At 35.9% G+C, this 60821-nt stretch overlaps 7 protein-coding genes, 1 long non-coding RNA gene and 2 pseudogenes across 13 annotated transcripts in view; 8 read left to right on the top strand and 2 right to left on the bottom strand.

Annotated features, from left to right (window-relative positions):
* Positions 1-829: 829 nt before the first annotated feature.
* On the top strand, positions 830-3012 carry LOC113739451 (mitochondrial pyruvate carrier 1-like). Of its 4 annotated transcripts, XM_027266668.2 has the most exons (6): positions 875-983; positions 1150-1188; positions 1511-1625; positions 1725-1779; positions 1873-2008; positions 2735-3012. In XM_027266668.2, exons 3-6 carry the CDS (start codon positions 1533-1535, stop codon positions 2775-2777), a joined length of 327 nt encoding a protein of 108 aa, XP_027122469.1. In that variant the 5' UTR covers positions 875-983; positions 1150-1188; positions 1511-1532; the 3' UTR covers positions 2778-3012. The 4 variants fall into 4 exon arrangements, with proteins under 4 accessions (XP_027122467.1, XP_027122471.1, XP_027122469.1 ...); XM_027266666.2 differs by lacking the exon at positions 1150-1188 and having other exon boundaries at positions 830-983; XM_027266670.2 differs by lacking the exon at positions 1150-1188 and having other exon boundaries at positions 855-983; positions 1413-1625.
* Positions 3013-6524: 3512 nt separating this feature from the next.
* LOC140004308 (4-coumarate--CoA ligase-like 9) lies at positions 6525-7686 on the top strand (annotated as a pseudogene).
* Positions 7687-9450: 1764 nt separating this feature from the next.
* Positions 9451-13174, top strand: LOC113738900 (uncharacterized). Its single transcript, XR_011812979.1, has 5 exons — positions 9451-9842; positions 12075-12204; positions 12315-12515; positions 12623-12728; positions 12951-13174. It is a non-coding gene; the product is annotated as an uncharacterized lncRNA (long non-coding RNA).
* A 3035-nt stretch (positions 13175-16209) lies between these two features.
* LOC113739808 (4-coumarate--CoA ligase-like 9) lies at positions 16210-22488 on the top strand. The gene is made up of 6 exons (XM_027267148.2): positions 16210-17421; positions 19594-19783; positions 20730-20875; positions 20982-21049; positions 21703-21805; positions 22158-22488. The coding sequence occupies exons 1-6, from the start codon at positions 16357-16359 to the stop codon at positions 22281-22283; spliced, it is 1698 nt and encodes a 565-aa protein (XP_027122949.1). The 5' UTR covers positions 16210-16356; the 3' UTR covers positions 22284-22488.
* Positions 22489-25353: 2865 nt separating this feature from the next.
* Positions 25354-30000, top strand: LOC113739456 (protein ROOT INITIATION DEFECTIVE 3-like). The gene is made up of 8 exons (XM_027266674.2): positions 25354-25650; positions 25798-25911; positions 26184-26317; positions 27382-27526; positions 27831-28033; positions 28122-28243; positions 29045-29271; positions 29589-30000. The coding sequence occupies exons 1-8, from the start codon at positions 25387-25389 to the stop codon at positions 29769-29771; spliced, it is 1392 nt and encodes a 463-aa protein (XP_027122475.2). The 5' UTR covers positions 25354-25386; the 3' UTR covers positions 29772-30000.
* Positions 30001-35562: 5562 nt separating this feature from the next.
* On the top strand, positions 35563-41166 carry LOC113739807 (protein NUCLEAR FUSION DEFECTIVE 4). 3 transcript variants are annotated; one of them, XM_027267145.2, is made up of 4 exons: positions 35979-36114; positions 38521-38582; positions 39216-40147; positions 40231-41166. In XM_027267145.2, the coding sequence occupies exons 2-4, from the start codon at positions 38523-38525 to the stop codon at positions 40709-40711; spliced, it is 1473 nt and encodes a 490-aa protein (XP_027122946.1). In that variant the 5' UTR covers positions 35979-36114; positions 38521-38522; the 3' UTR covers positions 40712-41166. The 3 variants fall into 3 exon arrangements, with proteins under 3 accessions (XP_027122945.1, XP_027122946.1, XP_027122948.1); XM_027267147.2 differs by lacking the exon at positions 35979-36114 and adding an exon at positions 37513-37589; XM_027267144.2 differs by lacking the exon at positions 38521-38582 and having other exon boundaries at positions 35563-36114.
* A 2677-nt stretch (positions 41167-43843) lies between these two features.
* Positions 43844-46973, top strand: LOC113738899 (uncharacterized). The gene is made up of 2 exons (XM_027266168.2): positions 43844-46553; positions 46642-46973. Exon 1 carries the CDS (start codon positions 43918-43920, stop codon positions 46516-46518), a length of 2601 nt encoding a protein of 866 aa, XP_027121969.1. The 5' UTR covers positions 43844-43917; the 3' UTR covers positions 46519-46553; positions 46642-46973.
* Positions 46974-50505: 3532 nt separating this feature from the next.
* LOC113738816 (uncharacterized) lies at positions 50506-51590 on the bottom strand. Its single transcript, XM_027266083.2, has one exon. It carries the CDS (start codon positions 51366-51368, stop codon positions 50853-50855), a length of 516 nt encoding a protein of 171 aa, XP_027121884.1. The 5' UTR covers positions 51369-51590; the 3' UTR covers positions 50506-50852.
* Positions 51591-57598: 6008 nt separating this feature from the next.
* Positions 57599-60821, top strand: part of LOC113739924 (gamma carbonic anhydrase-like 2, mitochondrial) — a 4079-nt gene continuing 856 nt past the window's right edge. Inside the window, exon 1 of the mRNA XM_027267342.2 lies at positions 57599-58047. Coding sequence (XP_027123143.1) covers positions 57645-58047 — 403 coding nt within the window. The 5' untranslated portion in view covers positions 57599-57644. The remainder of the gene's footprint in view (positions 58048-60821) is intronic.
* The window catches only part of LOC113738898 (11-beta-hydroxysteroid dehydrogenase A-like), a 3823-nt pseudogene continuing 3510 nt past the window's right edge, over positions 60509-60821 (bottom strand).

Below are 60821 nucleotides of genomic sequence, written 5' to 3'. Positions count from 1 at the left end.
GTGTGTCTTATTCTATCAGTTAAGGCGTTGAGGGTTTCGTGGCTGCTGCAATTTGAGGCCTCCAAGGCATAGACTCTTTAAAAGGTTAATTCCACTTTACACCCTTTAATTATGTCTAAATTTTCACTTTAGTCTTTAAATTTAAAAGGGGACACTTTAGTTTCTAAATTATAAAATTTGTCTCATTCGAGTAATTTCATCAAGGAAGTGAGACAGATTTTATGTCCAAGTAGGTATATTTTAGGGACTAAATTGGGATAAATTCTATACTTTAGGGACTAAAATAGACAGATTCTATATTTTTGAAACTTAAGTATAATAAATTTTATAATTTAGAAATTAAGGTGTTTCATTTTAAAATTTAAGATTCGAAACGAGGACTCGGGTATTGTTAAAGGGTGCAAAGTGAAATTAATCCCCTCTCTCAATGACCACGTTCTAATTAGGACAGCTTATATTAATATAATGTTGCCTTGAATTGATTAAATACGTCAAAAGATAGATCTATAAACTTTTCGACATGGATATGCGTGAATGACTTGACAATCTTAGTAGGACAATATTGTAGTCCACATCACATCACCGCCAACTGTTCCTAATAATTTTGTGTATTTTACACACCACATAATTTTATTTGCACATAATGCTAATTTTTTTTTCAAAATATATAATTTTATTTACACAATGCGTAATTTTATTTGCACAATATGTGATTTTAGAACAATTTTTGTAAGTCCTACGTACATTATTAAAAATGAGATATAAGAAATAATTTAGATCGTATAATTTTTTTGAACCAAATGAGCGGTCCATCTGATGACCGCTCTGCTACCCCGTTATCCACGTCGGATGGTCTCATCTGACCGAAACCCCCAATAACTCCACTATACTTGGAACAAAAATGAGTCCACCTTCCCCCCAGTCCCTGCATTTTTCACTTCTTGCATAGTCTTCTTTTGAACATCCCTCTGCAAACTTTAAAGGTATGCTCAGTTCTAGACCTTCCATTTCATTTTCCTTTTCTTTTTTCCAACTCAGTTGATTTGATGCATATCAAGTCTTATGCAGCCTTTTTTTTGGAATCTACTCTTGATTTCATTGCTTATGTCTTGCTTTATCCATGACTAATTTTTGCAATTGGATATTTAGGTGTATTTATGTATATCATCTGCTTCGGGATATTATCAGGTGTTTTAAGTCTTCAACTTTAAAAAATCTCGGATCATTATCATGTTGTGGCTTACTACTTGATCCAACATCAGTATCCACCTAAGCAGAGGAATAAACTGAACCAGTTATCCTACTAAATTTCCAATTTCAGCAGTTATGTTCTTCAATCATGCATGCCTTCCTAAAAATATTACTAGTATGTTTCCTAGGATTACAATCTTCCTCTTCCTTACTTATTTCAGCTGATATTTTCTTCTGTGGTGGTAATTGACTAAGTTTTGCCATGTCAATTTGGCTTCAAATGTCTGGCGTCGTTATATCTTGCAACAATTAATTGCAGCGGATTTCTGGACAAAGTGAATATGGCATCATTTCGAGCATTCTTGAACAGCCCTGTTGGCCCCAAGACGACACACTTCTGGGGTCCTGTAAGCAACTGGGGATTCATTCTTGCAGTATGCTTCTCTCCTGTGAAATATCATATCCAAATGCACAATTCCTTAAGTTTATGGTAGTCAAATATGCATTTAGCCTGAGCCTAATGGTTTTGACAGGGATTAGCTGACACGCAGAAACCCCCAGAATTGATATCTGGCCAAATGACAGGAGGTTTTTCTAGATATATATATATATATTTCTAATCAAAGGGAAGACTTTCTGGAGTTGGGCTCTGATATCTTTATGCATTTCATCATTCTGCAGTGCTGTGCGTATATTCGGCATTGTTTATGAGGTTTGCTTGGGTGATACGGCCACGGAACCATTTTCTTATGGTGACTCATGCCTCGAATGAATGTGTGCAACTATATCAGCTATCCCGTTGGGCAAAGGGCCAGTGGTACGTGAGTATGTATTTGAGGGTTTAATTTTTTCTAATAACAAAAAGAAAGGCTTAAATCAGTTGATGACGATCTTTGTGTCTTTAATCAGCATTATTTCCTTGGGGTTTTTTTCTTCCTGGTACCATCAGCTTCTTTTTTAGCATAGTCTGTCCAACTGCCACAATTCTGTCTGTCCTTTTGTCTGAAGTAGCATTTTGTTGTTAAAAAGCATCACTAACAGGAAGTAAAAATGATGCCTGCTACCAAATGCTTCAATGGTTTTGTGTTTCCAAATCATTTCTAGAAATCCAATTACATTTTATATTTTTACCTTAAAAGAGGAAGCTTGAGAAGTTTGCTCAAGCTTTGATTAGATTGTGACAACATTCATGATGGCTTCACCTTCACTTCCACAGTGCACACTTCACTGTGGCGTCTGTCTAGCCAAAATAGTTGCACGATGTGGGGCAAATAAGGGAGTGGAAGAAAATAATTAGCACAAAAATGGAAAAAGGAACTGTAAATGTTTGAGAAAAACCAGTTCTCTCCCTGCTTGAGTTGCTGAGAGGAATTTCAAAATTCTTCAGATTGATACCTGTTACTGCATCTTTCCAGTTTTTGGCTTATTTCTAGAGCAGTAAATAACCAACTGGAGGCATCCATCGTTTATATCTACTGTACTCTGATATTCGTTAAGACAGGAAATTGCTTATTTGTATCTTTGCGTCTGGTTCTTTTTGTAGGTACTTACAGCAGAAAGAAGACAAGCCTACAACATCTCAGTGATCTGGATCTACGTTTTATGTCTATATGCATATGTAGCATTCGAGGCGATCCTCATTCTTGCAACTGTTTAAACCATTTGTAGACAATAAAATGCACAGAACAGAAGCAACATTCTTTATCTTATATGTACTGATGTATCCATATGACTGTATAACCATTTCTATATTTATCTTATAGAAATGATGAAGAAGCTAGCAAAATACAAGTTCAAACTCGTAAACCTTTTGGTTGCCAACATATGCAATTTCACTTCAACTAAAAATTTGTTTAAGATTTCCCTTTTGTTTTTTTTTTCCGGCAGAGGAGAGGTGAGACTTAAGAAGCGGAGATGGAGAGGAGGCAGCGGGGTTTGTTTTACGTAACTCCTTGAAGCTTTATACACTATTTTGCTTTTCTTAAAGAAGGCATGGAGCAATGGTCTTTCTTTCTTTTGTTTGTTTGACAGAAATACCAAAGGAATTTTATTGATCAACATAATGAATCTGCATCAAGAGCAGAGATGATAAAATCAGGAACCTCTCCAGACACAAGTATCTAATATAGAACAAGCATTTCTTGCTAACAACTGAGCTGCTACATTAATCCTTCTTGCTAAAGGGCTTTCCAATCAGAAACAAGCTTGCTTGGAAAATTTGATCCAACTGTCATATTGTATGTTGCTCATACCTCTTTTCTCTCCGCCAAAATCCCTCTCTACTCTTCCCCATCAGCCAATTTCCCTGCGGGAGACACCTTCAATTCGCTTTTTAGTTTTGTCTTGAGGCTGTGCTCGGTTTATAGAGATTACAGGAATTGTTGTGACTATAGAATCGTACCATTTCAAATGGTTTTCGGAACCATGAGTGACCAGAAACCACGACAAACAAAACAACATAATACAGCGGACACATCCGCGTAATGATCCGGCATAATTCTGCAATATTTGATATGCAAATTTATATAAAACATTACACCAACATATCGCATATCCTATCCTAACAATATAAATGTTTGAGTGGGTGTTATGAACAGTGAATTCTGGTCCCTCATTGGCACCTTCGCTGCGTGGGTTTTCCGTGTTAATGACCCTAGTTCCTGAATTTTCTCTTGACATTTCCAGTGGTGCGGTTCAGTTGTCTCTACGCGGTAATACGCTTGTGCGTGGCTTCTCAATCAATTTTGCCTCTTCATGACCACCAAGAACATCCGTATAAAAAGAATAATCGTTGCATCACATCGGAATGCAAGAATTAGTGTGTTTTGCACATTTTATATCCAAGTAGTACTATTTTGTGCAGAATTAGAGTTTGTTTTTGACTGCTTGGTTCAGTTGCATGAAATTGCTTTTGTGTTCCTGCTACTTTTTGCATTAATATGGATAGTATAGTGGCTACTGGCTGCTAATTAGAAACTGTCATGGATGGTAACCTCTATGACGAATTTCACCGAACCGTTGAAGCTCTTGCAGAAGAAAGAGTTCGCCAAGTTAACCGTGTCCTCAATATTCCATCTCTGGTAAATGTAACTGAAGTATAATACAAGTGTAGTTTTAACCACTTACCATTACCATTGCTTCCTGTCTTCTTCCTTCAACTAAGCACTGATGCTCTAATCAAATCTTAATATTCAGTCCTCCTACTTACTTATATATTAGACATCTCCAAATCCAATATAATTAATTGATAGGCAAAGCCTTTTTGGATTCAAGCAACAGTTAAGATGGCGCCAATTCTACATTCTCATGTGTCCAGGACAAAATTGCAAAAAACCAACTGGAGCGCTTGCAAATTTCCAGTTTACTTGCCATCACTGCAATCCATGGTTCAAAGTCACGGTCGCGGCCCGACCGTTTCATATTTGTCTCGACATATCGGTCGCGGTCTCAGCGAAATACAAATTTTTAAAATATTTAATATTCTAAAAATTGTAAAAAAAAAATATGATAAACAAAAATAATTTTAAGAATAGCAAAAATAATAAAAATTCCAGTTGACTCGAAATGGCTCGAGACAATTCGACCGTTTCTATCCGTTTCGGAGACGTCTCGACCGAGTTCTCAGCGATTCATTATCTCGAAGTCTATCTCATCCCGGTATGGTTCATTCTTCTACCTATTCATTGCTTATGTCTTCAACGTTTTCATCGGCTAATTATTCTCTTGCTCAAATTGATTGTCTTGTCCTGATGGTTATCTTGTGCTTTTTATGGAAGGCAAAGAATCTCAAAGTTCATTTCGAGGATTATTCATTTTCTGTTGTAGAAAATACAGGTTAACATTAAGGTTCATTTTTTATCCATAATCCCACTAATTCAGATTCAACAGTGAAACTGCAGGTTAAGGTTCCTCATTAATATTTCTGATGCCACTGGCATGGCATGTTCACAGCAATAATTGAACATCAACATGCTTATCAGATAATTACAGATTGGCACAGATGATAGACTACTGATGGCACAAAAGGAAATATTGTCACAGTCGAAAACTATTCTCAATGAATTTTATAACTTCCAATTATTCTTGATGAAATAAAATCTACTACAGAATGAACAACCAGATCTACCTAATGCCAACGAAAGACTTGCAAAAGAGATCGATGTACTGCCTTCAAGTGAGGAAATTTACTCAATCCTCCTCTAGGAAACAATAATATAATGACACAATACACCATAACAGCATGCCTACCAACTAAAGCTGCACTACTACTGCTTCCAGAAAATCAACATGAAGCATCACCATCTTAGGCTCCATTACTCCAACAACAACTGAGTCCAAAAATTGAAAAAGAATCAGTTGCCTGGTTGACACTATAGCCTGACCACCTCTTTGAGCCCCTTCTACTTCCTTCTCACCTGAAGGCACTCCCGCAACAACCGCAGAAACCATTGAGCCACCAACATCGACAGGAAGCCACCTGCAAGCAACAACACCCCAGCCAAATGAGCAAAGGTAGAGTAAATCAACTTTCAACCGTGATGATCGCGCTTTAGGGATACCATCTTTTGCCTAGACAATGTTATAGCATCGACTTCTTGATACTTTTGCCAATGTTAAAGCCTAATCTCCATGCACTCTGTGTCTAGTAGCTGGAACAATTCTTTGGTCGAGGCTAACTAGCTCTTGCTGGCTTTTGATGGCCTGCGGACAAACTTCATAAGGCCTTTTGTAAATGTACCTTATCTATGAATCTGAATACATGAAACTAGTACAAATCCCTGCAAACTTCAATTACTAAGATACATTTTTCACCAAATCCCTGCAAAACTCAATCGAATAAAAAATTTTTGGGTACCCTCGCATGATGCCCAAATCAACTACTACAAACAAAAATCACATCTTTAACAAATAAAAAAAAATATAGAATTCCCATACAACAAGATAATGTAATTATATAACTAAACATGTGACTAGTGCAATAATCTTACACAATTATACCTCCACGAATCGTACCTGCCTGATTCCACGGCGCAGCAGCCATGTTAACAGCCCTCTTTAACCAGCTATCAACTCAAACATTTGATATCCTAAAAAGAAGTCCACCAGCCATGTTAAGGTTCTCAAACCAGCTATCAACTAAGTATTTAATATCCAAAAAAAGTCCTCTCTTGTTATGGAGTATTATCTTTGGGTAATTATATCCCGGCGGCTTATTGATTAGTATTACTTAAATACAAGTCAACTTTAATGATATTGGCTTCCCTTTCGAATCCTACAACAACTGCGATGGAGGAAATAAGAGACACAATAAGAACAACTCAGCTTTTCCTCCCACCAGCTAAAACTTAAAACACATACTAAACTAAATACACGTACGTTAATGGCGAAAGCACCAAAAATAGACCCCAGAAATGGGTTTTGCTCAGAGACGAAAATCTTCCACAGCCTTAGACCACCAGTTCCATTACCACCACCTTCTGAGCCAATCTCCATTACTGACCACACTCGCTCCCTCCTCCATGCTTCCACCACTCCCACCACCCCGTTCCTCATTGACTCCGCCACCGACCACCGAATCTCTTACGCGGACTTCCTCAACCAAGTTCAGTCCCTCTCCTTGTCCCTCCAGTCCCATTTCCCTTCCCTCTCCCAAAACGGCGTTGCCTTCATTTTCTGCCCTCCATCCCTCCATGTCCCAGTTCTCTACTTCTCCCTCCTCTCCCTCGGCATTATCGTCTCCCCTGCCAACCCTCTCTCCTCCACCTCCGAGTTGACCCACATGCTCCAACTCACTAAACCCAGCATTGTATTCACCACTTCCTCCCTCTGTCACAAGTTCCCGGAAACTTTAAAATCTATCAATAGTGTCTTTGTAGACCAGCCGCAATTTCAATCCATGCTCTCGGACACCACCACTGGCAGTGGAGTGGTGGGTAAGCATGCCGGCCGTGTCATCAGCCAAAATGACACGGCCGTTATACTTTACTCGTCCGGTACAACTGGACGAGTCAAAGGGGTGGAGTTATCCCACCGTTGCTTAATAGCCACGTTAGCTGGTTTTTAGTTTTTACTATAACAGATACGAAAGCGGTAAAGATAATGCTGAAGATCTTCCTCGTCAGGTGATTCTGTTTTTCTCGCCGATGTTTCACGTTTACGGGTTTTTTGGGCCAATAAAGGCTGCGGCGTTGGGTGAGACAGCGATTTGGTTGAGGGGGTTTGATTTTGAAAAGATGCTTGAGGCGGTGGAAAAGTGTAAGGTGACATACATGCCCGTGGCGCCGCCGCTAGTGGTGATGTTGCTTAAGTCGGATTTGGTGAGTAAGTATGATCTTAGCTCCCTGCGCCAACTTTTATGCGGTGGTGCGCCGCTGGGAAAGGAGGTCTCTGAGCAGTTCACGTCCCGCTTCCCCCACGGGGAGCTTGTTGAGGCACGTATCTCTCTGTCCATTTTTTTTTTCCGATGCATTTTGGGTTGAATCTTTTTGCTGTCCCATGGTCGACGATTGCTACGGGTTAGGAATTGGTATGCTTTGCAGTTCGCATCAGGGGCCTCTCTAATTCATTCAGTCTAATTCGGTTAATTTTTATAACTTTTGGCATAAATTCCTACAATTTTAGTATAATAGTGAATTAATTATATAAATTCACAAAATTTATGTTTGTATCCAAATTATATAAATTTATACCAAATGTTGTAAAAATTACATAACTGGATGGAATTGGATAAAATTTTAATTGAAGATGTCCGGATTTGTTTTATTTAAAATGCTTTATAACTGAGGTATTTTTTTCAAAGAATTTATATCATTTTTCCTTGTCAACTAATAGTACAATAATTTTTTTTTTTTACTTCCATTGTATTGAGTTTCTCCCTATTTTAGGTTCATTGTCATCTTTTTTAAAAAAATTAATTTTTATAACCATAAGTGATTAAGTGTAACTATAAGGAATCAAAACACTAATCAAAAGAAATCGAAACTTAAACTAGGACTGCAGAATCCAGAACAATAATCATAACTGTTTTTACAAGAGTCCGTTTCGATTCTACCTTTTAAAGGAATTGGCGATTTTTGAATTAGTTTTAAAAATGTTGCCGCCCCTAAGTGGGAGCTCGAGCTAATCAAAACCAAAATACCACATCCTTGTGCTATAAATTTGTACCAATAATGGATATGCATTATCATTAAGGGTGGTAACGGGAGTGAGTGTCTGCAGGGGTAGAAATGGAGTAGGATGGGGCGGCAGTAGAGGTGGAGGTGCGGGGAGAAAATTTCCCCCGTCTTAAAACAGGGAGGGGTGCGGGGCAATTTACATCCGCCTAATCCTCTGCCCGTCCTCCGCATACAAAAAAATTATATATATATAATAATTTAGTTATAATCCAATTCTTTATATTTAATAATATAATTATATACCTCTAATGACTAATAAGTAATAATGTATTATTTAATAAGGTAACTAAACTAATAGTACTATATTATCTATTCAGACTAAACGTAAACTAATAAGGTTTCCGTCTTGACAGTTTGTTAATTTTATTTAGGTTCCATTTGATAAAATTGAATCTGAATTCTGAAGTCTGAATTCTGGAATCTGAATATTGAAACAATTAATTTGCTGAATTTTAAGTATTGAAAAGAAATATATGAATGTATGAATTTTAATACTAAACCTATTTATACTATTTGATAAACATTTATAACTGAATGCTTAATAAGTTAAGTTTGACAATTTTGCCCTTATATCTTTTCATCTAAAAAAGAAATAGAACCTATGATTTAATTAGCTAAAAATGTTAGGTATGAAAATGATAATTTTTATTTTTAAATCAAATTAATATAAAAAATGAAATATATTATATGAGAAGTATGGAGAAGATGTGAAAGTCATTCAAAAGGGAGGAAAAAGAAGTAGAAAATCATTAGATAGAGAATATTAGGTTGTTTAATTAGATAAAAATTTTGAACATAATTAACAAATAAGGATAGATAAGGTAGTTGAGGTAATTCTATTGATTCTTATCAGAATTAAGCATTCAATTAGAATTCTTGTACTGAAAAAAATACATACAAGTTCAGCACTACTTAACAAGTTTAGCAAATGGATTTTCATTTATCAAACACTCAAAACATCTAAATGTCTGAAAAAGTTCAGATTCAACACTTTTTTATGTTATCAAACAAACCCTTAGTGTTGTTTACAATTGTATTTCTGTAAGTGAACATACAATTGTGATTTGATGCTATTACATTTTAGTCAGATGTTTTAATGTCATTTTCATGATATTGACAAGTTGCTAATTTTCTTTAATTATTAGTATTTGTAACTTATTGAATGATCTAAGATTTAATACTTGAGTATGTGTTTATTGAATATTTAAAAATAGAATCAATGATAAAATTATCTTGTATATGAGCAGATTGTTAAATATGATAAGTTTATTTCATTTCTCATGGAGGAGACTGTAGGAGAAACGGGACAGGGACGGGATAGGAAACTGGAAGGCGAGAGAGGGAGTTATTTGACAATGTGGCGAAGGGCAAGGCGAGGGATACTTCTCCAGCTCCAACCCTGTCCCATTGCCACCTTTAACTATCATTCATGACCATTTGTACTCGAGGCTGAGGGAGATGGGTAACGCGCAACGGGTTAGTTAGTATTTGCTAATAAGGACAAATTTCTGCTTGATTATTTGGTCGGCCATGTTTTGTTTTGGATTTTCTTTTTCAAGTAACAAATCAGAACTTAGCAGTTCCAAATGATGTAATGTAATAAGATGTAGTTCTAGTTCCAAGTCAAGGTTTTTTTGCACCTGCAAATAACAGAAAAAAGGTAGTAACACAATTAGTAAATAGTGTCGACCTTTTTCTCAACAACATGCTCTTGCAATCATACTTATGAAGTAAATACAAACGTGAGATGTGCACTCGGTAATCATAATCAACCACTAATCAAAAACATAAAAGGAAGTGTTTGTTTGTATTTTGGATTGATTAGGAATCGAAATCAGAACGATAAACCCCTCTAGAGGTAATGGATTTTGGTCGTTTGCACTTGTGTGTTTGCTTTTGCACCGGAATAGGTTTCCTCAACCATTGAGTTAATCATTTTGAAACTCAAAGACATAAGTGGAGAATGATATGAAACAAATGTTGGAAAAATTGGGTAATTTTTCACTCAAAAAATATAAATAGTGATTAAACCGATTCAATAATTTTCACAAAAGATAGTCGAAACAATCTTCTTAGATAGAATTACCATTCCAAATAAATTCCCAAGAAAGGCTGGAGGGGTCACAAATGGTTCCACTTAAAATTCAGTCTCCTAGACAGAATTTACGTGCACAGTATATTATCACAACTAGACCCGCGTATATATAAATAATACGTACACACGATTAGAATTATGTCAAGTGGAGATTTGTTGAATTTCAATAAATGTTGGCAGCCTTAATTCTTGAATTTGGAAGCCAACATTGTTGACTTCTCTTTAACACAATTCTAATCCCACATTGGTGGGATTATTGGTAGAAGCTTGGCTTGAGAGCTATAAGTAGCTCTCAAGTCCTCCCAATTGAAATGTACCAAAAACATGAACAAAAAAATTACCCAAAAAGGATTTTGTAATTCTTTTGTAAATCTTTCTTCTCCTAAATTATAAAAGCAGGCTGCTTGAGTGATGCTCGGAGAGTAGGCAAAATTAGCCGAACTCCGTTACCAATTTTCGGGTGCGTTCTTTTCTTATCTCTTTTTATTTATTCCGCATTTGTTTAGTAGTTTCTTTTCTATTGTAGTATAGTATTCAATATATATTTGTCGGGTATATTTATAGTGTTTTATACGGTTCATTTGGGTGTATTTTTTTTATTCGTGTGTACATATTATTTATGTACACGCGGGTCTAGTTGTGATAATACACCATACACGTAAATTCTGTCTAGGAAACTAGGTTTTAAGTGGGACTGCTTGTAACTCCTCCAATCTTTCCTGAGAATTTACTTGGAATGGTAATTCTGTCTAAGGAGATTGTTTCAACGATCTTTCCTGGAAATTATTGAATCGGTTTAATCACTAGTTGTATTTTTTGGCTGAGAAATTACCCGATTTCCCTAACAAGTGGTATCAGAGCCGAAGGTTCGTTCTTTGTTTTGTTTGTAATTTTTATATTGAATACCTTGCTAGAGAAATCGGGTAATTTTTCATTCAAAAAATATAACTAATGATTAAACCGATTCAGTAATTTTCAGAAAAGATCGTTAAAACCCAGTTTCCTAGACAGAATTTACGTGTACGGTGTAATATCACAACTAGACCCGTGTATACATAAATAATACGTACACACGAATAAAAAAATATACCCAAATGAACCGTATAAAACACTACAAATATACCCGATAAATATATATTGAATACTATACTACAATAGAAAAGAAACTACTAAACAAATGCGGAATAAATAAAAAGAGATAAGGAAAGAACGCACCCGAAAATTGATAACGGAGTTCGGCTAATTTTGCCTACTTTCCGAGCACCACTCAAGCAATCTGTTTTTATAATTTAGAAGAAAGATTTACAAAAGAATTACAAAATCCTTTTTGGGTAATTCTTTTGTTCGTGTTTTTGGCACATTTCAATTGGGAGAACTTGAGAGTTATTTATAGCTCTCAAGCCAAGCTTCTACCAATAATCCCACCGATGTGGGATTAGAATTGTGCCAAAGAGAAGTCAATAATGTCGGCTTCCAAATTCAAGAATTGAGATTGCCAACATTTGTTGAAATCCAACAGCATTTTCATCAAGAATTAGAACATGTTAAATGTTAACCTTAGCATTGTCTTGCAGCTTTGATTGTGAAATGGAGAATAATGAGGTTATTTGCAGTTCATGTTGGAGATGATAAAGCGACTGCTGAAACCTTGGATTCAGAGGGCCGGCAGTTTATTTTGACTCTGATGGTTTCCTCTACATTGTTGACAGGCTAAAGGAACTCATCAAATATAAAGCATATCAGGTGCACAACACACTCCTCAATTCAGTTCTTCCCTGTGAAACATTTCTACTTGCAGGTGCCATTCACAGCTCCAATATCTTTTCACTAACCGAAGAACATTTGAAATGCAGGTTCCACCTGCTGAGTTGGAACATCTGCTTCAATCCATTCCTGAGGTAGCTGATGCAGCAGTGATCCCGTGCGTATCTCCATCGAAGAACTTGCATTTTCCAGCCTTTATGTTAACAAGATGTCTGCCATTTATTTCATTTATGAGATGGTCTAATCGCAGGGAATCATATGTCATTATGAATCTATGATTAATTTAGCAAGTAAGAAACTCATATGATCACTAACATCTTTCAGCTTAAGTTTGAATTGGACCACTGGTGTAGTATATCAACTCCTAATTCTGACTCCTTGTATCATCTCACTGCAGATATCCTGATGAAGAAGCAGGCCAGATTCCCATGGCCTACATTGTTGTTAGGAAACCTGGATCACATATTACCGAGAATCAAATTGTGGATTATGTTGCACAACAGGTACTTTTTTGTCCGAAAAATCGACGCAATTTGTTAACTCAATAACAAACGCTTAGATTATCCTGATGCCTACCATTAGAGGATTGAGTACTAATTCTAAAAGAAGATTGCTGCTGCTTCCACATATTGATAGTTACAGCTGCACAAATTGGCGATCCTTCTCTCCTCTAAATGCTAGCTAACTTGTTCTTTGTTATTGGGTCATTCTTCTCTTGTCGAAAGGTTGCACCATACAAGAAGACAAGACGCCTTGCATTTATCAGCTCAATTCCAAAGCCTCCAGCAGGAAAGATCTTGAGGAGGGAATTAATAAATCTTGCTACTTCTGCTGCTTCAGCTAAATTATGGATATAGTCTTTTTTTCAACCCGACCAAAACAATATCCAAGAATATACTAACTCGTTATTTTTCTTTTTCTTTTTTTTACCATAAAAAAATAGAGAGAATTTCCCTTGATGGTCATTTGTGATAGCTACATGTTTCTAAACTCAGGCCAATTGGTCAACTTGTCGTTCCGTACACGGTCCGTTTGACTAGTCTGCCTCAATCGGGTGAATGAAATTCCTCCTGCCACCACCACGTTGGCCGCCGCCGCCGCCCCCACTAGTCCATTCCTCACTGCCACCGGCCACCGGCTACCGGCTACAGTATAGAACCCAAAATTTTTTGAGTATTCTAATATCAACTCGCACGTAATCATGAATTGAAAGAAAACCATAATCGTTCACACCAAAAACACGTTTAAAAACGAATACTAAAGTAGTAATTTGACTGATATCTCAAGTAATTAAGCAGCTCTGGACTAGAAAGCTCTATGGATTCTCTCACAAAACAGCTCTGGACTATATGATTAATTTGTTTATTGTTTACAAGACTCACAGTTCAGTTAACAAAAATAAATAAATAAATAAATAAATTTCACTTACATTAAGAAATTATGTAATACTTGCTACAAAAAACACTCGAATTGTTGAAAATAATCTCACTATATTGTATCCCTTTAGACTTTTCTCAATCATTTGCTGCTAGACGATTTTCAGCCATCTTAATAATAAAATTTCTTTTTTAATTACAAAAAAAAAAGAAGCAAAAGAAAAAGAACTATGCACCATCAAGGCTTGCTTTACTTTTCAAACAATGGCTCCTCTAAACCAATGAATTTATTTTGAAAAAAAGTGAATCCTAATACTAGTTTGGTAATCACTAGGTTTTAGTTCAATGGCTTTTCCTATCTTATGCCTCAATTAATACATCGGCTACACACAATATAGAAACTTTTTTTTTTTTTTTTGAAAAACTTAAAACAGAGATATGCTAAAGCCCGGCATAGGCACTGAAAGGGCAAAAGGGGCGTCCAAAGGGACCAAAAAATTGCTAAGAATCACGTCTATACTAAACCAAAACTCGAAAACTACAATGAACCTAGCCCAAATAAAAAGAAAAAAAAAAAAGCAATGAAACTACAAAACATGGATCATTTTGGTTTATTAATTTTCCACACTTTAAAAATCTGATCAATTTAATTTTGTCAAATTATATATATGTTGTCAATACCATAACTATTACCGCTTGTCTCCAACGCAAAATCCCTTGAGCATTAATAGTTAAAAGTGTTCAAAGATGTTCTTTTTGTTTAACAAATCCCGAAAATATGGATTTATGTAATAGAATTAGCAAATATGCGATAGCCATATTACGAGATGAGGTGAGAATCATTGTCACTTCTTAAGTGTTGGGATACACTTTTGTAACATTAATTGAGCCGTTGCTTACATACTATAAAGTGTTAACTAATAAAACTCCTATCGTTTTTGGGAAAAAAAAAAAAAAAAAAAACCAGCTCCTGTCAATACCCTTTACCATTTGTCTATTTCCTTACGGGAAATTCCTTTTCTTGAGTTTTGACGGGGCAGTTCTTTTAAGAAACCATTGATAAATATGGGCCTCACGGGTTACAGTTTCATAAATTACCTTGAAAGTAAATTGGTCATTTCAAATTTTTTTGTGCCGTACTTTGATTTAATTACAGCTTATTTACATTCTATTTCAGTACCTTTACACCCAAACTTGTGCAAAATGGAACTTGTGAGCCGTACACATCATTGACATTTCAATTGGAGTACAATTCCAAGTGTTTCAATGGGCGGTCTATTGACATTTCAATGATGGCGTGGCGTGGCAGCCAATGGACCCAGACATTTTGTAGAATAGTGTAATTTGTGAGATGTGATTTGAAAAAAATTGTTTTACAAAATGTGAGAAATAAAAATTTTTATTTTGTTAAATGTGAGAGATTATGAATCGAATTATATAAAATGTAATTTCATAATTTTGCCTCTAAAAAATAGTCACGTGTAAGATACGTGGTAAATTTCGGTTAAAAACTAATTGAACATTTAGACAGGAATCAAATTTGACCAACATAAATTTGTAAATTTAGTACTCTTCATGCACAGTTTTTTATATTATTTTTTCTTTCTTTTCGGTAGGCTCTTGTTGCAAAGTCGCTTCAGTGCAAATTGGTGAGAAATGCCATTTAAATATGTATTTTTTGGTACAAGTATCTAAGGGTACTATCGAGCCGATTTGAACTTGAACAGCACCCTCCTTGATTTCGAACTCAATTATTATCAGTACTACTCGAGTTCGAGCTCAAGTTCGAAGGGGTATATAAATTTGAGTTCGAATTCGACTCGACATAACGGAAATAAGTTTGAACTCGACTTGTTTGATCTTTAGTAAATTGCAAGTTTTATTAAATTCGAGCTACTTGAGACTAAGCTCAGGTTTTGATTTTATTGTTTTTAATTTTAATTTTTTACATTTTAGATTTTTCAGATTATCATTTTGCCATCCTTCACTTTTTTTTACTAAATTTTATTTCATGTAAATTCATTAAAATATAAACCTATAATAGTCATTTTATAATTAAAAAATAATATATAAATAATATAAATATTTGATTGAACTCGTTGAGTACTTGAATAGTTTCTATTGATATTCGAGCTCGCAAGCAGCTTGGCTCGTCCGCACGCCGAGTATCTCTAGAAAACTCAAATAATACAGGCAAGCTTTACAAATTGGGATTACAATTATTGACCGCATGCAGTTACATTTGTTAATATTTTATGCTTTTAGTTGCTTTTCCAATTAACCAACAATTTTCTTAAAAATTAACATTTGACCTCTAATTTATAAATACCCCGGAATAAATAAAAAAAAAAAAAGAAACCACCAAAACACCATCCATGCAAGATTCACTGATCTTAATTGCTAATCCTCCTTCCCGAGCTGATTAGTCTAAAGTCTAAATATATGATATCCGGCAGAAGAAAAAAGAGGCTTTTCTTAATGGTAATTAATATTTATATCACTGGACGGAGGGCTTGTATTTGTATATCCTCCTGCTATTGATGAATTTAGTAGCGCTAGTGCAAGTCAACTTCATCCCACGTCTACATCTCTACCATAAACACCCACATTTCCCACTTCACGAGAGAAATATATATATATATATATATATATACACACACACGCACACACACACTACCGTATCTGAGAACTGAGAACTCAGAACACATCTCAGCTCTTCCTCCTCACCAAGAACACGCACTAAACACACACACTAATGGCGGATGCACGAAAGATAGACCCCAAAAGTGGGTTCTGCTCAGTAACAAGAATTTACCACAACCTTCGACCACCAGTTCCATTACCACCACTTTCTCAGCCAATTTCCATCACTGAATACGCCATCTCCCTCCTCCGTGCCACCACTTCCTCCCCCACCTCCACCACCACTCCTTCCACCCCATTCCTCATCGACTCCTCCACGGGCTGCCAACTGTCCTACTCCCAATTTTTCAGCCAAGTGCACTCTCTCTCTACTTTCCTCCTAACCCAATACCCTTCCCTCTCCCAAAACGACGTCGCCTTCATCCTCTGCCCTCCCTCCCTCCACGTCCCAGTACTCTACTTCTCCCTCCTCTCCCTTGGCCTCACCGTCTCCCCCGCCAACCCTCTCTCCTCGCCCTCCGAGTTGAGTCACTTGCTCCAACTCAGTAAACCAGCTGTCGTTTTCACCATTTCATCGCTTTACCAGAAGTTCCCGAAAGCCTTGAAGTCCAGTATGATCTTCGTAGACAAGCCGCAGTTCCAATCCGTGCTGTCGAACCACACCTCCACCGAGAAGATCGAAGCGGTGGGTAAGTATAGCGGCCGAGTCATCCACCAAAATGACTCGGCCGCTATACTTTACTCGTCCGGAACAACCGGACGAGTTAAAGGTGTGGAATTGTCCCACCGCACCTTAATAGCCGTGATAGCAGGTTTGTATCACAATAAGCACAAAGCTGACGGTGAAGATGAAAATCCGCTTTTTCCGGTGTCGCTGTTCAGTTTGCCGCTGTTCCATGTTTTCGGGTTCTTTATGCTGATAAGGGCTGCGGCCTTGGGGGAGACTCTGGTGCTGCTGGGGAAGTTTGATTTCGAGAATATGCTGGAAGCCATCGAAAAGTATAAGGTGACTTACATGCCGGTGGCGCCGCCGCTGGTGGTGGCGTTTGCTAAGTCGGATTTAGTGAATAAGTACGATCTTAGCTCCCTACGCCTACTTGCATGCGGTGGTGCGCCACTGGGAAAGGAGGTCTCTGAGAGCTTCACAGCCCGGTTCCCCATCGTGGAGATTTCCCAGGCACGTTTGTTTATTATTTTATTTATTCTTTTCTTTGAGTTGAATTTCTTTCTAGAATATGATTGCACCGGCCAGTTTGGCCCGATCCGACCAACTGACCAATGAGTTCTAACTCGGCTTGCATGTGCCGTCGAACACGAGTTCAAGTTCGAGTTCAAAACTAGCAATTTGTCAGTATTTGGATTAGCATTAAGTACGCTCTTAAATAAACATTAAAAACATCAGAAGATGTAAAAATTTCAATCTGACCCCGCAAGCTTTTGGCTGAATTAAGCAAGCACGAGTTGCCGGGCCGCCGGGTCTTGGTGGACCTTGACGCCGACCGGTGACTGATTACGTTGTCGTCAAAGCAGTGCTGCTAAGTAAATGCTAAATAAAGGTGATTTGTCGTGGACTGTTTGGTTGATTAATATGGCTGGATTCCAAATGATGGTACTACTTTTTCTTTCTAAATTGAAGTTTGGATAATTCGACTCAACACCCCGTTGTTTTAGTAAATTAAACTCTAGGTGAGGTGAGTTCGACTCCGTTCGCCATCAGGAGTCAGGCCATACTTTCGAGACCATAAATTGTTTGAAAAGATCATTACAGATCTTATACAAATGAGCTGCTCACACAATAATGTGATTCAAACCCACAACCCTTTTATTAAAAAAGTGATCTAAACTTATTAATTGAGTCAACTGTCCAACTTGTGTTAGCTAATGACCAATGCGAAACCTGTACTATATGCCTAGTGGGTAGTACCTAGTCCTTTTCTCAACAACGTGCTCAAATTTACCAACTAAAAGTAAAATCTGCATTTAAACATAGTCAAAAATTAATGAAGGTTAAGAAAAGTTTAAGCTAATTAATTAGACATCTTCGTGTATAATCATTGAGTTGGCACCCATGCACAAGTAATTTTTGCCTTCAAAATTAATTAAAAAATAATAATTTTGTTTATTGTAGTCACGGTTACCATTTTCAAGAAAGATATTATAGTTAGTGAGTCCCATTTTTATGCCGAATCCAGAAAATCAATCACCATTCATAAACACTCACCTTTAGGATGTGCCGATCTTGCCCTAGGAGAAGACAACTCCTGCCTTTTTGGATATCCATTGGCTTTTGATACTATTCAGGAGTGTGGAAATATACCATTTTTGACACTTAAAAAACAAATTTGCCATAGTTAGTATAGGAATTTTGACAAGACAAGAAAATGAGAACCTCAATGTATCAAAGTGAACTGTATGGACTGTTTCATAAAATTTGTCGTGCAACTACAACCCCCCACCCCCCCCCCCCCCCTCCCCCACAAAAAAAAAAATTTTACTTAGAACTTCAAACACTAGATTTAACAAATGGGATATAAGGGGGTTTATGGAGTATTGAATCTCATCATTCGTCTCATAAGTTGTGGTTTTGCCAATAGATTATCAAATCAACCATGCAGTTTCCTGTAGAACGTTTTGTACCATGCTATTATTTAGATTCTTTTTCTTAAATCTATATCCTTTTACTGCCACTTCTACTTGGTCCAAATATTTACTGGGAACTATTTGTTCATCTTCTAATACAAACATAAACATGGAGCAGGACAAACTTCTGAGAATTTTTAACTTATACTTTGTGAATAAGGACTAGTATGAATGGTTGGTTGATTGGCTTCATAATCTATTCTGAGGAGCAGAACACTTTATCCCTTATATTGTCAATTGACTTGATTTGTTGAATCTTGAGAATTGATTTGAAAAATGTCAGATAAAAAATTTCTATGCCTTGCTGATTTTACATCCATATACAGAATTTAGAATCCTGTCTAAGCATTTTATTTGCATCCCATCATGTACACTTGATTCCTTAGTTGTTTTTGCTTCTAAAATTTGTTTCTGCACAGCATGACTAAAATGGATGGAGTGCCTTTTAAAATCTCCTTTATTACATTGATCGAATTTTTTTCTATCAAGACCATATCCTTGGGACCACTTTGTCTGCAGTTCATTGAATTTGGACCATATTAGCTGATCTTCAGCCAACAAGAAAAACTTCAGGGGTTTATTTAGTCTGTGTGTGTGTGTGTGTGTGTGTGTGTGTGTCTCCATATGTCTTTTTGTTCCAAAATAGCAGTATATTTTATCATGAAGCAAATTTCTGAATAATATCTTGTTTGGTTGATGTTGTTTATAGGGGTATGGTATGACTGAGACTGGGGGAGCGGCTACACGGATGATAGGAACTGAGGAGATAAAGAAACATGGATCCACTGGTCGCCTTTCTGAGCACACAGAAGCCAAGATAGTGGATCCTGATACTAAAGAGGCTTTACCTCCTGGTCAGCGAGGTGAACTATGGCTACGAGGGCCTATTATCATGAAAGGTGAACATGCATGGACTCAATTTTGCCACTTACGTTTGTGCTGGGATACATATCAACATATTTACTTCCAGATGACATCCTTTGAGCAATTAAAGGCTGCATTCCTAGTCTTTGCTGCAAAATGTGGATGCAGTTTATTTATAAAAAAATGATGCTTTTAATGTATACCACAATATCTTATGTCTTAAGAAAGAACTTTTTTTGACTTTGTCTTAAGAAAGATCTTGCCCACAATTTTGTTTGCCCTGTAGCTGATTTGCTGGTACTGTTTTTGGGAAGATACTGATGCGGTGATATAGAAGGGGACTTATATATGTGATAATTCAAGATTGTTCTAATTTGTGATTCCTTGATTGATGGTAAATCTACAGATGACATTACACTCTCCTTTAAGTCTCCTGGTCTCCAAATGCATTTTCTCAAGCATAGCTGGTTCATATGCCTAAGCTACATGTACTAATAGTTTCATCTTTTAAAACCTCATTTTGTCTATGTGAACCTGTAACTTCATGTAGTTCTGTCCATATTTTGAATTTGAAGTCAACAAAGGAGTTGGAAATGTTTGACTCTGGATCATACATATATGTGTGTTGCATGTATAATTCTTTAGTAACAAGTGCTTGTGCCTAACTTCAAATTCTTAGGAGCTAATGGTGCATTCTAACTTATTTTATGGTATTAATTGTTGCCTACTTTTGTTTGGTGGTTGTATTTGTGTTTGCCGTGAGTATGCTGCTACACAGGATCCACGTTGTTTGTGGTGAAATTATTTTCTTATCTTTTCAATCAGTTATACAGCAGAAAAAAGATGGCCTCAATGGCAGAAACCAAAGGCTCCTGAGTTTTATGTATCATGTGCATGCATTTCCTTGAGAAGTTGATCATATAACTTTGCCATTCTTTTGTGACACTGATTTTGAGATGGAGAATGTGGGGTTATTTGCAGGTTATGTCGGAGATAGTCAAGCGACAGCTGAAACCTTGGACTCAGAGGGCTGGCTGAAGACTGGTGATCTCTGTTATTTTGACTCTGATGGTTTCCTCTACATTGTTGACAGGCTAAAGGAACTCATCAAGTATAAAGCATATCAGGTGCATAGCTCAACCCTCACTTTATTCTTTTGTGAAAGATTTTAGGTGCAGGTGCCATACACAGCTTTCAAATTTCACTAGCTGATGAGGATTTGAAAAATTGCAGGTCCCACCAGCTGAATTGGAACATTTGCTTCAATCAATTCCTGAAGTAGCTGATGCAGCAGTGATCCCGTATGTATCTCATAGCTTAATTTCTAGCTCGTGCTGTAGTTCAGATGTTAGTTGAACAGTTAATCTACTTTATACAAATTAAGAACTGACAGATTTATTAGCATTAGCTTGCAGTTGCATGAATTGAAATCAAATGCCGAACTTATAATAACGTAAAAGTACAGTTTGTCACCAAGAAAATGGGGAATTACTTCTACTCTCCATCTATTCAAACAGAACTGAATTTAAATTTCCTACTTCCGTTGATATGAAATAGTAGATTATCTAGAGGTGAGGCTCTATCCGGTTTCTTCAGGTTATTTTCTTCGGTCTGCAAAAAACAATCTTCAAGCATGAAGAATCTTGGCTTCTGGCCTTCTGATTGAAACCTTTGAATCGATTGTTTCATCTATGACATGGTTTAATAGCGAAAGACAATTATAGTGCATACGCAGGATTGGCTCCTTGTGCATTATTAATTCAAATATTTAGATGGTTAAACAAAATCTTTTGTCTTGAGTTATAATTCAGCTACTGGTGTTCTTAATTCTGACACCATTATACATAATCAATCATAACATTACATGGCAAAAAAAAAACCCTCTGAGTTTTTGTTGAGCAATTGGTGTATATATCAACTCGTAATTCTGATACCTAATATCATCCGACTGCAGGTATCCTGATGAAGAAGCAGGTCAGATTCCTATGGCCTTCATTGTTAGGAAACCTGGAAGCCATGTTACTGAGACTCAAATTATGGATATTGTTGCAAAACAGGTACTTTCACTTTTAGAAATAGAAGATACAAAAGCTTTTCAATTTCCTTCTGAAACATATATGCTTTTGACATTCACTCTGCATCCAAATATGGCCTGTGATATTTTTATGGTTCAGCTGAGAGTATGTTCTTCCTTCCGTTCGTCGTACTTCGGCTTCTCTAGAATCTAAAAGATCAACGGGTTGATTACCACTTAACTAGTAAATAGACTGTCTAAGATCAGAGGATATGAGCTCTAATTCAAAGAGGAAAATGGCTGTCACTTCTGGTAATATAGTGATCCTACTTTTCACTGAATGCAAGCTCTTTAACTTCTGTGCCTTTCATTTTCTTGTTTTTCTCCCATCAAAGGTTGCACCATACAAGAAAATACGAAGAGTTGCATTTATCAGCTCGATTCCAAAATCTCCAGCAGGAAAAATCCTGAGAAGGGAACTGGTTAATCATGCAATTTCTGCTGCTTCATCTAAATTATGATGAAAGGCTCCGGTCCTTAAATTCTGGAAGCGTGAATGGTTATAAGAATTTGAGTGAAGGAGACATCCACCGGATCAGCGCCTTTAAGAAACTATCGGCGTTCAGTTTGTAGATTCGTTTTACTGCTTGAATATGTGTGATTGTACGAGCATTATTCGTCCTCAATCCTCATTTCTAATAAAAATTTTGAAGTTTAGACCCCTAACCCCATTTTAACCATTTTAATTTAAAGGATTCTAGTAGCATGTACTGGAAGGTTATGGGCATGCTAAAACTCTGTCAATCCTTAATTTGTGTTTCTTTGAGTTTTATAGATTAGCAAAAAGCATCTGTAAATCAAGGGGAGAAATTCTTAAAATAAAGAAATAAGAAGATAGAATAACGATTTATAAATGGAAAAATTAGTCATTAAGGGTTGTATGTAATTTTTTAAAATCATAACTTTTTTAACATCCCTGTACTCCTTACTTAAAATACTAGAAAAGCAAAAGGAGTTGTGCATGGTTTGGAACAACCCTTGTCAAGTTCTTACTGCTAGTATGGTTATAGTCCCTCAGTTCATTTATTAAATTTGTTACTCTTATGGCAACAAAAAAAAAAATTAATCATAGGCATGGATGAGATTAATCAAGTTTAAAAGAAGGAATGCATCCTTATGACTCTTCAAGAAATTTATTTTGCTAAAAAAATTAAAATTTTATTTACAACTAATCACGCCTCAAACTTTAAAGCCAATGCCCACATCTTCTCGAAACAAAATAATCTAACGTACCATCAAATTTCCAAATATGTTAATGTCTTAAATACAGAGAAGAAACTCCACCTCCATAACGAAACCACAACCAACAATTGTTAAGTATAAAACAAATATAAATGTACTTATTAACATTTTAAAAAGTCTTTTGAATGGATGATAAACAAATTAGCAAATTTATCAATTTCAATTCCTCTTCCTTTTTTTTTTGTTCCATTATTATTGTGCGTCTCTTCATCACCTTTTAGTTTGACCACGAAATTGAATTTTACTTCAACCATCAAATTCAATTTCTCAACTAAACTTGTGATTTGGCAATTCTAAAGAGATGAAAGGAGGAATAGGAATATATAATAGAATTTGAGGGATCACTTGTGGTGTGATTTGTTGCAGTTATAGACAATGATTGGTAATAATTTGAGAGCGAGTTATAGAATGAAGGGGTTGATGATGAGAACGAAGTAACAATAAATGAGAAAGAATCGTCGTTAATTGTAACTTGTAAATAGGATAAGCGAAGAGGTTAGATTTCTTTTTCTTTTTCTTTTTAATCTCATTTCATTATACTGTGAATTATTTGTTATAGTTATTTTATTGTGATAAGGGAGGTTAGTGTAATTTATAAAACTTAACGGGAGTTTAGTGAAATTATTATAAACCTCAGGGGAGGTTTGTGAACTTGTCCCTTATTTTTATGATAATAACAACCCAACATCCAGAATATTCTGTGTATAAGAATCTATTGGGCCGTGTTTAATAAAGTATTAGGCATATGGTATCCAAATTTCCAAATGAAGATTCCTTTAGATACATGAAACTTTACCAACTACTATTAGAATAGATGAGAACCAACCGTAGCTTACGTAAAGGTTATTATCCTTATTATCGATTTTATTCTTTTCCTTTTTTGAAGAATTAAAAGTTGGTACCTTGCATCTTCATTGGTTCTCCATAAAGGGAACATTACCTCTTTTTCTTTTTTTCACCTCTATGCATATTGACCTGATTAAAAAAAGAAACATAAAAATTCTGACTCATTATGGTACGTAAAGCTCGTATAACAAGTTGGTAGATTCAGGGATGCGTGAATAAAAGTGTTTGCAAATCATCTCCATTTTCATAGGATTTAATCAATTAAATGCATTTGATGACAACAATTGGTCGAGCTCGCTCGCATTATCACTTTTTGTTGGTAAGAAAAAGATTTGGGTGGGTTCGATCCTTATCATCACCACGAATCAAGGTGCTTACGCGTATAAGACTTTTACGGATCTACCTGCTAACTCAGGTCTCTACAGCAGAATTCGAATACATCACTTTTCGTTCGGAGGGTAGCTTGTTTTTACCAATTGAGTTAACTTGTTCTAGCCACTAGCATTGGTCTATTTGGATTAGCTATTTTTTAGGGTGTTTTTAAAATATTTTACTATAATAATGTAGGTGAAAAACTTTTGTTATATATGTTTTTTAATGGTGTTTTTGGGTGTTTTTGAAAATATATTTTAGAGTATTTTTAAAATTTAAAATTTTAATGCGATATTTTTAAAATCTTACAACCACCCACAACTATTCCACCCCCTCTCCACCCTCTCCCGCCACCCCTCTCTTCGCCCCTTCCCTCTTTGGTCGCGGGTCACAACCAGAAAACGGTCGCCGCCTGCGACCAAATTTGGTCATGAGTCGCGACCAAAAATTGTTCGCCATGGCCAGTGACCAGAGAGAGGGAGGGGGGCAACAGAAGAGATGTGGGAAGGGGAGGGGAGGATGAGGAAGGAGGAGGAGGCGGAGGAGAAGGAAGGAGGGGGAGGAGAGAGGGGGAAGGGGCGACGTGTTTTTGGTGGTTGGTGTAACTTTTTTTTAGTATATTTAGAGTTGTTTTTATGTATTGTATGGATGTGATGTTTCAGAGTTGTTTTTATTTGTGTGTTACTGTAACATTATATATAAAAAACTGATTTTTCAAAAATTGAATAATCCAAACGCATAGCTGGACGAATCCGTCCAGTTACACATAAATGAAAAGCTTCCGTTACAACTTTTTTAGCACATACAGTTCCTCTTCTGGCAGCTTAAGAATGCCTGCATGTCAAACAAATGTACTACTAAAAAATTAAGACTGAGATCATCATATGAGCTAACAATTTTGGACATTCTAATGTCTTCACGAGATATTCACGACTTCAAATTGAGAAACGACAAACAATATATCTCCGTAGTTAAGTATGGTAATATGGTTTATGGGTAAATTCTCGAGTGGTGAAAAGTAAGATTTCTATAGTTCCAAGAACCAATAAGAGGTGAGGACTAAGTGTACCAAAAAGCAAAATCTAGTTTATCTGTATAAACCCTATGAGAAGTCTATGTGATTGCCGAGTGATAAAGAGAGACAACATGGATTGCAAGGAGGCATTGGCAGTGTGCAGTGATAAGAACATTAGCATAGGAATAACAATTTGGGACCTAGAAAATGGTGATCGTCTTCTCCACATACCAACTTGTTCTTCACCTCCTCATGGCCTCATTTCTTTGAGAAACCAATATCTTGTGGCTTCTCAGGTTCAAAGAACTGGCTCGGTCAGTGGTGGGGTCATTTTCAGTTGGCCCTTAAGTAAGGTACCATTTCGTAAATTTATTTTCTTATTATTCAAGTTATTTAAATTCTTAATTAATTCGTGTAATGCCCATTTCTTTTTCCCTTCTTCTTGGTATTCAGTTGTTGATACTGACACGAATGTTTTTCATTTGTCCCTCGTGAATCAGCATCAAGCCACTTTAAGGAGCTATCTACTGGAATCCACCGGACCCCTATCCTGCACAAGGGATGGAACATTTCTGGCTTGTGGAGCTACTTCTGGAAACATACACGTTTGGGAGGTCGACCAGATTCTCTTTTTCTATAGTGCCCACATTTCCCCGACCCTTTCCTTTCACAATATCACATTATTCTGCAGCAAAATTACCGACATTTCTGCAAAGATCCATATTACCCAATTTCATTTATTTATGTATTTTAACTACATAAGAAATTTGTTACTTCTCCTTCTTTCCCCTTAAAGAAACATGGACTATTGTTCATGTTGTTTATTTCAAATCTTGTTGAAGCACTAAGATCCTAAAGTACTCCTGAATTTATGGTGATCATGTAGGTTACTTCTGGGAGGCTACTGAAGAACTGGTCAGCACATCACACCTCAATATGCTGTATGGTTCTTTCTAGCGATGATTCCTTTCTTATCTCCGGTTCAGCGGATGGAAGTATTGCTGTTTGGTCCATGATTAGGTAAGCCCGTATACCCTCTCGTTAGAAGTTTTTAAAGTTTTCCCAAAAACATATAATATTGTTTGAGGCTTTCAGGGCTGCACAAAATAGTCCTGGAATAATTTTTATATGCATTAGTTGAACTTGTACTGTTGTACAAAGGCTAGTGTGTAGATGCAGCCCACAAGTTTGAATCTCGTGTTCTAACATTGTACACCTTAAACCCTCCTACGTGCAACTGGATGCTACTTTTGTACACAGTTGCAAGTGTTTATGGAACTGTTCCACAACTTTAATTTAACGTTACAATGATTTGGCCTCGAATCTTTATCCTAGGTCTTAAATGTTAGTGTCATTAGACGAGTTAATTGAAATTCTGTCTTAACTTTTGATTGTATGTACTAACTACTTTTGCAGTTTGCTGGATGAGGGCTATCCAAACAAAATAGTCGTTGGAATAAATCATCTGTTATATGCATTAGTTGAACTTGTACAAAAGAGTAAGACTAGCGTCCAGATGCAGTGCCCACAAGTTTAAATCTTGTGTTCAATTATTGTAGGCCTGAAACCCTCCTATCTTCACTTGATTGTTACTTTTGTGCACAGTTGCTAGTGTATATAGAAGTGTAAGTTAATTCTAGAATGTTTTGGCCTTGAATCTTTATCTTAGGCCCCAGGATGTTAATGTCATTAGACGAATTAATTGAAATTCTGTCATAACTTTTGATTAGAGCAGATTATCTGGGTAGTCACTGGACTTATTGAATAATCAAGATTTGACCACTTAATTATTAGTAATATGTTTTTATCCACTAAATTATCAAATATGTAAATTTTGGGTCATTCCATCTGATTTTGCTGTTAACTCTGTTAGATCTAAGGGTTCGTATGATTTACATGGCATACTATTAATAGTTATATCTGATAGAGTTAACGGTGGAATCAGACGGAATGGTCCAAAATGTATAATTTTGATAAAAATATCCTATTAATAGTTGAGTGATTAAAATTCAATTATTCGAAAAATTTAGTAACTACCCAAATAATTTGCTCCTTTTGATTATATTTACCAACTACTTTTGCAGTTTGCTGGCTGAGGGCAATTGTGATTGCTTAACGTCAATTGTGAGTATGTCCAAAGACCACACGGGAGCTATAACTGGCCTATTGCCTGCATCCACCAACTCCAGTTCTAATTTTATCTCCAGCTCCCTCGATGGAACCTGCAAGGTGACTATACTATACTTTTTTCTTTTTTTTGCACAAGTGAATTGTCACTCTTGATTATGATGTGTTTGAATGCAATTATTTTCTTTACCATATGGTCATGAATTTTATATATGACCAAAAAAAAAAAGCATAAAAAAACTACTTATACGCATTTATGTACACCTTCAATTTGATGAGTTACATTCTTGAGTGTACAAAGATGAATTGAGCTAGCACCATCATTGTTAGCTAGTTTATCTTCTATGGTACATATTTTAGAAAGTATCAATTCCTGCTAAGGGGCAGTTTTCCTGTTGCATTTTAGGTGTGGAATATGTTGTCAGGGAATCTTATAAAAACGAAAGCTTTTCCATTGCCAATAACTGCAATTGTTCTTGATCTTCTTGAAGAAATTTTGTTCTGTGGAAGTGACAATGGGGCAATTTTCTTGAACAAATTTGATGCTGGACTTCTAAATGATCCCTTTTCCAGCCCATGTGGTGAACAAATTGTGCTAAATGGACACCAGTAAGTATGCAATTATTGTTGTTCCCTTGTAATCCTTTATATAACTCTTTTTTTGATCCCTTGTAAGTGTTTGCATTTCGATCTGCAGAAAATCAATAACTGCATTGACATCTTGCAAAGCGGGTCTGGTTTCTGCTTCTGATGACTGTACTGTTTGCCTCTGGGACACAGTCAATTATACCATTATTAGAAGATTCAACCACTTTAAAGGTCATTGCACCAATTTCCAAATTGCTTTCATCTACAGTTGGAAAACTGAAATTGCTGCTATTACTACAATAAAATATGTTCCTAGTTTTTGCAAGTTTTTTCCTTGCGTTCTATTCTTATACTGCTAGCTAGAGAAATACAAGAGGAAGAAACTCCATAAAAAGTAATTTAATATCCCACCATTCCAGATTTCATTGTCTAAACATAGGCAGTTAAAGTTATATGTTACATTTTCAAGAGAAACTATCAAATATTTGAGTTCAACAAAGTGATTATCTAAATTTTGTTTTTGTTTCAAGTTGCATATAAACTATTTAAAGGGAACACCCATTTTATGCTATATAGAATATTTTTGGAGGTGTTTTTGAAAAATTTTACTGTAGCAGAGTTTTCAGAGTATATTTTGGGATATTTTTAGAAAATATTTTGGAATATTTAAGAGTAGTGGAGTTTTTAAAATATATTTTGGGATATTTTTTAAACATTAAAAAAATTTAGACTACTTTTTAGGGTATCTTTTAGAGTGCTTTTAAAAATTTTTTATAGTATTTGAAAAACTTAAGGATCCAAACAGAGAGCCAGTAGAAAGAAAGAATATATGAACTTAATTAAAAGCTTTCAAGATTTGGAACTCACTTGTTCTGTTTCTGCAAATAATTAGCTAGAGAAAATTGCAACAAATATGTATTCACCTTCCCTTTTTGTATCTTTTATGATGCTCGTGATCCTTCATTTCTGTACAACTCAAAATTTTTTTCCTCAGATATTATTGTTTTACATATGAATATAATATGTTTTCAGGGCCAATATCTAATTTGGTGGCAATCAGCAAGTCATCTTTAATACCTAAGAACAACCATAGAACCTCTCAATTCCGCGTTTGTGTGCTTGACAAGAATTCTCAGCCTACCAACTTTGCCAAGGAAACAGTTACGCTTCTGCCTTCAAGCACTGCCCAAGAAGAAACCGATGCCATGTCAGGCTGCAGAAGCACGAATTTACTTGAGAAGCACATACTTGATTTAGAGGTCTCTCTCCATCTCTTCAAACTTGTTAGAGAATTCTATATCGTTTCTCAAATTAATGGTAAAGAAGTAATAAGTCCATTTGGTTGTCTGGTTTTAGAATTTAAAAAGTTTTTTAAAAAAAAAACACAAACACACACAGAGCTGCAGCAACCCCACTAAAGCTTGTCCCTAGCTAGCGTCAATCTGTGTCGAGATTCTTTTTATTAACATCAAGGGATATCTTGCAGTTTTTAGTTTGGCCAAAGTCGGAGGAAGGATTTGTAATTTTTGCAGGGTAAAACTAAATGAAGATTTTTGTGTCCTTCGTAACTGTGCAGAGAGAGAGGACGCTTGATGCTCTACAAATGAGAGTAGAAACGAATAGAGAGAATCAGATGTGGGCTATAAAGATGACAAAGCACACAATGGAGATGAACCAGTGTCTTCAATCTGCGTATTTGGATTTGCTGCATGATCGATTACTACAGCCTCATGATTCAAGACTGAAGATGGAAAAGTAAGAGTTAGGTTGAAGATGATCAACTTTGAGGTGTCAACACATAGTTCTCACGTGTATCGTCTAATTTCCATAATTTGGATTGGTTGTCCATTTAGGTGAGAACTAATGCTTTACTATATAAAAGCAAAGCCTGACATTACGTTTTGGAGTTGACTATGTGTAGCCTTTGCGTGATGAGAATAGATACTCTTGTTTGAATCAATTCAAGGGATAGTTTCTCTTGTGAATAATTTCTCATTATTGAATCTTGAACCTTCATTTTTCCAACAGGTAAAATTTCATTTATATAGACAAGGTGGATTTCTGCTTCTTGAATTTTCGTGGGCTGTTTTTATCTAATCTAATGGAGGGATACTGAGGTGTCTCTCCGTAATTGCATTTAATGCGAGTTTGGTCAGAAACTTGAAGTGAGCACGAGAAGATGCCCTACTCCCGATCCTCTCTACGTCAAATTGGCCCACGATTATAATTGAATGAGAGTAGACATATATTGATTGGGCATCCATCCACGGATGATGGGACAGTCTTTTTTTTTTTTTTTTTGACATTTCTTCCATAAATTAGGGGTTGTGTGATGAATTAACAACTAAAAATCAAGTTAGAGTGACCCGGCCAAATCTTAACCATTCATTTGAAATTTTATTAAATATCAAATGAACGGTTGAGATCCAGTTGAACCACTCTAAGCTCATCTCCAGTCGTCCATATCGCACGGTTCTTTCCTTTTTTTTTTTTTTTTTTTTCGGCAACGATAGATGTTGTATAACCTACTCTAATCTAGTCTAAGGGAAGGGGCAGGAAGATGGTCAACTAAGACCAGCCACATATTATGACCAAATTATGAGAGGCAGGGGTTGATCCCCTGACCTCCAACATCACCATTATGGTGGTGATGACCATTGGATCAAATGGCTAGTGACTTCACGGGTTCTTTCCGAGAGTGCAGAGAAATCCATACAAACTTTGAAGAATTTGTCTGGAATGTAATTTTTTGTCAAAAAATTATTTACTTGTACTACAAATATATTTTCTTATATACTTTTTTGCCGTCTCAATTATTTTTCTATCTTACCTATATCTCGTACTACGAGAAATGCTATAATAATTATTCTAAATGAATGCGCTATCCATCTTGAAGAGTTATGCGAGCGACAGCAGTTATAGGTAGGCTGTCACGGCGACATATGATTGACTTTTTGTACCATGGCGGTGTTGTGGTCCAACTTTGTAAACGAGAGGAAATACGAATCGAGTTTAAAATACCAGGAATCCTTGAATTGCACATTTTCGAGCGAAAATTTTTTACGCAACACCTTTTGGTTTGTGTGTTTTTTTTTTTGTTTTTCGTCTTCTGCCCTTAGAACACAGAATTTTAAAAAAATTAGGAATGATAAAGGAAATGGGGGAACAAGTTATATGTTATGGAATTTTTTGGAAGACTTTTGAAATGATAATAAGGATTAATTATTTAAATGTAATGTATGAGTTGATGACCGGTTTAATAAATCTGAAATTACATAGAAATGTGATCAAGACAAACTTTGGGTGTGACATGAATGGCTACTCATTTTCTTTGTTTGGAAAGTTTAAATTTCGTGTGAATTTTGTGCTTATGAAGAGTTCTTCAAATATCTATTTAGTTCAACCGGTAGGAATACGAAAGCATCTTCAGTTCGGCTCCATTTTCTCTTTTCCCCTACGTATGACTTAGAATCTCCAATTAATCCAAAAAGAAGAGTTTTTTGTGTTCACAAATCCGCATCAACCACTTGAATTTTCTTCATTGATTGGGATAATGGTCAATTTTTTGTGTGCAAAAAAAAAAAAAAATTTGAAGTTCCTTCATTCATTGATTGGGGAAATGGTCAATTTTACTGCTCATATTTAGAACCAAAAAAAAATGTTGATTGTTCAGGATGAAAAACTTGATTTTCCATTGAGAGTGACCAAGAAACCACTGGGCCAATGGCTCAATGGCCACCAAGGAGGGACTTAAGTCCATCCTTGGGCTGTTGGTGAGGGTTCAAACCTCACCAGCAGCGAAAAAAAATATAAGGATTGTGTCATAACACTCCCTTGGTCTAGTTGGGTCTATATACCCACTAACTCCTACAACAGCCTCCTTAGGCTCCCCCTCCCCCTAGATTAGGATAGAGTAGGTTATACAAATGTATCGTTGCTGACAAAAAAAAAAAAAATTAAGAGTGACCAAGAAATGTTTTTCAAAGTTAAGTACTTCAATTAAACGCCATATCATAGTAAATGAGATTTGAAGCTTTTCAAGTTTAGCATTTTTATTTACTAATTTCTGTCTAATCAAGATTGAACAATGTGAATGAGATCTGAACAGTTGAGATTTTTTCATGACTCCTGGGAGAACAAAATGTTTTCCCATTATTAAAACTGGAGGATTGTGGCCGGAAATTATTAACTCGTGTTTTCTATTATGGTTGGGCGTACAAGTTGTCTGGGGCTGGTCGGTTGAGATACTAATGGGAAAGGGTTTGGTTAGGTGACAGAGCGGGAGGTACTCTAACGAGGACACCGTGAGTTCAAACCAACCTCCTACTTGTCTGAGAAAAAAAAGGACCAAACAAGATGGAGCAAATTACTTCACAAAGTATAGATAATAATTAAAGATTTTTTCTTTTTTAATGAGCATCCGAAGACATGCACCATTGTTATACCTAAATTGCACCCTAACTTTTAACAGAAACTTTCCCTGAGATTTTCGATAATTTTACTAGCCTCCTCTAAAATTTACAAAATTACACAAACCTCCCATGAGATTAAGGTTATGGTAACAAAATTAGTCCAATTAGAAAAAGTAACATTAAAATGGTACTTTAATGAGAGTGATGAAATTTTGATTTCATAAATACCCCTTATGCATGTGTACATAAGTTGTATTAGTAAAAGAATAAAAATAATTAAAAGTTAGAAATAATTAATACACACATTTCATCACTCAAAAAATTTATACTTAATAAATTAGGTAACATAAATAAGCAATAAAATTACACTAATGATCACAAGATTCAGCAAAACAAACTAGGCATCTCTTTTAGCATGATGTTTGTTTTGATTCTTATGATTTTGAATGGGTTAATTTTCAAATTTTGCCTTTTTTTTTCCTCTCATTTCTCTATTAGGTATATCAATTGATATTATTTTGTTCATACAATCATCGTTCATCATTAAAGAAATTTTCAACTGTTATTTTCATTAATTAGTTACTAATAGTTTATTAGTGCTTTAATTACTAAATCGTCAGATATTAGTAAAGGAGAATGGAGGAAAAAGAAAAGCAAAATTCGAAAATTTTTTCTGTTCAAAATCACAAGAATCATAGCAAACATCGTATCAAAAGAGATGACTAGTCTATTTTGTTGAATCTTGTGATCATTAGTATAGTTTTGTTGCTTATTTGTATTGTCTAATTTATTAAATATGAATTTTTTGAGTAATGAAATGTATGCATTATTTATTTTTAATTTTTAATTATTTTTATTCTTTTATTAATACAACTTATATACATGTATATATATGGAATAAAGGTTTCATCTCTCTCGTTAAAGTACTTTTAATGTTCCTTTTTATAATTGGACTAGTTTTGTTATCAAAACCTTAACCTTATTTGTGTAATTTTACAAACTTCAAGGAAGGCTAATGAAATTTTTAGAAACCTCATGGGAGGTTTTTAAAATTATCCCTAATTACTTTATGAATTCGTTAAGAATGTTCATATTATCTAATGTTGAAGTTAAATGTTAAGATTGCATGTTATCTAATGTTCACATTATCTAACGTTAAGATTGCATATTATTGAATGTTGGGCTCCATCAATCGTTGAGACCCTTCTGCTGAAATTAAAATACTATAATTATGACTCCAAAGCACGCCAAGGTTTGAAGGTATATCATCCCAAACATTAATATGCAATCTTGGATCCATGTGATGATTTTCTCTTTATGGTCCATTGTTAGACGATTTGAGAGGGTTACTAAGATTCTTTAGCTTCTTCTTGCTTGGTTGGAGTTCATTAAAAAGGTAATTGCTCGTACTCTTGTTTAATGATATAAACAAATCTAGTCAAGTCGAACATTTTTATTCTACTTGGATCCTTCAGTTTTTCAAATGCTATAAAAATTTTTAAAAAGTACTCTAAAAGATACTCTAAAAAATAGTTTAAATTTTTTTAATGTTTAAAAAAATCCCAAAATATATTTTAAAAACACTAAAAAATTATACTAAAAACACTCTTAAATATTTCAAAATATTTTCTAAAAATATCCTAAAATATACTCTAAAAACTCTGCTACAATAAATTTTTTTTAAAAAAAACACTTCAAAAAACAACTAATCCAAACGGAGAGTTAATATTTAGGCTTGTTTGATTATTTTAACAAAATTAAAATCGTAGTTAAATTTGATTTGCTTATCAAACCGGATTCTAATGAAATTTTATCAAGTCGAACTTGAATTGAACTCGAGTAGTTTGAGTGTTTTTACCTATAAATTTCAATTTTAAACTAATTAATTGAGCCAAGTTAGAGTTTAACGGATACAAAGTGCTGTTCAAACTTTGGTCGATTAGGTGGAAATCCAGAAGTTCAAACGAAATTTTATCAAATTAAAATTTGATTCAAGTATTGAGTAATTTGATTCATCTTTCGACCCTCATACTCCTGTTCACGGTGTGAAACTTCTGGGTATTTTTGGATTAGCTGTTTTTGTTGTTATTTTAAACTAATTGAGCCAAGTTAGAGTCGAACTTGAAAGTTTAACGGATACAAAATGCTGTTCAAACTTTGGGTGGTGAACCAAAGTTCAAACGAAATTTTATCAAATTAGAATTCGATTCGATTATTGAGTAATTGGTTCATCTTTCGCCCCTCTCATACTCTAATTCACTGGATGAAACTTGTTCGTTGTAGCATGTGTAAAAGTCACGTGTTTTTACTTGGTATTCATCAATAAAGCTGTTTTTGTTTCTTATCGCAGAAGGTAAAACCTACTCAGCACTCTAACATCTGACTGAATAATCCTATGTGAAATGGCTGTTTTTCTTATTTGGCATTCGAATAGTGAAATTTGTTCATCTAATAATAATGTTTGTTGCAAAGAGGAAAATCCTGCTATTTGTCGTAGTCACCCTATCTTTTACTCAACCTCTGCGGATTGGATAAAATAACTCTCAAATTCAAGGCTTTTTCTCTAAAACAAGATTGAAATATCTAAACCACGCAAATTAACAGCTTTATTTCCTTTCAAAACCAGAGATAACGGCAATTAAGTTTAAGAATCCACGCAATCCCCATTAAATCAATTATATCCCGACAGCACATAATAAAATTATAAGATGAGGTTTGACTCCCTTTTAACTCTCATTCTTTCGAAACACCTTGTTTGGATTGTATTTTTTAAAATTTTTTTTTGTAAAAAAATTACTGTAACGATTTAATATATAAAAAATAAAAAAATAATTAAAAAATATGTGCACGGAAGGAAGACGTAGTACTTTTTTCTTTGAAAAATTACTGTCCAATTATTTCTCCAAAAGTTGGTGTGATTACTTCTGTTACTTTAAAGAAAATGGCACGACAAGAAAGAACTAACAATAATGAAATCTTAGAAACATTATACACGTGTGTATAGAGGATGCACATTTGAATTCACAAAGGGATTTCTTCCTTTTTTTTTTCCCCCACCTGTATAAAGCCAAAAAAAAAAAAGGATAAATAAAGGAGTTCGGTCAAATTAAAATGGGAAATCCAAGTCGCCACAGTCGTACTTTTTCATTCGCCAAACGTCATTACTAGTAAACCCCAATCAGCCACGCCACAGAAGCCTTAAAGACGATCTTGGACTGAAGCACTAGCCAAGACCACAGGCAACTCTTCATTTTCCTGCAAATACAGAGAAAAAAACAAAAAACCAAATTTTTTTAAAAAAAATCCTTTTCGTGCTTTTAGTTGCATAGTTTGATCATCAGGAACAGCAGCATGGTTATTCAAATTCCTGAGAAACTGAAATCCTTTTTCAACAACAAATGGGCGGTTTTTGTAGCCTCAATGTGGGTTCAATCTTGTTCAGGAATTGGGTATCTTTTTGGAAGCATATCTCCAGTGATAAAAAGCACCATGGGTTATAATCAAAGGCAAGTGTCTATGCTGGGTGTGGCCAAAGATTTAGGAGATGCTATTGGTTTCATTGCTGGGAGTTTGTGTGAAATTTTGCCAATTTGGTCGGTTTTACTGATCGGGGTTGTGCAGAACTTTATTGGGTATGGTCTGGTTGGACTCATTGTCGTAGGTGCTTTGCCTGCTCTGCCTCTTTGGGTGGTAAAGTCAACTTTTTATTATGTTCCCTTTTAATTTTTATTAGTATTTTTATGCCCTTTCCTTTTTGGGTTTTTTGTTTTATTACTTGTAAAGTCAGTTTTTTGGTTGCCTTTGGTCAGATGTTAATATATGAATCTACTTAGCAGTTGATATGATTCTTGATATGTCAAGCTTTGTAGGATAAATTACGGTTGTTTTCTGTCTATTTCCATTTATGTAGTACCAAAACTTGATGGAACTCATAGATCCATTTTAGTGGTTCTTTACCTACAAAGTTTACTTGTAATTTAACAAACTAAAGATAGTATTCAAAAAATTCTCTGTAGCAACCGATATAGCTCTGTGACTTCAAGCCTTAGTCTTGAATGTAGTAGCAGCAAAAATATCTCCTCCAGCCATCATAATTTGGCTTGAAGTTTTAGTCTTGATTGTTGTTTTACAATCTAGGGCTTGTCTGGTTGTTGCCATGTCTGGCAATTCAAGTATACATGCGTTTATGAAATCCATGCGACAAAAGCAGTAACCATTCCCTTCCTTCTCTTTATCTCTGCAAGTTTTTTCAGGATAGCTTCTGAGTGTCATCTTATTGTCAACTTCGATAGAAATTCAACCCATCATAGTAATTCTTACATATGAAGTCTAAACCAACAATATCATCGTAAGATGTAGATGAAGCAAATGCATGCATAGTCATTGAGCAATAATAACTGTTACTTCTCATGTCACTTTCAGAAGAAATATAAACCAGAGTGAGAAGTACATGAAGAGAAAAATTCTGAGACATTAAAAAATAAGAACTGTTGCTTCTCATGTCACCAATTTAGGGCATTCCCCTGGTATTCATTTTCTTGTTTCAATTAGCCAAGTGTGTAACTTATCTCTGCTGCTTCAGTTTCCCTTAGCTTCTACCAATTTGACAAGGCAATTATGTAGCTTACTTTTCGTGGCCATCAAGTGACTGTTCAAGTATTACTCTAAAATTTGGATATATTTTGGTTGTGCCAAGGGCTGATCGCTTCATTCACTTCTCAGTGAAATCATAATTATATTCTTGTTCTTTTCTAGTTTTTTGCATTACAATAGTTGCTGCTTTCCAAGAATGTTTTAACTGCAAATTTCATGGTATAGTTCCAGAGAAGATTCATTGCACTTCTACAATGGAACTGTTTACTTCCTTACATGGTCCATGGTTCCAGATCAAAATCCCATCTGTATTCTCTGACTAATCTTGTTATCAACATTGTTATCTAGATTATCGTTGTTGTATTAAAAACTACAAAAGTGAGATGAAGTATATTCTTTTCTGCATGAACTGTTATCCACTCTCTCCATACCTTGCTCTTCCGTTTACTGTAGATCATCAGAAACTTTTTGCTACCTGATGGTTTGAGGGGTTTACATTTTATACCTGCAAAATAATCTCCTTGGAGCTTCACGTGTCAAATTCTGTCTGCTGACCATAAAATGCTTATCTGGTAAAGATGCATTTTCTTTACAGCTTCGGAGCACGTGTAATTTCTGATTTACTTTACAGTTGACTAGTTTTTGCAACTATGCATCTTCTGGTCATTTTGAACAGAAAGAAAAGATGGGGCTGCTAATGGGAGTTAGAAGAACATAGAACACATGAAAAATGTTTCATTGAACAGATTCAGGAATTTACATTTAATAGATTTCCTGTCGTCCGCTGACTTTTATTGGCTGAGCACATAGGTCTCTCAAGAGATAAGTTTTCTTCTGTAAATCGGTTGCACCTCCTTGGTGCCTTTGATAAAATGTTTAAAATTCTCAGCAAAGATTTTACCTAATGCTGCTGGCAGTCTTGTATTAAGGTTTTGTGTAGGAGCTCAAATTTGTCAAATGTCTGGTTTTCCCAATTTTTTTGGATATGCATTCTCATCTTGAAAGAAAATAGTAAGTTGCATGATCAAATTCACAAAATGAGATCACATGAAAAGATTTTCATTTTTTTATTTTAAAACCAGCTGAGCTCATGTTTGACAAACTTTACTCTAGACTTAGAACGCATTTTTCAAATTTGAACACCCACTTTCTGTAATACCACAGTGAAACCATCTTTCTTGTATATTTTTCTTACTTTCGCAATGGTTTAAGACATTTCACAGGGAAAGATGAAAAGAAGGAAAGAAAGAGGAAGAGAAAGAACTAGAAAAACAAGGAAAAATTTTTGAGTGAATTGAACCTTCGACATAATTGACCTCTGTAGCTATGCCATTGGCTAGATTTGGTGGAAATGACGACTTCAAATTATATAAATAAAGATGAACATGTTTAGTGTATAGAAGATGCCTAGGTATGATTTGCTGTCTTGTTAGCTATGCTTACATGAGCTAGTCTTTTCATAATTCTTGATGAAGTAAAAAGTTTTCTTTGCTGTTGCATCAGTCATGATGAGACTCCAATATATCTACTTGGCTAGACAGCTACTCTACCAGAAGAACTTTGAGGTGTTCTAATTTCTCTAGCTTCTGATTCCCAGCATTACTCTATCCTTTACTGTTTCTATGAATATACTATGTTGAAAATGCTTAAGTTCAGATTAAATACTATTTTGGCACAAAGAAGGCTTTAATTGAAATTATGAGAAGTTTAAGATGGTCAAATTATTTGCCAAAAACAGTCTTATGACTTAAGGAAGGAACAATATGCTGAAGTACCAGTAAAAGTTCAATATATCAAATGGGCAAATTGAGTACTTGATCCTTGACCTCAGTGGACACATTAGCAGACTAATGTCTACAAAGTTTACCGTAAAGGTCCCGAACTCTTTAGGTATCAATCTTACATGCTGCCTCTGGGATGTCTTCTGGAGTTTTCATGATAATGTAGTCATTTAGGTGTGAATTGGTAGCATAGTCAACAAGGTCTTGTGCTTTTGAGTATATGGGACTGTTTAATGCATCTTGCTTCTGCAACCTGGGGAAAAAAATGACTAGTGGTATTCATTCTTGCACTTTTTTTCTTCAACCACTTTAGGAACCTGGTTGATCACTTTGATCTTTGCATGAAGCAACTGTTTGTAGTCTTTTGGTTGTTTTCTTTTCTATATTTTATCCTTGACTATGGTTATTTGTTTGCAGCTATGCATTTTGATATTTGTCGGAACAAATGGTGAGACGTACTTCAATACAGGAGCTCTTGTTTCTTGTGTTCAGAACTTCCCCAAAAGCCGTGGTCCAGTCGTTGGCATACTAAAGGGATTTGCTGGCTTAAGTGGTGCAATTCTTACTCAAATATATGCCATGATGAACTTTCCCAATCAAGCATCACTAATCTTTATGGTTGCTGTTTGTCCGACTGTGATTATAAGTGCTCTCATGTTCATTGTTCGACCAGTTGGAGGTCACAAGCAATTTAGACAAAGTGATAATTCAAGCTTCTTGTTTACTTACAGTATTTGCCTTGTTCTAGCTGCTTATCTCTTGACAGTATTGGTACTTGAAGATTTAGTCAGTCTGAACCAGACATTGATCATAATATTAACTGTTATTTTAATTGTTCTCATTTTACTTCCTATTGCAATCCCCATTATGTTGGTTTTCTTCTCGCAACCAAGACCCACAACAGAAGAGAGCCTTCTTCTTGATCCCCAGAAACAGGAAGCTGGTAAAATGGGACAGGATGAGAATGAGGTAATTTTCAGTGAGGTGGAAGATGAGAAAGCCTCGGATGTTGATTCACTTCCAGCATCAGAGAGGCATAAAAGAATTGCTCATTTGCAAGCTAAACTGTTTCAAGCAGCTGCAGAAGGAGCTGTAAGGGTTAAGCGGAGAAAAGGTCCTCGTAGAGGAGAGGATTTTACTTTGTTGCAGGCACTTGTGAAGGCAGATTTCTGGCTTATTTTTATCTCATTGGTACTAGCTTCTGGTTCTGGGTTGACAGTGATTGATAACCTTGGTCAGATGTGCCAATCCCTTGGTTACAGCAATACTCACATCTTTGTCTCAATGATTAGCATTTTTAATTTCCTTGGTCGTATTGCTGGAGGATACTTCTCTGAGAACATTATAAGGTAGAAGATTTTATTTGCTTAAAATGCATTGTACTCACCTTTTATAGCTCTATGTCTGCTTCTAATGTTCAGTACTTTCTTAGACACTATGCATACCCAAGACCAGTGGCAATGGCTGTGGTTCAGGTCATTATGGCAATTGCACTTTTCTTCTATGCTATGGGTTGGCCTGGGGCAATTTATGTAGTCTCGGTGCTTATTGGACTTGGATATGGGGCACACTGGGCAATCGTGCCAGCTGCAGTGTCTGAATTGTTTGGATTGAAAAGCTTCGGTTCCTTGTATAATTTCCTGACATTGGCAAGCCCAGCTGGCTCTTTAATCTTTTCTGGTGTTATTGCCAGTGGAATATATGACTATCAGGCCAAGAAACAACATCAGATGCTGGATCCCATAGGACGTGTTGAGGAAGCTGAGTCACTCACTTGCAACGGCACCATCTGCTACTCAATCACTTGTGGAATCATGTCAGGACTCTGTGCAATTTCTGTTGTGCTGAGTCTAATTGTTGTTCATCGAACGAAGAGGGTCTACACTCAACTTTATGCAAACCCTCAGACTTGATCTGCTTTTAGATTCAACGGATTACGGTCTTGGTGCCTGCATGAGTTAGGTGATTTCCTGCATTGGTTTATTGGAGGGTTGGAGATACTTCCAAGCACCTACTTCTTTACAAGCATTTTCTTCAGCAGTAAGGGTTCTTTTTTGATTGCTCTAAGCTGAACCGTTATGGTCTGGATTTGCAAAGACAGAAAGACTTGGGAACATGCCCGTTGAAATTTTATGCTCAATGGAAGTTAAAACCATGGAGGCCTTCCAAACTGTTTTCTTCTTGAATGTTTTGTTCATATGTAAGACTTGTGTTGTGTCATTTATTGCACTGAAGATGAATAAATTATTGCCAATGTTTAATTTGGATACATTGTTACAGAGATCAGCAGGATGTCTAAGTGATGTAAAAGCAACCAAACGTTGTATTACAATAATGTTATGAAACGTGTCATCATTTGCCTTCTTTAGTCTGCATTTTTTTTTTCCCTTTCTTTCTTTTCTTGTTTGATTGATTCAGGAGAATGTTTTAGATTCTTGTAAATAAGTGCTAGATGATGGTGGAACTGGGGCTAGAATGGCTGTACACATGAGCCTCTGACCTTTCTGAGTAGTGTACAAGTACAACATGGTGTTAGGCATGGACACTGCAGTCGCACGGTGTTTTGCTACATGCACACGGTACACACATTCACTTGGTTATTTACCATCACTTTTCATTTGTGTCAATGTTTTTCTCAAAGCTTGATCTGAAGAAGTGTATTATGTGGCATGCTATGCTTATCCTCATGAATTAGTGCATCACATGGGACTTCGTCCTCTCTGATAACGGAAGATAACCAAGGTTGCATTTGGGGTAAGTATTAAATGCTACCTAAATCCAGGTGTGAATGGATTCAGATATCAAACAAAATTCACCTCATGGATGAGCTTCACCTTTGAAATTAAGTTCTCTACCAAATTTGACAATTTCAAGAATCGACTTAATTAGGAATCAATTCAACAATGCAGCTGCACTAAATTTTTCTAATTAATTGCATTATATTAACTTCCGTAATAATGAACTTAAGCTACATATAATGAGTTTTCAAGAATTTCAATAAATAACAAAGCTGTTTTAAAAGAAACGAGATATAGTCATTCTACTTATCGTTAACTATGAAAAAATGCCAAAAAAAAAAAAATCTCGGCGGACATTTCAAGAAACTTTTTAGAAGAGAAATGAAAATCATCATCGAAAAGAGAAAAGGTGAATTGAATTTCATTTATTGCAAAATCTAGATAATCTAAACTAACTTGCGTTTTTGCTTTGTTAGACAGCTTCTTCCCACTAACCGCGGTTAGATACTAACCACAGTTGGGGTTTTAACAATGAATGCCTCCAAGTCCAAACAGAACAATAGGCAGCTTGGGCTCGTCAGCATGGCAAACAAACTGCACTAAATACAACAAAAGTTCATCCCTTTTTCCTTTGTACATTGCAATTTATCAACATTTTCAGCGATTTTTTTCTTCTTACATTCATCCTTTCTTCATTCAACCATGAAATTCAACAAGTATACTTTCTTTTGATGATCATTTTCACCTGAGATGTTTCAAGTTCACCCAAAAGTAATCAACTTTGCAGCCAATTCACAGTAGCGTCCAGCCAATTCACCTCATTGCAAAACTGGGTAATTTTTATTGTTTTTATCTGCTGTTCTGTATTCTTCTGTATCTATATATCTATGCATGCTCATCATTTTTCATTTTCTGTAACAAATGCTATGTTAAAGAGCTTGTCATTCGCTTGCTGATTACGGTGATTTTTTGTGTTTGCGGGTGTCTGCGTGGGTGATTGCTGGGGTTTTAGTTGAATTTGGTGAACTTGGTTTTGCTTGTGGATTCTGAACTTTTGTCTACGTGGGATTAATGGTTTTTGTTCAATTTTATCTGTTTAAGTCCATATGAATGCAGGTAAATAGTCTTTGTATGTGTGTGTGTTGTTTATAAGCGTGTCAATGTGTGCACATGTTTTTTTTTTTTTTTCGTTTTGGCTACTCGTCGTTGGTAATTGTTTCTTATCAGGGATTGATTGTTTGTTTTATTAATTGGAACTTAGTTTTTATCTGGGATCCTGCCAAAGTATGTGATGACTGAATGTTTTCATAATGCAGGGAAGTTCTGAAGTTTAATGTTAATCTCTTTTCATTAGGAACCCTATATGGATTGGTTCAAATTGTTTGAAGGGGATTGAAGGTTCTTTTACATGATTCGTTTAGGCATATGATATGCATGTGTAAAATGACTTGCTTGCTCTGCTGTTTTCCAAATTCCTGAACAGATCTTTCTGCAGGTTGATTTAAAATATATATCTCTTCTTTTCATGCCAACGACTGTTTAAATGTAATTTTTAATCTAATTCAGCCGAGGGGTTTCCAAAAGCTCGCTGGTCTAACGTGTTATTGTTTTATTGGTTACCTTTCTCATTTGATGGCAGTAGTTGGTGATAATACATGAAGAAATTTGTAGCCAGACTGTAGGGTATTGCCATTTTGTTATGTTTGGAGTGGCTGATTATGATATTTACATTTGATGAACATGGAAATGGAAAGGAAAGATGCATTGATGTCTGTGGTTTTCGCACCAATTTAGCATAGGGATTTTTAAAAGGTTGCTGACATGAAATGTTATTATTTTGATGTTACCTTTCTCATTCATTATTATTAGATTATGGTGGTATAAAAAAAATTGGAATCACCAAGGAAAGTTAGTCTCTCTTGTATTGCCATGTCTGTTTCTTTAGATTGTCAGATTGCATATTTAGTTCTAACAAACATGTAGATAGAAAGGAAGAGGAATTAGTTTGTAAGGCTAAAGAAAGTAATACGCACTGCAGGTTGTTACTGCTTCATGCTTGAGATTTGGCAATCTAGTTTTGTCGATTTCAGTGCTTTGCGCTTTTCTTGGAAGCTATTCATTACACTTTTTTTGAGATGCATTAAGTTCTTTGATGTATTGGTTAAATGATGCAATTTGAGTGCTGAGAAATTCATGCTCTGGTTATTTCTGCCCATTTATTTTGGACTCAAAAGTGCTGCTTGGTTGTCATTATTACTCTGATTTTGCTGAAGTGACTTACCTACATCTCTTTTGTGGCCAGGTCTTCAAATACTAACATAGGTTGCATCTGATCTTGGGAGACTAAGATTGGACTTCCCTGAATTAAAGGCCTTGTAGATATGGAAAGCAACAAGGATGAGGCAATTAAGGCGAAAGGAATGGCGGAGCAGAAGTTGGCAGAAAATGACATATTGGGAGCCAAGAGATTTGCTTCCAAGGCTCAGAGTCTGTTTCCCAGACTTGAAGGCCTTTCGCAGTTTCTACAAACACTCAATATTTATGCTGCTGCTGAGAGAAAGGTGAATGGAGAATTGGACTGGTACAAGATCCTCGGAGTGCATCCCCTGGCTGATGCTGAGACAATCAAGAAACAGTATCGGAAATTGGCACTTGCTCTCCACCCTGATAAGAACAAGGCAGTTGGGGCAGATGGCGCATTTAAGATTCTCTCTGAAGCTTGGAGTTTGCTCTCTGATAAGGTTAAGCGAGCTGCTTATGATGAGAAGCAGAACATAAGGGCATTGTATCAAAAGGGTGCTGGTCAGAATCCACCAGGTGGCGTCAAGGAGTATGGTAATGAAAATTTTACCAACACATCATCAACCGTGAGTAAGCCTTCTGTTCCAGTTAATACCCAGACTGATTCTGCACCTCCTACAGCTACCTTTTGGACTCAATGCACAAGATGTCTTATAAAGTATCAGTATTTGGCTGAGCACCGAAACTGTATTCTTGTCTGTTATAAGTGTCTTCAGCCCTTTATGGCAGCAGAGATGCCTTCTCTACCCGTGAATAACAACCCTACATCCACCCCAAGGTCCCAGTACCCACAAGAACAAGGTAGCCATCCTGGTAACAATGCTTCCTCTGATTCTGGAAGAAATTTCCCTCCGATCCCAAAAACTGAACCTCTTGGGTTTCCAGGTGTTGGCTTGAACAATAAGGCAAATGTTCCACAGGGTTCATCTTTCAAATTTGGTGGTTCAGGAAGTATGTCTACACCGGCCACTGCTGCTGCTCAACCTGCGACTGTCCCACAGGGTTCATCTTTCGTATTTGGTGGTTCTAGAAGTATGTCTACTCCAGCCACTGCTGCTGCGCAACCTGCAAAGGTTCCACAGGATTCATCTTTCAAATTTGGTGGTTCCAGAAGTATGTCTACACCGGCCACCACCGCTGCTGCTCAACCTGCGACTGTGTCACAGGGTTCATCTTTCATATTTGGTGGTTCCAGAAGTATGTCTACACCAGCCACCGCTGCTGCCCAACCTGCAAAGGTTCCACAGGATTCATCTTTCAAATTTGGTGGTTCGAGAAGTATGTCTACACTGGCCACCACCGCTGCTGCTCAACCTACATTTACTTTCCAACAGATGGGTGAAAATTTAAAGAGAGGACGCGAAGAGGCTGTTACTGGTAAAGTGCATAAAGAGTTCCTGAAAAGAGATCCTTCTAAGAAGTCTGATTCTGGTTCACCATCTTATAATGTCTCCAGTTCTGGTAAAGCAGATAAGACAGCAAAGAAGAGACGCGTTGATCAACATAAAGCAAGAGTCGCTGGGAAAGATGTAAAGACTCGGGCCCGTGGAGTTAGTGGACGTGGAAATTCTCGTGGAAATCAAATGGCTAAGTCTGGAGCAGAGAAAGTCGACAACTTGCCGAAGAGTTTAAGGGAACTGTCGCAGTCAGAAATCCGAGAGATGCTGATGGTAAAGGCAAGGACCGAAATCCGCAAGAAGTTACAGCAGTGGAATGTGGCTGCTTTACAGAAGTCTTCAGATACAACTGCCTCCATGAGTACCCCCGAGCCAGATGCACTGGGAAGCTTGCCTTCTGCTTCAATTACTGGCTCTAACACAGAAGCTGCTGCCATTGTGACAATGGATGTCCCTGATCCAGAGTTCTACGATTTTGACAAAGACAGGGTGGAGAAATCATTTACCAAGAACCAGGTTTGGGCTTCTTATGACAACGAGGATGGTATGCCTCGTTTTTATGCATTTATTCATAAAGTGTTGTCCAGAAAGCCCTTCGAAGTTCAGATTAGTTGGTTACATTCCAAAAGCAGCAGCGAATTTGGTCCACAAAATTGGGTGGGCCGTGGATTTGCAAAAACTTGTGGAGTTTTCAGAATTGGCAAATATGAAGTGAATAGGGCACTCAATTCTTTTTCGCACAGGGTTAGTTGGAACAAAGGTGCAAAGGGGGTTATTCAAATAGTTCCAAAAAAGGGAGATGTCTGGGCTTTATATAGGAACTGGTCTTCTGATTGGGACGAGCTCACTCCAAATGATGTCATACGTCAGTATGATATGGTTGAAGTGCTTCAAGACTACAATGAGGAGCAAGGTGTTGCTGTTGCTCCATTAGTCAAAACTGCAGGTTTCAGGTCTGTATTTCACCGGCATTTGGACAAAAATAAGATCTACAAAATTCCAAGAGAAGAGATGTTCCGGTTTTCTCATCAGGTAGCTTCGTACCTACTTACTGGTCAAGAAGCTCAAGCTGCCCCAAAGGATTGTCGTGAACTAGATACAGCAGCTATGCCTTTGGAACTTCTCCAGGTTCTAAAAGAAGCCAAGGAGGGAGAAGTTGGAAAAATAGCTGATGAAGTGACTGCAACAGGAAATGTGGATGCAACACCGAGTACAGAAGATGTCAAACATGTTGAACCACAACCAATTTTGGTGTACTCGAGGAGATCCAGGGGAAGCAGGTAGTAGGAGATGCCGTTTGAAGGCAAGGAAGGAACTAGGTAGGCTGATGCTAACTAACAACTTGTCTAGTTTTTCGTTTGTTTAATTGCCAACTTGGAAAAATAGCTGATGAAGTGTCTGCAACAGGAAATGTGGATGACTGGATGCAACACCGGGTCCGGGAGATGTCAAACATGTTGTACCAAAACCAATGTTGGTGTACTCGAGGAGAGCCAAGGGAAAGCAGGTTGGCTGATGCCGTTGAAGAGAAGAAGAAACTAAGTTGGTTTTCCGTTTGTTTAATTGCCAACATTGTAGTGGATGTATAGATCAAGAAACTTTTGTCAGCATTCCCAGTGGATGTTTTAGTTAATTTTTCGGAAAATGTTGTATCAAACGTATAGAACGGGATACAGTGTAACTACAGTAAGGAAATCATACAGGAACTTCATGTTCAAACCAGTCGATTTAGGACTCAAGGGGGGTATTCCTTTTTCCTTTTCTTTTCCTCTTTTTTTTCCTCATCTTGTTGCTACATGAACTTCTCTTTGTTGTGCTTAACGTACTTCCAGAACTGACGGCTTTCTTTTTGCAGGCTAAACCCAGTATTTGCAGCTATCTGTCACAGTTGTTTTATGCATATATACTTCCAATCAATCTTTGCAACAGTTTTCCCTTTTCAGGCCTCTTTTACCATTTTTTCATGCTTGATTTATAGTGTATGGTTGTTATGTTGTCTTGTTTGATGGTTTACTCATTATATTTTCCATTCTTGTTTCTGAATTCAATGTTGGAGTTGGCAGTCTGGACGATTCTTTGAGAAGAATTCTTATACTCATCTTGCTTTAATTATCCGTAAATGCCATCTTTCCTTGGTTTGCATCTATAGTGTAAGCATGAGGAAATAGATATCTTCTCCTAATGCATCTTCAATATACTACCCTGGAGGGGGAACTGTTAAACAGATGCCTTGCACAATTCATCTATCAATAAATATAGATATCAAATGAATTGACGTGCATTTCTATCTTTGTGTAGACAGATATGAAAGATCAAGGTGCAGATTTTATTAACTTGTGTAACTTTGTTTCTAAGACATGTATAGCCTTTTATAGTTTTATATCTCTGTATTTCTTTTTTTTTTTTTATATCTTTTCCCCTTATTTGTTTATGATTGTCGTTAGCGCGCGCGCACACACATATATATATATATATCTTTCCACTTGGTTATGGATTTCCAATATGAAACAGGACAAATTAATTATCTTTTAAAATTAAATTAATTCCCTTGAGACTCATTATTAAAATTTAACACCCTCTCTTATAGTTTTCCAAAATTAAGTAGGCCGACATCGATCTCCTCAACTTTATATTTATGCACTAAATGGTATAATGTCAGATAATTTGTATGCTCATAAGTATAAAGACACCAAAAGATTAATTTACTATCTTTTTTAGATTTTGCATTATGTGCCATTGTTGAGAAATTACTTTTTCTTCAACATTCCATATTTATCAGCTGTTTCACTTAAGTGAAGCTATTTATGAATGCTTACTCACAGTTTTAATGGCTACATTAATTCCCCATTTATTTAATTTCCTAATATCCAAAGAATGAAAATGGTATGATTTTGAATTTGAGGGGCTCAACTCCAATTCATCGTTACCCTAGAGGACCAAAAATTAAAGTTTTGCATTGCTTTCCCACACACCCCAACCCCAACCCCAACCCCAAAACCCCACCAAAACGTGAATTTTACGTTCACTATTTGGGTGCATCAGATGCAAAATAGTTGAGAAAGACACATTTAAGGATTTGTTACATCAAGAGGGCTGATAATTATTTTGAAAGTAGGGTCATATTGCTTTAATATGGGTATGAAAATCACCATCTAGATGGAGATATAGCCCTGAATTCTACCTTTCAGGCAATATGCTGCTGAAAGAACGTCCCCATATGGAGATGACTAAACAGCACGAATGAGAAACAAGCAGCAATATTGAAAGATGCATCTTGATGATTGCAAAGTCAGCTGTTTTGAGACATGAAAAAGAAAAGAAAAAAGAAAAAGAAAAGGGAATTTCTCATTGGTGAATTATTCCATAACGACAAGAAATAAACGTTCAGCACATAAAGGTTGCTGACAATCATAAGATTCAATTTTTTGGCGACAACTTAAATGGATTGCTGCAATCACTGTTCGCAGAGATGCTTACATAAAGACTCATCCTATCCAAAAATATGTCCCTTTTGTGTTGAATCTGTAGACATGGATAGTGGGTGTTTGGTATTCGGATGAGCAAAAGTTAAGAGGTTGAATTCAATGATTTGCAGCCACATTGTCTTCTTGTTGATGAATTTGCTTGATTCTTGTTCTCATGCATTTGCCATTTTTACTCACATTTAGGTTCTCAACTTGACTCGAAACATTTCAATTTTGACTTGCTGCATTTTCCTTCAAGAAACTATAGAAGTTTAATGGTACAAAAGCAACTGAATACGTACAAGTCTCATTTTTTTTTCTTCTCCAAACTAGTAATCTCTTGTCCCTCTAACCAGAAGGACAGTTTTTTAGTTTGGAAACTGGAACTTCTGTAACTGTACAATAAGGATAGGACCACCACCACTACAGATTATCTAGCTAGCAAGCGATTTTAAACCCAACATTTGCAAATATGTTTGCTTTTACTTCCTAATTCAAAGAGAAAAACTGAGAACCACACTTGAATTGGTCTTGTCCTCAATTCCTGAAAAACATATGAAAAATGTAAAAAGAAAAATAAAAGGGTGGACATGTTAATTAACTGTATGGTCACCTAATTGACATTGACTTTGGCAGTCCAACCATTGCCCGCAATAATTTCCTCTGCTATTATTAATATGTGGCAGAATTTCAAAAGTCTGAAGCAAAGCTGTAAAGTAATGAGTAACAAATAGTAAGGCAGCCCAACTTATGGTTCTAGTCTAGGACATTAAAAAGCCACAAAAAGCAGCATTCTTGTTAAAGAATGTGGTTTTGTTTGCTCGGAAACAGTACTGAGTAGTCAATCTGGAGCACATGCTTCTATCCAATTAACAAGAAGGTTAAAGTTGCAACAACAGAGACTAGTACTGTATACATTTCCATAGATTAAAGGGTCTCAACAATTGGAAGGAAATGTATTGGTAGAAGCCTAAAGGATGCAAAGATGCGTGCACATATTATGGCTGGGAAACTTCCCAGAACGCTTTCAGTTGTACACTTAGGAGAGAAAAGGAAACTAATTGAGGGAGGGAAATGTACATACATTTGAGACATTTGAGATTTCCAAGGATAATATGGGCCAAATCCTGATAATCAACTTGTAGAATTGTTGGTTATTAATCTCCAAAAGAAGCCAAACATATAAAGCAATCCGGATTGTTCATTATTGACAAGTCATTTAGCTGCCTTATTCCGTTCCCATAAATGTGTCTACCAAGTTAGACAAAAACTAAAGCATCTTTCATTAACGTCTAAGCAAGAAAGAAGTAGAAAGGACAAGAATCCATAGACAAACCAAGATCCCACCATAAGGGTCGTAGTAACCAGAGAATATATCCATCTTTCATCCAGTAAGCAGCATTTGTAAGCTCCTGTCCTGTGCATGTCTCCTATAATAAGATCTGTAGGCTCTTGGGCGAGGTCTAATTATTCTTCTTTCTTTTTATGTGAATATTTTTCTTTGGGCGTACAACAATTCAATCTCTCACACTAGACTAAAGAATTATCTATAAATGAGAGCTTTTATGATAGACCTAGTTTATGATAGATACATTTATATATATCACATGAATAATACACTTTAGTTGTACTTGCACATTCATATTTCTTTCAGAAGTTTGGACCACCGCAAACTTAATTTGAGGTAGAATTTACATGGACATGGACAAACTGACACCAGATTCATTCCAAGAATGTTCACATTAAACGAGCTTGAAAAACCAGATTTGTCTGGTCAATAATTTGTCATACAGATTGCAGTACTGAGTAAGATTAATACAAGACTTTATTTCTTGCTTCCTCCATGTACAAACTTTCTTTTCAGTCAAACAAAACTTCAGGTACTCCTTATCAATGACAAACAATACAGATACTCAAATTCGAATCACCATTTCATCACCCCTATTGATTCAACTGTCTTAGCACAATAAAATGTACTATTAGAATGCTAATCAATGATGAAACCGTGATGCAAGAATTAGCGCTACATATCACAATTCACACAGCTCAGTAACGCTATATAGCCTCTGAACAAAGTTAGAAAAATAGTACTAATTAATGCCCAAAGTGGGAATTTTTTTTTTCCTTTGTTTGGGTTTTAATTTGGAAAAGATTTTATGAAGGTCGAAATTTTTGCCTGCAAGATTGGCAAGTGATCTCCATGCACGTAGAATCCATCTGCCGAGTAGCTCTTTCCTTCAATTTTTCAGCCTTCTCAACCTCACCACGAGCCCTCTCCCACATGTTCCTAGCACGGGCGAATTCGGTCTGCGCCAGCTCCATTTCTCGCCTGCTAAGCTCCCTCACACGTTCAGCATACGCCTTCTCCATGGCAGCCAGCCTAATTTCCTCAGCGGCCTGCCATTTCAAGGCCTCAACGCGCCCTGATGGATCAGATTTCATCATCAGATTATCATTGTTAGTGTAATCTTTCGCAGTAGCACCAGTCCTTATAGTTCTGAAGCTGATAGACAACTGAAGGTCCAGTGATGGTCCCTCGAAGGGATCGGTCGTTGATCGGAGTTTTATGGAGGATTCTGATGAGGGCCAAGCTGAAGCATTTGATGATGAAGGCGTCGTTTGTGAATCAGCTGGAAGAAGTTGCAATTCTTTCTGGTTGCCTTCTTCCATATCAAAGAATAATGGTGTAATGGACAAAGAGAAGTGACACTGTACTTTTATGAGGAAGAGGAGTATGAATTGGCAGAACTGAGGTCTCTATCTATTTAAGCATTTCGATATATGGGTTGGATACCTAAAGTGCCCATGCTTTTGGCTTTGGAGCCAAATGGACAGTCTGCATATTGTTGTTCATACACCTTTGGTCTTATTTGTACCCATGTTGACGTATTTTATGAGTATTATGTCAAAATTTAAATCATAAAGTTATGATGACTTAGAGTTTGATACGAGTTTGATCTCAACTGATGCTGATATTGTAAAAGTTAATTTTTTTAAAAATTAATTCTTGAAAAAATATATTTTTCAGAATAACTCATATGTTCTTGTTTACGGTTAAAAAATCAATTTTAATAAATGCATAGCTGTTCTCAAGAAAACCTAAAAAGCTGATTTTGACAATAAAATGACCAAATTACCCTTATATGCTACCTAAATGAATTTCTGTACTAATTAAATAATTTTTTTTTTCTTATGAAGATTAAATGTTGGAGGAAAAAAGAAGGGCACGTAGATGAATCTAGAAGTGAGATGAGAATAGGAAGACCGTAAAAAAAGTTATCTAACCTTTGGCCTGGGGTAAAAATTTAAAGGGTATTTTTGTTTGCATGAAAACGTGGATCAGAATCAGAATTCAAAAGCACAACAACGTCTGATTTCTAGGTTTTCAGGTCCAAAAAACTAAAGACTAGATTTTCAAAATCAGTTGCAAATACAACAAAATAGCTTTTCAGAAACCAAAAAGGTAGTATCAAATTTCTAAAATGAATCGAGAACAAGACCTACATATTGTTTATATAACTCGCGTATTATATAATTAAGATGACTCCAACATGAGTGCACGGTCGATAGGTCATCATCTGTTCAAAGTTTACGTACAAGTATATGTCAAAAATGCATACGCTCGAGACTCGAAGATAGGCACTACTAGATCTCAAAACAAGTCTTGCCAATTGAGTCACGGCATGCAACATATTGATAAAAAAGAAGAATCGTATACAATGTAAATGTACAAGGTGCATGCATTTCTTTTTGTTGTCAAAAATTTGTAACATGCCAAAATTGGCATGATCAGCTAGTAATTGCCAAGGGAATGAAAACTGTGAAGTAAAATTAGTGGCCTAGCTAGCATGATAGCATCATCCCATATATAGGTACGAAGTTTTTTCCATTGCAGTTGTATCAGTGAGCGCTGAGAAAAGATACAGATCAAAGCAGAAACATGCATGATCGACATGCTGTTATACATATAGATGGTAACTAGGAAAAAAAGAGAGAGGAGAAAGTCAATCTTTGATTCCTCCCGTTGTAAATACACATAATTAAGCTAGGTTGAACTTGAATCTGATTTACTTTAATTGTCTCTTTACTTGTTGTCGGATTCCATTCCCATGAAGTTAATTAATTTGTGTTCACGTACTCTTGACTAACGAACCTCTACTTAGCTCGTGAGGCTTGTCCTTGAGGATGTGAAACGTACAGTAGTATTTATTGCCCTAACGTACTAGAGACACGGACAGAGACACTAACCAGTTCTTGAATGGGGATCATAAAGAAAGACCATGTTGAAAGCAAAATCTCAAATACGTACTGTGTCATCAATCATGATTCCAGAAAAGTTAATTCACAGTGTTTACCAGAAAAAGAGTTATACAACTCCATGTGAAAGATGACTTTTGACTTGCTTTACCTACAATCATACACACATATATATATAGCACATTAAATAACTAAGACAAGCTAGCAAGGATATTGCGAGTGTGGCTAATTTTCTTTCTTTCTTTCTTTAGTATCTCCTTTCTCCATACAAAAGCTAGCTACATGCGTATGGTGCATTTGGTCATAAGCCAAAGTATTTGTATGGTTGGACAAACTAAAATGATCATGACGGCTCTCTGAGGACTTTAAAGATGTAAAGCTTTCTACGTGATCTTAGTTTAGTTAATCTCAAATTGATTTCAAGCCACACAATAAGTACAAACCTATCTTTGGAAATTGCCCATACTCTCAAGTCTTATCCTTCAAATGCACAACAATGATTGAACACGCAAGAACTTGGTGCATCCATGCGTTTATATAATGCACAATCTTGTGTTTAAGTACCTATTAATTAAATGCCTACCCTTTTTACAAATTATTCTTTTTCCAAGACCAATTACAGAAATCATCCTTTTCACGATAAATGACTACCTAAGGGTACGATATCAAAATTTTTTTTCCCTATAGTATATATACTATGTGACAACACAATACATATGGTAAAGTTGTATAAGTCTCATTTAAATTATCCTTTTTCTCCAAAAAAAAAAAAAAAAATTTACGTTTTCTTTCTGTAAACGCATTTCTCAGTCACTTGTTCATCTTGGATACATCAAAGCTTTACATTATAAAATAAAAATTTTATAAAACTTTCAGAAAATAGCGATTCAAACGGGCTCTTACGAGCAAAAAAAAAAATTAAAAAAAAAATAAATGAAAGAGATGAGAATGGCGAAATAATTACGCTCCCAAGTCACGTGCCGCCTTGAGGGGATGCATTTGGGGATTAGAGGCTTTTTGTGAAAGGACTTGCTTTATGGTAGGCCTAAGGTTGTCGGCCCTCTATTGCAAAAAGTCATCAACTTTTCTGAATATAAAGCCCACGCTCCAAGCAGATCGGCACGTGGGAGTGGGGGGCACGGAGGCCTAACCCATGAATCATGATCATGATTTGTGCATACCGACTTTGGATCGTTCAACAGTGGGCCCCTTTAGCCAACTTTGCAGATCTGCATCATATGGGCGTTGAGGATTTCTGGGCAGAAAATCTCCTTAACACGTGCCACTTTGCTGGGCTCATATGTACAATTGTCCACTCTAAACCACTATTATTGAACTCTGTTAGAGAATGAATTGATTGTTTAATCAAACTAAACATATAAAACTTGTGTAAAGAAAATAGTTGTGAGATTTAGTATGGATCATCTTTCATGAAAATTGATTGTTAAACGAATCAAATGAAAATTGCAAGAACTCTTTCATGACAAATTAACCAGGATATTGAAGTCTTTTTCTTGTGACATCGCCCTGTAATCCTTCATAAATCTAAACCCACGATGCAATTTACATGTACAAATTACAATCGGATTAGGTTTACGAGTCCAACCGTATTTATGAGTCAGATGATTAGGATGTACAGAAAATATTAATTGACAACCGTTTCATATTGGGAGTGGAATTTCTTTTATCTTTTTTGATAGAGAATTGGATAATTTTACATGTTTATAAATAACTACCATGGCTAATTAATAGCAATTGCATATATTTTCAGAGGTTAAATTATCGTAGCTCCAATTCCTCTATATATCTTTCAGAGTTTTATGTTTTAGCAAATTTCTCAAGTTCAATTCCAGTTGAAGATCATCACGTTTGCACCCTTGTAAGGTAATTCTAGCAATTAGTCTTTATATTTATTTTATGAATAGTGAATATGCAAAGATTGATCTTGCTTGAGAATTTGAAAATGGTCAAACTCTTGATGCATAGTGTTTTTTTTTTCCTCCTTTCGCAAGAATTTTTTTCAATGTCATTTACTGCCTTTAGTTTTTTTTTTTTTGTGAGCAGCTTTATCTCTTCAGTTTGCTTTAATGTTCATAAATTTAGGTGAGGTAGGATTCATGTTACCTAATTATGGCCCGTTTGGCAAATGAGTTTTTTTGAATATTTGTCTAAAATTTTAATGTAGTTCATTGTAAAAGTTGTAGGAAAAATTTTTGAAGTGTATAAATTTTTAGATATTTTGAAATGTATAGTTTAAAAACTTTGAAATTTTTTTTGAGATTACTATAGTTAAAGTTGTTAAAAAACTTGAAGCAGATAAACTTGACCAAAAACTTGCTTATCAAACAGGCTCTATATTCTTTTAAAGAAATTAGACAGAAAGAACATCGTTAACAAGGATGTTCATCCAGTAGCATTCATTTTCTCGCACGATTTTATTTGCGAAAACGACCAACCTTACTTCAGATTCATGATTACCTATGTGTTTTTCCATTGAATTTGCAAAATTTTTATACGCATTATTAGCTATATCTAATTTCCACTGTTAATTTTTTCCCATGTTTAACTTAATTCAGGTGTCAAAGATGGTGTACATCGACTCGATAAGGACCGTTGTTGGGATAATTGGTTAGTTCTCAATTTGTCATCAATTTTCATTGTCTCTTATTTATCATACACGCGTAGAGGTTGCTTTTCTTTTTTTTGTCAGTAACGATATATTTGTATAACCTACTCTATCTTAATCTAGAGGGGAGGAGGAACCTAAGAAAGCTGTGATAGGGGGCTAGTGGGTATACAGATCCAATTAGACCAAGGGAGTGTCATGACACAACCTTTAGATTTTTATAATATTTCCGTAAAATTTTGATATAATTTTAAGTGTGCTCCCATAGTTTTGCGGAAGTGAAAAAATTACTTGATTTTTTAAATTGGTTCATGAACTAATATTCTAAAAGGATATATGGGCCATAAGGTTCCATTTGAAAGCTAAAAAAGTTTTTTCATTTTAACTTATTGATGAATTTTTTTTTTTTGCTTAAAAAACTAGAAAATAACAGGTAAAAAATTTGAATGTTACTTTTACTCCCACTAAAAAATTTTTCTGGCTCCGCCACTGAATATAGGTAACGTTTATAAAAAAAGAAAGAATTATGATTAAATCTCCTAACGTGTTTTGTTTGTTGTATATGCAGCCCAACATTCGTAAAAATATGTAAAGCAAAATGAGTCGCGGAATTCAAGCCAGACCCTTATGTCATGACGCTATTGAATTGTGCAATGTGGGTATTTTATGGCCTTCCATTCGTCAAATCTCATAGCATCTTGGTTTCGACCATTAATGGTATTGGATTCGTTATAGAAGCCACGCACGTCACATTATTCTTCGTCCACTCCGATTGGCGGAAAAGGGTACGAATGATTTATAATCTCCATGTACATTACTTTTACTTGCATGATTTCTCAATTGAAAGAGCCCTCATAGTTGATGTTGGACTAACTCCTCTAAAGTAAAAGATTAGCATCAAATTAATCTTGAATCCGGATAGGTTAACAGCACAAGTGGCATCTTTCGCCATTGACAGTTATGGGATGTATTACTTAATACTTTTTGTTACAATGGATTCAGAGTTAATTAATTATTTGTCATTATTTCTAAACAAGTGGCTTGTTTATTTATTTATTTTTTTGGGTGCAGTCCAATGTGATTAAGACAGAAAGTGTGAAGTACATGCCATTTTATTTATCGCTTGCTAATCTTCTCAACATTGGTACTGTATGGGTATGCTATGCTTCACTCAAATTCGATTACAATGTTGTGGCAAGTAATGCTGCAATTTTTTTTTTCTTTTCTTGAAATCGATTGTTTGGATAGTTGGTTATTTTCCCAAATATATTTGCTTGCATCATCATTACAATTTTCAATACAGCTTTTTATCTTCCCAATTACCTTTTTATCTCACATACATCACATCACAAAAAATGTTACAATAAAAATATCTCAAATAACCCACTATCCAAACACATAGTTTAAGAAAGTGATTTTAAAAAATTATGGTAAAGACTAAATGGCTGTTGTACATATTCCAAAACATCTGATTGAAATATGAGTGCTCATTATATAAAGCTCTTGTGCTGCTTTGCTTGAAGAAAATTGAGTGCTCATTTTTTCCAATGTAGTGCCAAGTTATTCAACTTTTTTTTTTTTGGAAACTTGACCATTTTTCACAATTCATCTAGTCATAAAATTTGCAAATTATTCCTACAATTGTGGATAGGAAAAAGATATTATAATAGTTATTGTGTTATAATAAAATTCGAATCGTTCATAATAATTATAACAGAGGTGAGTTGAAACCAAAATTTAAAATTGAATTTGTATGATCGCTCGTATATTCACAAATCAAAACAGACTCGTGCCTCCTATTCCCTCATTGCAATCCTAAATTCCATCCCTTCGTGGTTGTCATTCTAAACCTAGAAAATATATACACACTTTTTTTTTTTTTTTTTTCAAGGAACAACCAAGGAGGAGAAAATTAAAAATCTATCTACTTTATAATAATATAGGGACCTAGATGTCGATGCTCAAAGTTATGAGGGGTCAAAACGTAAATAATACTTCAGTCATATTCCAAAGGCAGACCTTTCTGACACCCCCTTTTGTCAGTAACCAAAATACCTGAGAAAATGGCAGCTCTAGCTCGACTGTCAAGAAGGGCCCTGGCCACCGCCACCTCCGCCGGCCACCACCGTCTCCTCCCCCGCGGCTTCTCCACCGATGCAGTAGCAGCAGCTACCTCAGCATCACCCGCGACAAAATCAATCCCAATTGTAGAATCCGCGGATCGGGTGAAATGGGACTACAGAGGCCAGAGAAGAATCATCCCCTTAGGTCAGTGGCTCCCCAAGATCGCCGTCGATGCTTACGTGGCACCCAATGTCGTCCTCGCCGGCCAGGTCACTGTTTACGACGGGGCTTCCGTCTGGAATAGCGCGGTCTTGCGCGGTGATCTTAATAAGATTACTGTAGGGTTTTGCTCCAATGTGCAAGAGCGGTGTGTTATTCACGCCGCCTGGAATTCTCCTACAGGTTAGTGAAAATTCCCTAATTAGTCAATCTTTTTTTCCTATGTACAAACTTCAATGCCCGATTTGTAATGCTTAAATGTAGTACAGTCAGCAGGGGATGTTGTACAAAATTTAGACTTTAGTGCTATGATGCCTTTTTATTTCTTGCTGAAAAGCATTTAAAGAGTCATTGGCTAGAAATGTTGGGTTGTGTTGATGTTGTGAAGTTTATTGATTCGGGCTTGATGTATTACCACTGTTGTGGCTATCTACTTTCTGTTTGCTGGAAAACGAAAGAAAAGGTGAAAAAGGATTAGCGGGTTCAATGTAATTCAGGAGGAAGATTATTTAGTTATCATCAAAAAGTGTATTGGTGCTTGTTCAAGACAATTGTTTTTTAGGCCAAAGTTGTTGTTTCTGAGATAATGTGTTTGGTACATGATAAGACCTGTCTATTCTTCTTAGGAGGTATTATGACTGAATACTTGTCCTAATTGACGAATAACTTCTGCTTAGTAATGGTTTGAGGACTGCTTCCTGGCTGCTTGATATGATAGTGCCACATTATATGTGTATTACAACAGTTTTAGTGTAGAGAAATCCAATACTATATCTTTAGGTTTCTCAATCTGTATTTTTGTTTTTCCTTAAGTAGTTGCATATGTTCCCCATTGTATAGTTCAGTTTACCATATTTTGGTAATTTTAAAACCTTTGATGTCCTTGACCAACTTTTGGACAACGTGAATGAATGTATTTGTTATTAGCCTCTTTGGTCATCCAAAAAAAAAAAAATTCTTTGGTTAGCATGTGGTAATCAATCTTTACTGATTTTCTACGCAAGCCGCTTTCATTATGCCATTATGTTTTGGGGCTACTTTCAGTGCAAACATCTCCTCCTGTTGCAAAAAAACCTTCCTTGTATGACTTGATATTCAATGATAGAAGTTTTTTGACAAAATTGTATGGTGAAATTTGATACTGCTAGAAATTGTCTTCCTCTTATTAGATACTTTCTTTTTCTTAATAGGAGGCTATATTCCTTGCAGATAATGTAGCCTGATCTTAAAGTTAATTTCGTTAATTGTGAAACATTTGGTGGTTGCCCACATAGTCAGTAAATATACATGACATAATAATTGTTAGATTGAATAGATTGACGTCAAGAGGAAAACCATAGAGCTAGGATCTTTGAACTCCTAGTTGGAAATTGATTTGTTCTGAAACCTTCACTGAGTTCTGGAGTTACAGAACAATGGGATACATGCTGCTGGGAATTTTCTCTGTTTTTGAGCATGTTTCTCTTGTACTTATTTACTTTCTTGGCCTCTTTTTGTTTTTGGGTTTTTCTTCTTCCTTTCATGTTTTTCGGTATATAACTATTTCTGTTTCTTATGATGTAATAGAAATTTTTTGTTCCTGGAGTTATGTTTTCTTTTGTTAACCAAAGTTGCCTTTGCATCTATAATTCAGTATATGACGTTCTTATTCAGGAAAGTTTACACCTAGGTTCCGTTGCATTCTTTTAAATTTCACCACCTTTCTCTAGCTCCATAATTATTATCCAGCTTATTCTTTCTTATGCCCACCTATGTTTCTTCATTTTCTCTATTCTTCTGCACATCCTTTTCTTGTCAATGAGGTTGTTCTAAAAATCACAAAAACCACTTTGATCATTAATTACCTCAATTTTGTAATTGTTCTGATATGACATTTTTGAAGTTAAATATACTTAAATATGCTTGTTGCTATTTGTAGTAAATTTACATGTGAGCCATTGGGCATTAACAGTGTTCATGAACCTTACAACCTGTCTAGAGTGTCAAGAAAAAAATGGTTAGCTAATTGACTTCCGTATTGTCTTAACAAGTAAATAAAAAAAGAGTGAATATCATATAGATCTCACGCATTGGAATATTATTTCTGCTTTTCTAATTGGCGTCTTTGCACTTTCATTGTTTTTAACTTGCTTACTGCTGCTGTTGGCATTAAAGGAAACATCAGAACAAGGTCTGCTTTTACATGTTATAGTCTGACAGAAGATTGTTGGTTATGTTGGTAACTTCCATAGAGAGAACTCATAAGAAGAATAAAGTTGATACAGTTTCTTCTCCTCTTTGAATTAAGTTGTATTAGGACACATCTCATCTTTTTGTATTATCTATCTACTTTAGTAGCATGGATAATGATAGTCTTTGCATTGATTCATTTGAATTAATTTTGTGCGCATTATATTCATGAGGCTGAAGGAGTTGTACCGATGTCGGAACCACATTGTATGGAATCTAATTTCTAGCCTGTTGCTATTTCGCCTGATGTCCTCTTATAGATGCTACCACAATAATCTGCTAGCTGCTTCCTGCTCCTGATACTATGTAACAGCCCGCTGATTTTCCTCAGTGATCTATTATGTGTGGTTGAGAATCAGAGATCTAGATCATCAAGTTAAACAAGATTTAGAGACCCTTGTTTCTGTTTGACAGATGATGAATTGACTTTCACTGCAACTGAATTACAGCACAGCCATTTCCCTTTTATGTTTTTGCATTGACGAACTTACAAGTGGTTAGTTTGAACTGCACATGGTGTCAGCTTTACATGTAGGCATATAAACATTGATCAATTACATGTATCTGGCTTTTCTCTGCTTTCTTTGTTTATATATATCCTCAAGCTCCTTCCATTCCTCATGAAGCAGATGCCTGCATTTAGTACTATAGTGAACCCCATCTTCTGACGAAATCTTTCAAAATGATGAAACTGGTACTTAGAAACTATGAGGAAAAATCCCAGTAGT

Source organism: Coffea arabica, chromosome 4c (genome assembly GCF_036785885.1).
Source record: "Coffea arabica cultivar ET-39 chromosome 4c, Coffea Arabica ET-39 HiFi, whole genome shotgun sequence".
NCBI lineage: Eukaryota > Viridiplantae > Streptophyta > Magnoliopsida > Gentianales > Rubiaceae > Coffea > Coffea arabica.
The sequence above is the reverse complement of the archived record's forward strand: the minus strand, read 5'-3'. Positions and strand labels throughout refer to the sequence as shown.

What these genes read in the sequence shown, in the direction of transcription:
- LOC113739451 (XM_027266666.2), top strand. Translation starts at nt 1,533, where the DNA reads ATGGCATCATTTCGAGCATTCTTGAACAGCCCTGTTGGCCCCAAGACG. An exon ending in ACTGGGGATTCATTCTTGCA is followed by an intron (nt 1,626 to 1,724) that starts GTATGCTTCTCT and finishes TGGTTTTGACAG; the next exon opens with GGATTAGCTGACACGCAGAA. An exon ending in ATCTGGCCAAATGACAGGAG is followed by an intron (nt 1,780 to 1,872) that starts GTTTTTCTAGAT and finishes ATCATTCTGCAG; the next exon opens with TGCTGTGCGTATATTCGGCA.
- LOC113739808 (XM_027267148.2), top strand. Translation starts at nt 16,357, where the DNA reads ATGGCGGATGCACGAAAGATAGACCCCAAAAGTGGGTTCTGCTCAGTA. An exon ending in AGGGCCTATTATCATGAAAG is followed by an intron (nt 19,784 to 20,729) that starts GTGAACATGCAT and finishes GGTTATTTGCAG; the next exon opens with GTTATGTCGGAGATAGTCAA. An exon ending in TCAAGTATAAAGCATATCAG is followed by an intron (nt 20,876 to 20,981) that starts GTGCATAGCTCA and finishes GAAAAATTGCAG; the next exon opens with GTCCCACCAGCTGAATTGGA.
- LOC113739456 (XM_027266674.2), top strand. Translation starts at nt 25,387, where the DNA reads ATGAGAAGTCTATGTGATTGCCGAGTGATAAAGAGAGACAACATGGAT. An exon ending in GAAACATACACGTTTGGGAG is followed by an intron (nt 25,912 to 26,183) that starts GTCGACCAGATT and finishes GTGATCATGTAG; the next exon opens with GTTACTTCTGGGAGGCTACT. An exon ending in AAGATTCAACCACTTTAAAG is followed by an intron (nt 28,244 to 29,044) that starts GTCATTGCACCA and finishes ATATGTTTTCAG; the next exon opens with GGCCAATATCTAATTTGGTG.
- LOC113739807 (XM_027267144.2), top strand. Translation starts at nt 35,776, where the DNA reads ATGGTTATTCAAATTCCTGAGAAACTGAAATCCTTTTTCAACAACAAA. An exon ending in CTGCTCTGCCTCTTTGGGTG is followed by an intron (nt 36,115 to 39,215) that starts GTAAAGTCAACT and finishes ATTTGTTTGCAG; the next exon opens with CTATGCATTTTGATATTTGT. An exon ending in TTCTCTGAGAACATTATAAG is followed by an intron (nt 40,148 to 40,230) that starts GTAGAAGATTTT and finishes GTACTTTCTTAG; the next exon opens with ACACTATGCATACCCAAGAC.
- LOC113738899 (XM_027266168.2), top strand. Translation starts at nt 43,918, where the DNA reads ATGGAAAGCAACAAGGATGAGGCAATTAAGGCGAAAGGAATGGCGGAG.
- LOC113738816 (XM_027266083.2), bottom strand. Translation starts at nt 51,368, where the DNA reads ATGGAAGAAGGCAACCAGAAAGAATTGCAACTTCTTCCAGCTGATTCA.